The following is a 72,089-nucleotide window of genomic DNA, read 5'->3' on the forward strand; positions in this document are numbered from 1 at the left end:
TTTCCGTGCAAGGTCTGATTTCTTTTACTTTGTTATGATGACCATTAGTCACTACTTAGGTGGGCACCAAAAATATACTTGCTTGCTCCGAGGAGAAATTTGGTGACTGAAATTTCATGAGAAGGAACCGAGAAACGCAATTTATTTTAATGACTGCCATCCCACTTCATGTATAATATCCGTGGCACTCCCTCCCTTGTTTCGCGATAATAGAAACGAGTTGGTCTCCTTTGAACTTTTTCGATGTCTTCTGTCGATCCTATCTGATGCAGATCCCAGCAGTATCCCAGAAGAGGGAGGACAAGCATATACAAACACACACACACACACACACACACACACACACACACACACACACACACAAATCACAGACATCTCTGAAAGATTCAGAACAGCCACCAGGAACACCTTCAACTGTTCCACTGTCAGCCATCTTGTTTTTACACCTTCAACTGTTCCAGTGGCCACCATGTTTGTTTTTACAGCTGATAAACAGTGAAACAGTGATAGTGGCAACTCAATATATAATGTTTGACAGTGATGAAGATGAGGAAAAAAAAGTAGGTGAAACATTATGTGAATACACACACACACACACACATACACACACACACACACATAGAATTAATTAATTTCAGGCATAGACATAACAAATTTCAAATCGTAATTTTGGCTTAAACAATTTATCTACTTTACGGTGTAAGTGGCTGCACATGACAAACGGTGGAACAAAACAGTCACTGTAGAAACACAACACATCAGAAAAACCATATCATGTGGTAAAAAGGTATGAATTCATAATTTATGCGTTTTTTCAAATATGTGTAATTACGATTTAAAAACTAATAGTTAGATGTACACACACAGTAAAGAACATTCTTTATGAAAAATAAAAGCCCACAGAAGATGCTGCAACTGCAGTAAAATATGTTTGGGTTAAAAAACAAAATTGTGTCTTGCTAAAGGCGGACCCTATCCAAAAACATACGTATTGTAAGAAGTCTCTTTAATATACATGTCACATTTTCTGAGTGTTATGCCAATAAATCGCAGTCATTAGTTTGCTTTCCCCACAACATTATCTATGCGATCGTTTCAGTTCAAGCCATTCGTAATTGTATTCCGTAAGTATATAGTTGAGTCTGCAGCCTTTATATTTGTGTGCTTCAACGTTTAATGTGATTTATTGTGTAACCGAAATTTACTGGATTCCTTTCAGTACTCATGTGGATGACTTCACACATTTAATATTTAGAGTCAGCTGCCACTTTTTTCTCCATATCAATGTCTTATCTATCTTGCACATCTGTGAACCAGTGGATAACTACAAAAGTGTCACTGACGTGGCATTCAGCACTGATTCTGCAGAATGTGCATTTATGACATGTGATTAGTTTGCTTTTCTTCACCGTACTATTTGTAGTCATTCATTCTGTTATGAGCATTTCATTGAAATTACGATATCTGCATTGCGCTTGGCTTCTACAGTGACATCTGAGCACGTTGGCAGAGTCTTGCATAAAAAAAAAAAACCACCAGCACAATGAGTGGTACATAATGGTCCTCTAACCAAAATGTCATACAGATACGTTCGCTCGAACGCAAATACTGCCTTTCTGAATATTTATTTTCTACCATTTACTTGTAATCTGTGATGTAGTTGCTGACACATATCGTACTTCCACAATATTAATTTATACACTTGCATATACCTGAGACAAAATTGATTTTATGTAATTTTAGTGCCGGCCGGAATGGCCGAGCGGTTCTGGGCGCTACAGTCTAGAACCGTGCGACCGCTACGGTCGCAGGTTCGAATCCTGCCTCGGGCATGGATGTATGTGATGTCCTTAGGTTAGTTAGGTTTAAGTAGTTCTAAGTTCTAGGGGACTCTTGACCTCAGAAGTTAAGTCCCGTAGTGCTCAGAGCCATTTGAACCAATTTTTATTTTAGTCTCGCTACAGATATTTTCTAGCTCGAATGGTGTATTTCATGTACTGAGGTCATTACCTGCTGAATTTCTTTGGCAGTCGAAGTAATTTCAGGTAAGTGGAATATTGATAATAAACCTGGTAAAACTGATACAGCCATGGTTCAGCTCCTTTCCACTTACCTCAGATAAGCATTGAGGTTAATCCTTTCTGCGAACGCCATAGGAAACAAGAACGAGATTTAAACGGCTTCTTATTTTCTCGCTGTTTTTGAAGCAGAAACTTGTGAAACTATTACTTGATGGAAAAAGTGAGCGCGCACTTGGTGTTCTGTGCTGATAAAAATTCTGCGCGTTGTAGGTTCAAATGTTACAGCAAGTACACGAGCGACGAACGACAGAAAGTGTGAATAACACCTGTATGTATTACATTTTCAGTGAAGATACCTCAATAAACTAAGATGAAACGCGTCTATAAAAACGAAACTTGTATTTATTCATTTGTACATACACAAACATAATTAAATATAATATTGATAGCAACCGAGAATAAGCTAAGCTACAGCATTGAAGACTATATATGTAGACTGGAGCGACGACTGGAACTTTGCACCAAGGATGGAATTCCAACGCAGTTCTCCTGCTCACGAGGCTGAAGCGTTAACGACTACGCCACGCAGGACAGTGGCTTTGCGTAACTGCACTTACTACCGTAGCACAGCTTCCTCCTCAGTCCAAATTCCCTTTCACACCTCATCCCAACTGGCATTCCCCCTAAACTGGAACGGCATTTCAGAAAGTCTCCAACTCTATTGGAATGACACCTCGGCATCAAACGAAACGGCGGATTCTGCCTGAAGACCAGGTACAGGTGCTCTAATCAAATGAAACTATATGGTCCCAGGGACCCTTTCAGGTCTCAAACATCTCTGAAGTGTACATGGAGACTGCCGCGACGAATGAAAATTTGTACCAAGGTCAGGATTCGAACATGGGTTTCCTGCTCACTAGGCAGATGCGCTAACCAAAGTGCCACTATGGCACAGTAACTTTGCAGTTATGCAGGTTTGTCCAGTCAGATTGATCTGACTACCTGTCAAAAGCCTGAATAATCAACTTTTGCAGTAATGGAAATTCCCTGTGGCTAGGGCGTCCCGTCGGGTAGACCGTTCGCCTGGTGCAAGTCTTTCGAGTTGACGCCACTTCGGCGATTTGCGTGTCGATTGGGATGAAATGACGATGATAAGGACAACACTTAGTCCCTGAGCGGAGAAAATCTCTGACCCAGCCGGGAATCCAACCCGGGCCGTTGGGTATGACATTTCATCACGCTGACCACTCAGCTACCTGGGGCGGACACTTTTGCAGTCTGAGACGCGCAGAAATGGACTCATTGAGGTTCTGGAAAGTATCGACAGGGTTGTGGAGTCATGCCGACTCCAGTGGAATGACCATGTACGCTAGGTTTCTCGGTTGAGGACCCGTGGCGCAAACAGACGAACTGAGGTGGTCCCACAGATTCTCGATTGGGTTTTCGACCGGTGAGTTTGGTGACCAGTGGAGTACAGTAAACTCACCCTGGTGCTCTTCAAACCGTGTACAATCGCTGCGAGCTGTGTTACACATTGCATTCTCCTGCTGGTAGATGCTTGAGGAGTATCAAACTGCACGTAGGTGTGGACATGGTCCGCAAGGATAGATGCGTGCATGTTTTGGTCCATTATGCTTTCCAGAATCATATCACCCAAGTAATACTACGAAAAATTCCCTAGACCATACAGTTGCCTACTGCAGCCTGTACCTTTTCGACGATCGTTGCAGGGCCGTACACGCTAACGTCCAGGTGTCCGAAGGAGCACGAAACGTGATTCAACTGAGAAGCCCACCTGTAGTCATTCAGTGGACATCCAGTTCCGGTATCGGAGTGTAAATTCTTGTCTTAATAGCCGATGAACAGCAGCCAGCAGGCTGTATGAGCCGGGCAGCTGCCACAGAGGCCCATACGCAGCAACGTTCGCTGAAAGGTTTTGGGAAGATACTGTTCGTACCTCTTCGGTTCATCTGGGCGGTCAATTACTCAACAGCTGCACATGTATTCACTCACACACATCTCTGCTGTCATTTATTATAGCACCACAGTTGCCTCGGCGCCGGTTTTGGATAGCGTCATTTTGGCATGGCCCTGTATAAGGAGGGTATAAGACGAACATCAACAAAAACAAAATGAGGATAATGGAATGTAGTCGAATTAAGTAGGGTGATGCTGAGGGAATTAGATTAGGAAATGAGACACTTAACGTAGTAAAGGAGTTTTGCTATTTGGGGAGAAAAATAACAGATGACGGTCAGAGTAAAGAGGATATAAAATTTAGACTGGCAATGGAGAGGAAAGCGTTTCTGAAGAAAGAGAAATTTGTTAACATCGAGTATAGATTTAAATGTCAGGAAGTCGTTTCTGAAAGTATTTGTATGGAGTGTAGCCATGTATGGAAGTGAAACGTGGACAATAAATAGTTTGGACAAGAAGAGAATAGAAGCTTTTGAAATGTGGTGCTACAGAAGAATGCTGAAGATTAGGTGGGTAGATCACATAACTAATGAGGAGGTATTGAATAGAATTGGGAAGAAGAGGAGCTTGTGGCACAACTTAACTAGAAGAAGGGATCGGTTGGTAGGACATGTTCTGAGACATCGAGGGATCACCAATTTAGTATTGGAGGGCAGCGTGGAGGGTAAAAATCGTAGAGGGAGACCAAGAGATGAATACACTAAGCAGATTCAGAAGGATGTAGGCTGCAGTAAGTACTGGGAGATGAAGAAGCTTGCACAGGATAGAGTAGCATGGAGAGCTGCACCAAACCAGTCTCAGGACTGAAGACCACAACAACAACAACAACAGCAACAACTGTATACTTTAACCACAGTCGCACGGGAACAGTTTACAGACTTAGCAATTTAGGAAATGCTTCCGACCTTGGCCCGAAAGCCAACGACCCTGCGCTTTTGGACATCAGATAAATCTCTACTTCTCCACATTACGACAATGATTGCACTGCGTCCACATCCCCCGACGCGTTTTATACACCCTCCACTGCTAATGCTGCCAGCTGCCGTCTTCGAGTGGTTATTGCACATTGGCGTCGAACATGGGCTGAAATTGGCACTGAGCACTGTGGGACTTAACATCTGAGGTCATCAGTCCCCTAGAACTTAGAACCACTTAAACCTAACTAACCTAAGGACATCACACACATCCATGCCCGAGGCAGGATTCGAACCAGAGACCGTAGCGATCGCGCGGTTCCGCACTGAAGCGCCTAGAACCGCTCGGTCACAGCGGCCGGCCATACATATGCGTTTGTCACATTATGGTGACTGGATCGGTAGAGTTCACTGCCATTTTCGAGAGCCATAGCTTTGATGCTACCATATTCTCTGAACGTTAAATATTTGTTTTGAAGACGGTCTGGGGAGTGTTGTGATCCCGATATCCCCACCCCCACCCCCACCCCGTCACCGCTCACCTCCAGATCTATCTACGGCACGGCCTGCGCCTTGGATCTGCGCCTAACACGAAGAAATGATTCTGAGAGGTGGAGTGCCATCAGCATGGGAGGGTCGCAGAAGTGTTCAGTAGTCTTCTGAGGAAGTAATTAAAAACACGGCGTTATATTTGACAGAAAATCTTAACGCTAAAATGTCTGTAGCGGACCTGATGAACCGAGAAACATATCGTTTTATCCTAAGCACATCTCTCGCAATTACTACCGTGGACAGTAAGGTAAATCCTCGCATAGCGTTACATCCATGAACAGAATGAACAAGATAAGGTTTTAGTTTCGTATCAAATCTGGATGTGTCTATTATTCCTATCGCTATGATGTCGCATCCAATTATTTTCCTTTTTACGTATGTTGTGTAGGTTTACCTAAACGTGCTTGTGGGATAACACGAGAATGAAGACAGGCACTTCCTCCTGCGACCTGTTGTCAAGTCGCGTTACATAGCGAATCAGTCTGAGTAAACTTGCTGACAGCAACGGTGGTTGTGCTTCGTCCGCGCAGGATGAGAGACAAAAAAATGGCTCTGAGCACTATGGGACTTAAGTTCTAAGGTCATCAGTCCCCTAGAACTTAGAACTACTTAAACCGAACTAACCTAAGGACATCACACACATCCATGCCCGAGGCAGGATTCGAACCTGCGACCGTAACGGTCGCGCGGTTCCAGACTGTAGCGCCTAGAACCACTCGGCCACCCCGGCTGGCTAAAGATGAGAGACTCTCCAGACGCTTGATTTGGAGGAATCGATAGCACTGGCGACCGAACAACGCACCAGCGTGCTACTCGTACGTATCTTGTCGTTCAGCATACACATTACACCAGCTGCGACTTAGCCGCGAATATAAACAGTGCTCCAGGTACTGTCAAACTTTTTTTATTCCAGTCTGTCATCAAAGACTGGAATAAAAAACATTTGATACAATTTACAGCAGTTTAGCGGTGCACTGTTCACTCCTTCTGAACGAGAGAAGCTGTGCTTCTCTAAAGGACTGGTGGGTGGGACGCGATAAAGTAAACTCAGAAGACAAGCCGGGTGTATGTGAAATCCTCTGTACAGGACTGATGTTTCCGTATGTAGTATGCATCTCTGTCAGAGAATCCTGGTTAAAACGTTCAAAGTAAATAACAATTTCAGTCGACCTGAGACGCGGTCGTACAACAACTTTGTGTGTTTCTATTAAACTGTGTTACGCAAAATCTGATCAGGCCTTGATCAGCTTAAAGCACTATTTAGTTTCGTTATCTCATGATTATTGAGAAACGTTTTACTATTCGGTACGTCACGAAAAAATTATATAAACAAAAACTTTTAGCGTAATTGTGCCCTGACACGTGGAGCAACCAATATCGCTTGATTATCTTGCTATGTAGCAATACTAGACTTAATTTTGTGAGTGCAATGAAAGCTGTTGTTTTGTTAATTTTTATTTATTCAGCTTGTATCTCATAACATGCTCTTTTCGCAGCAGTGATGATATTATCGTGATACTTTTAGCGACTATGATAGGGAACATTGAAACCATTTTGGATTTTTTTTACATTATTACTACGAGCAATAACTGAATCTCCATGATGCGGTTCTGTGCATATGCTAGTAGTGAAAATAAAATATTACGTACAGTAGTCAGCATGTGCTGTAGCTTAGGTACGCTTTGTAGCCCAATTTGAAGTAGTTTCCCGACCTGATGGAACACAAGTGTCCCGTGTCAAACTGTTCGTCTCAGCTTTCTCTACACTACCGCTCTACCGTCTACGTTGTGGGCAATAAGGATGTTTGAATAACACAGAAAATAAGTAACAAAGTATGTTCGTGTGTGTGTGTGTGTGTGTGTGTGTGTGTGTGTGTCTGTGTCTGTGTGGAAACGCAGAAGAACTAAAACTTCTTGAGGGAAGTCGTTGTTCTGCGTAGTTCCTTCTTTTTTTTAATTTTTGAAATAAATACGTTGCTTCATGCTTTTACGCTATTAGCTCATTTCAATCGTTTGGGCGTTTTCAAGCTACCTCCGTCACAATGAAAAAGGGCAATCACGTATTTTATCGTTCACACATTCTCAATCTAATGCTATCTCAAAAAATGGTTCAAATGGCTCTGAGCACTATGGGACTTAACTTCTCAGGTCATCAGTCCCCTAGAACTTAGAACTACTTAAACCTAACTAACCTAAGGACATCACAAACATCCATGCCCGATGCAGGATTCGAACCTGCGACCGAAGCGGTCGCGAATGCTATCTCAAATAAAGATTATCTATGAACGTGGTGGTAACGAGCACAATCGTGCATCTACATTCGTTGACACGTATGCCATTTAATTTTTAGAAGTTGACCATGTCATGTACAGTTTTATCTGAAACGTGAACTAAGCAATTTTGATGCGGTTTGTGCAGGGACAATGACAAGGATCCTCATAAGGGTTACATTTCATCATTTTACATACGGAATTCACATCTCTGTAAGTTGTGTTCGTTGCCACCACGCTCATAAGTAACCTTTATTTGAGATACTATTAGTCGTCAGATGGAGCTTCCTCCAGGCTAACATATTTTAGATAAGGTATGTGATTACAGTATTCCATTGTGATGGATGTACCTTGAAAACGCCCAAAGGGGCGAAACATGAAACATGGTGTTTATTTGAAAAAAAAAAAAAAAAAACATCCTAAGCAGGACGATGACTTCCCTCGAGAAATTTGCTTCTGCTGAGGAGTAAGTGTACAAAAGAGTATAGAAATAGAACTGTGTCATCTGTATTTATTTAATCAAATTATATTAAGAAAACAAAAGTCGCTTAATTCTGGGAATGTGAGTTAACAGCAATCTTTGTGAAACAAGAGAATATTTCAGAAGACACGGCTTGAAAAAAGAAAAAATACAAAAAGAGTTCAATTCAGGAGAGAACATTCAAAGGTGCAAGCGATAACGTATTAAATACCATATGCACAAAAACATATGGACGGTGAAAATATAAAAATTGCGGATGTCAACTCAAATCTCACGTGTTAGTTATGTGATGTAATGAATAACAATTTTTTTTTTTTTTTGCTTTATAATGATTTAACGAGAAATCGTTCTAACGATAAGGAATGTTTAGGGATTCAGGTAATGGTTGGCTGGATATGACGAGTTATTGTACAAGCCCATAGCACTTGCCAAGCCGCCCCAGCTAATAAAAGTACTCAAATAGTTTTCGCAGATATTGAAAGAAAGCATTTCAGGGAAAATGGACTCACCTTTTTCAATACATTCAGAAATAAGTTTATCTTATCACACAGTAACGCATACACTAAGAACACAAATTTCTTTTTGCATAAACCAGTCTAATTTACCAAGTCATTACACCACTAAATATTCCTACAGAGCGCGCGTTCATTGTCAGATCTCTCAGCAGCTCGTGTGAAGAAACGCCGTAAAATACTTAATCTGCAGGTAGATGACGTAGCGATATGCGGTGCACTGGTATTCTTCAAGAGGAATATGCTTTTTTTCCCTAGCCTAGATTTTTGTTGTCGCCTCATCCTTGTATTTCGATGAAAAATAACGCACAGACAGCAACATTTAGTAGGTATACGTAATCAAAAACTTACATTCTTGAATAGTAATAGACTGGCAGGAGCAAGCAACCCAAAACTTCTTGCACGTGGACATTTCCCATGGCGGCAGAGCGGAATTCCTGCATAGTCTACTCTCGTTCACAGAACTACACTCAAACTTTTTAATATTCTCAATATACTACATGTACAAGGTTCAGCAAGGATGGTTATTTTTGACTGGGAAATGAGCAGTACACAATTCCACGTGATGTACGTTGAATAGGTTTTCTGAATGTGATGTCAGTGCTTTGTTGTAATTGATTTGATTAAGTGAAAAGGGAAAATTAGTATCGTCCTTTGTTTAGTATACCACACAAGCCTTGCAGTGAAAAACGCCTACCTGTGTACACGTAGATCTCCACGATACCGTTTGCAATTTTTTCCGTATTAAAACAGTGCGGATTTACTTCAGAACTGCCATGCAGTACTGTACCAGGCGAAAGTGCTGGATGTGATAAAGAGAAATTACTAGTACAAGCCAGGGAGTGTCAGTAACGCAAGAGAGTGAACAATAATAAGCAATCCCCTGGGATGCTGTTGGTTTCCCAGATCGGAGTAATCCACAATGGTTTTTACAGTATATATCCCGCTCTGATGTAGACTATTGATTTAGACATTTGTAGCTAACACAGTCGACTTGCAGAAAAGATATAATGGTCAAGATGGGAGATAACGAAGTGGTTAAGACACTGCAGAGGAATTGGAGCGTTCGATTTATAAACCCCCGGTCCGACCAACGTGACTGAGGATCTACCTACTTTCCATAAATTACTACAGCGGGAATTCAGAATAGTCACAACGATTACCTCATCCTGCTTCAAATGATCTAACGTCTGTCTCTAATAAACTCGACCTTTACGAGACATTTGAGATCCAACCTTCATACCTCACGTGACGATGACATACTGCATTTTTTGTATTTAGAGCTGTGTAACATTTATGGCCAATTGGTCCTTCGGGAAACTTTAATGTTGTGCAGTATGGCTTAAACACAGCTAGACAACACATACTGCGTCATTATGTACCATGATCACGTGCAGGGTGCATGGGTAATACGTGTTACGACAGAGAAATGCGTTTTCTCGTCTCCCATTGGCTGTTCACAGTACGCCCTTACAAGGAAGCCTTGCCTTTCTCTGATTGGATGTCCAAGATGCTACTCCAGGCGGGTGTAAAATGAGTGTGCGCAACGCAAAATAAGAAACTCTAAAATGAAGATATTGTCCTGAGTACCCCCTGAAGCAGATCTTAGGATTTGTTAATTCTATAAATTATAATCTAAACATGAATGAATGATGAAGGCAACTAATCCTACTAAATAATAAACGTTGTTTCTGCTTATATATTTACGTTAGATTAAAAAAGGCCTTTGTATTACAAAGTTTACATTTTCTAAGAAAATTACTAATCAGTTGCCCAACTCTGCCCCATATTATGACTGCGCGATCTAAAATCAATAACGCGAAATGACTGACAAACACTAGAAGACACTACTTTCAAAGATGATCTACGGTGGTGTGGAAGCTCAGTGGAAATACATTAACGTGATCACAGCTGTTTAGCTTTTATAGCCCTAATAAACCGAAGCAATTAGCGATATCACCGTATGTACTGCGTCCGGTGTGTCGAAGTGATGGTCCTCGTACTCATTTGCGACGATGGAAGAACTACAACCACAAATAAACTATTTAAAACAATAGGACGGCAGAAGGCGGTCCTCTGACTAATATACTCTAATACTGTCTTCTCCTCTCTGTGTTCTACAGACGAGAAACGCGAACTCCCGGCCACCAGATTTTAGCCTTTTGTCGTCCAACGTGGAAAGGTTGCGAGGAAAAACCAATACTCGTACAATGTGTAAGTAGGTTGTTTAGGTTTTTATATTGGTAGCGCCACGTAGCGCTCTGTATGAAAATCACTGGCTGTGCTGTGTGCAGTCTGTGGCTGGGTGGCATTGTTGTAATATTCGCTATTGTAGTGTTGGGTTGTTGGTGTTAACAGCGCGTAGCGTTGCGCAGTTGCAGGTGATCCGCCAGCAGTGGTGGATGTGGGGAAGTGAGATGGCGGATTTTTGAAAATGGATAATCTGGAGGTGTGTCCATCGGAAACAGTACATTTGTAAGAATGAATGTCATGAACTGCAATATATATTATGACTATTAAGGTAAATACATTGTTTGTTCTCTATTAAAATCTTTCACTTGCCAACTATGCCTATCAGTAGTTAGTGCCTTCCGTAGTTTGAATCTTTTATTTAGCTGGCAGTAGTGGCGCTCGCTGTATTGCAGTAGTTCGAGTAACGAAGATTTTTGTGAGGTAAGTGATTTGTGAAAGGTATAGGTTAATGTTAGTCAGGGCCATTCTTTTGTAGGGATTATTGAAAGTCAGATTTCGTTGCGCTAAAAAAATATTGTGTGTCAGTTTAAGCACAGTCATGTATAATTTTTCTAAAGGGACGTTTCAAATGGAACGCTTCTGAGTAAAAATCCCTGGACATAACCCAGCCTGTGTGGTTTCCGAGTTGCCGATTCTTCGTTCCTCTCACCTGCGTCCAAGATTTTTAGCGTTCGGAAGTATTATCCGGTTATCCTCCCGGCCCCTGCTACAATAGCGGCCGGCCGTCACCCTGTTGTGCTCCAGAGCTCAGGTTCCACGACGTCTGTCCAGCTACTTTCTTTGTTTAAGCAGGACCAACACCTGTGTGGGCCTTCCACCCAGAGCTGCCTGCCGTTTCATCTCCACTGGCGTTCCAACCTCTACTAGTATAGGCAGTCATTCATTACGTCGTGTTTTTTCCTTTCTTTATGATAAAGACACTCCGTCACCTTTCATGCAATAAGCGTTAACAATTATTTACAAGACGTAAGTGACAATGTCAGTCTCCTTTATATATTCATGTATACGATGTACAACCTATCACATGATACCTAATTGTGTTTGTAGATCACGGCAAAGTATGTGGATGAGTTCTTGAAAGGTGCGAAATAATATCCACCTTACAGGTGAATGAGGAGAACTGACACGCCGGAATAGCTGGGCACCGGGTTCGTGTCGTCACTCTGAGAGCTGTAACAGGGATAACAGTCTGCTTGCCGGAAAATTTATGATGAGCTCAGGTAGCGAGCAGAACCGTCGTACAGATGTTTTCGCTTTCGTGGGGGCTGCGTGTTGCGCAAAAAACCTGCGGGGTCTTCTGTTGCTTCCGCCTCCCTCGAAGTTTGCGTCGCAGATGTCGCCGACCACCCACAAAACCACTGAAGCGCCAATGTCTCGTGTTGTACGACCTCCATGTTATACTGCACCATAGTCAACCCGCACGATGTTCCGTGGCAAAACATGTACTGTATCACTGCTAATCAGCCTTCTTATTAGTACTGTTCTTTCTCCTTTTTCCCAGAGTTTACCCCGTATATTCATGAGTTCGCAGTGTTAATCAAAATGGTTCGGATGACTCTATGCACTATGGGACTTAACATCTGAGGTCATCAATCCCCTAGACTTAGAACTACTTAAACCTAACTAACCTAAGGACATTATACACATCCATGACAGAGGCAGGATTCGAACCTGCGACCTTAGCAGCAGCGCAGTTCCGGACTGAAGCGCCTAGAACCTCTCGGCCACAACGACCAGCTTGTTAATCTGGATTTGACATTATTTATGGTAGAGCGTGGTCGGATGCCCCTTCTTTCGCCTTCTCTTCCCCGCCCCCTCACCCCTGGGACGAAACGTGCGTAGCCTATTTGCCTGCGTGTTCTGTTATTCCACGCGACTGTGTAAGAACTTTTACGAAGTGTTTGCATATCGTGTAACTGCGGTGGGACATGGGTACCAGCTCAGTATTCACCTAGACGTCTTCGCGCGTGCCCCAGAGGAGTGTTTGAGGACCAGTCACTATGTACGTAAATGACTTAGTAGAAGTTCCACCAGGGTTGCCGCGGACGATATGGTTGTATACAGAGAAGCAGCAACGCTAGAAAGTTGCACCGAAAAGCAGGAAGACTTATAGTGGATCGATGTTTGGTGCAGGAGAGGCAACTGACGTTCAACATAAACAAGTGTACCGTATTGCGAATACACAGACAGGCCTTTTATTGTGTCATTAAAAATTGCAGAACAGTCATTCGAAGCAGTTACTTCCATAAAATACCTGTGTGACTGCGTACGGAACGACCACATAAAATTAATCGCGAGTGAAGCAGATGACAAAATGAGATTCATTGGAAGATTCCTCAAGAAAAGGAGTCCATCAACAAAGCTTACAAAAAGCTCGTTCGACCAATTCCTGAATATTGCTCGTCATAATGGGGTCTGTACCAGATAAGACTGATAAAGGTAACAGTGAAGATCCAAAGAAGAGGAACGCGTTTCGTTACAGATCCATTTAGTAAGCGCGAAAGCATCACGGCGATGTGTAACCTATTCCAGTGTCGGATGCTGCAACTAAAGCCTTCTGCATCACGATATGGTCTACTGTTAAAGTTCTTCGAAGTGTAAATGAGTACACTGCTTCCTCGTACGTGATAAAACCAGAGAGATTCGAGCGCACACGGAGGCTTACCAGCAGCTGGTCTTCCCACGAACGATAAGCGATTGGAACAGGGAAAGAGCGAAGTGTCACTAGTAGACAAAGTACCCTCTGCCACACATCGTAAAAGGACTTGCAATGTATAGATGAAGATGTTGATGTAGATGTGCCGTAAGTGGGAAACCGCCTAAAAACCACATGTAGGCTGGCCGGCACACCCGCCCTCGTCGCTAATTCGCCACAAGGATACGTACGATACGAGGCTCACTTGCATCCCCGAAGCTCTTAAGCGGCCTGCTAACGTGCGTGGCTATCAAGGCGGAATCTACTTATCAGCACTGTACAGCGCAAATCAGAGCCGTAATTTTTATTTACACAGATCCACCTATCAGTAGATTCACTGATTTAGAAATTAAAAAAAAAATGGTTCAAATGGCTCTGAGCACTATGGGACTTAACTTCTGAGGTCATCAGTCCCGTAGAACTTAGAACTACTTAAACCTAACTAACCTAAGGACATCAGACACATCCATGCCCGAGGCAGGATTCGAACCTGCGACCGTAGCGGTCACGCGGTTCCAGACTGTAACGCCTAGAAGCGCTCGGCCACTCTGGCCGGCATTTAGAAATCAATACTCTTTTAGCGATCACGGTTACACTCCGTTATCGTTAAAATTCACTGTTCGTTTAGTCACTTTTTCTTGCTCTAGAAGCGATCCTCCCAACCGTCGCAGTGAAATTGATCTTAAATTCCGATTGTGGTTGAAGAAACCATAGCAAGCAGACCTGCCGTAAGGCAAGACGCCAGTGACATACGACGATCGATAGTTGCGGGCACGTTGCTACGCAATGAACAGAAAGTCGCATGGGTTCGCTAACAGCCACACGAGTTGCACGACTCGGCTCTGACGCCTTTACGACTTTACACTCGATGGTGCGTCTCCTTGCCTTTCGTAAACTGACATCAAAAGTGGCGCTGCCGTTGGGTTCAGCCGCCGCTTACAATATCAGCGCATTTCGCGAGCATCTTGAGGTAAGGTTCACGTTTTCCTCGCAATGGCTTTAAGTGCAGTTATGATGTACCCAACATTTCCGTTACGTGCTGCAGTTGGCAGTTTGTTTCACTTTTGTTTCCGTTGTTGGTAGCCAGTCGGCCGATAATATACGGCAGAGAATGAGAACTGGAGGCCATAATTATTCGCTTCGGTGAAAGATAAGATCTCATTTTGTTTTCGCGCAATAAGCGATTTCATTACGTTTTCTTCCGCAATGCAAACTAGGAGTTCGATGATTATAGGTCTCGCGATTATGGATTATAACGTATTTATGGTTTAAAAAATGTAGTACCACTTGGACTGCTGAACAGCTGCATTTATTAAAACGCACTGTCTTCGACTAGTGCAGTTTCTGACACGAAGTTTGTGTTATGAACTATGTGAAGAAAGGCAACAGGCTTGGAGGTGTCTGGTCGATGGTACAGACTTTGTTTAGCAATATGGAAGAGGTAACAAGCGTTTTTCCGGCAGATATGTGTTTGGCGGCGTGGAGAGAGGAACCATGAAGTGTCTTTTTGAAATCGTTCAGAAAAGAACATAACGTGTTCTTCTGGATGTGATAAAAAATAGTATATTATCTGTCACTACAGTTATTTCCCATTGCTTTCGATTCTACAAACTGCTTCCTGATGAAAATTTCGTGCATTCAGCTGTCAATCATTCAATTACTTTCAAAGGTCCAGACACAGGTGCACACACGCACGCACGCACACGCAAACACACATACACACACACACACTCACACACACACACACACACACACACACACACACACCAATACAACATAAGGGATATAGTCGGCCATAAAAAGGTGTCTTCATGGAAGAAACCATTGCAGAAACATGTTCAACTTCTTCTTATTTGAATATGTCTGCAGGAGGAGGTGGAGACAGGGGACTGACATTTTTAAAATTCCTGGAGGCTGTTTGTAATATTTACAGTCCGGAATAGAGCAATCATGTTTCATCTTGCTTGTGAAAAATACTTTGTTTTTCTTTACTAATTTGTCATGATTTTCGTCAATGTGGTTAAACGGGAACTGAGGAGCATAGCGTAAGTTTCTGCGAGTTAAACAAGCAGCAATCATATTTACAGTACTGTTTGTCAAATTAATTCCTTGGTTTTGCAAAGATCACGATTTTCGAGTATGTCGTTAGCAGGAATTTAAAAGTTCACTTCCAATATAAAACATTACGATTCCGCAAAACTGCCACTCACAATGCAGTTGACTTTTAGGTCTGCTCCCAGTCAGCCCTCTTCATTCATGGTGATACACTACGCCACTACGAACAAGGTGACATTCGCTATCTTTTTCGCAACAAATGTTTCGGTATATCAGCTACATTTATTTACGTAAAATAGACATTACAAAGGACGTCTGACGTGAGAACTATGACTGGTCGTTTCACTTCCTGTCGTGAATCACTTAATTACCAACTCCAAAATGCAGTGCAAGAACTAGGTACACTGTAACGGCACCTTTAACCCGCAACTGATATTTTCAAACGTAACTGAATGTGATATTCTTTTATTTCTCCAGCCATTCAGTTAACTGCTTTTCTTCATATTCTCGATATCTCTCACATTCTTTCAGTACCATTTTGCATCCTGTTGTTTTGTGCTTTCCTTATTAATTAATTACATATATCTTCGCGAACTATCTAATAGTTCTAATGTACAATTTATTTCTTCCTACAATTGTATTGAGATGTCATGATATAAATCATCATGATTATTTTGACAGTTAAAATTGCTAGGTATGGCATTTTCTTCTTCTAAAACAGCTCAGTCCACATAATCAATACGTTTTGAGGTCTAAAAATTCATCAAGAATTTAAAATTGGCGTTCCGTTTTTTCAGTTACCTGTTGCAAAGCACATTACCATTTCGAGAGCAATCTGATCGACATACAAAACGTTCTTTTGATAACTTGCGTGCTTTTGCTTTCCCTTGTGCTAGACCAAAAATCATTCACAAATAAAGAAGTAATTTCGTGCCTCTGGAAGGAAGAGTAGGGTTTGACGTCCTGTCGACGACGAAGTCATTAGCGACAGAGCACGATCTCGGATGGGGGAAGGATGTATGGGTAATCGGCCGTGTCTTTTTCTGTGAAACCATCCCAGCATTGATCTAAGTTATTTTGGGTTAATCATTGGAAAACTAAAACTGGATGGCTGGGTAGTGGCTTGAAACACCCTCCTCCCACTGACGACTTCAGTGTCTTACCACTGCACCACATCACTCGCTGAGTTTTGTGAGTGCTCCAGAAAAAGTGATACTTGCTACTATTGCTCGTAGCGTATCTTAATAACTTACGCACGAAATCCCGCGCTTGAAACAATTAAAACTGCATTAAAATGATTTTGAAATGCGAAGATATGTTTGTTCCACCGTCCATCAAGCTCATCTGTCTACAGGGTGACAATTATTGAACTGTATAAAAAAAAACAAAATTAGTTACAAACTACGGTGTGCACACACTTTATTCAACATGTAAATGTCATTACAGATATTTGGAGATAGGTTATGACATGTTCGATACGCCTGGCATCCTTGGCGAAGATGCGGCGCAGACAAATAGTGAAATTCAGCACGACCTGCTGAAATGTCGGAACATCGATGCTGTCGATGATCTTCTGAACGGCTGTTTTCAGCTTAACAATGTCTTTGAGATTATTTTTGTACATCTTGTCTCTAATATAGCACCATAAAAAGGAGTCGCACTTGTTCAGATCCGGATAATATGGCGGCCAATCGAGACGCATGCAGTAGGTTCTGGGTACCCCAGAGCCAGAATGCGGTCCCCAAAGTGCTCCTCCAGGACATCAAACACTCTCCTGCTTCGATAGGGTTGAGCTCCGTCTTGCATGAACAACGTCTTGTCTAAATCAGTGTCACTTTAGATAATGGAGATGAAATGATCTTCCAAAATCTTCAAGTACCGTTCGGTAATCACCAAGCCATCAAGGAATATCACATCGATTATTTCGTTACTGGACATTGCACACCACACAGTTTCCGTTGACGGTGAAGAGACTTCTTGATCACGAAATGCGGATTATCAGTCCCCCAGATACACCTATTTTGTTTATTGACGAAGCCATCCAACTGGAAGTGGGCTTCGTCGCTAAACCAAACCATACAATACGTACTAATTCCCATCATGCCCCACAGCCAACGGAGCAGTTTCAACGCCTTAACGCAAACCGTTCAGAAGTTATGACAATTTTATTTCACATGGTTCAATAATTGTCACACTGCACAAACCCATGCTTTACTGTACAATCAATGTTTGAAGGTTAACGAACCTGATAGCTGCAGAAGTAGCTGAAGAAACAATACCATGCAACAGACAGTTCTGCCAGTAGAGTTATGAGAGTAACGGATGAGGTATTTCTTTTTTTAAATTTATTAATGGCATTTGGACATTATCCGGACAGCCAGCGTCAGACCATAATAAAACAACAGTGATCTGTTACATCCTCTTAGAAAGAGCATAAGTAAATGACCTAAATAGACATATTTACTACACTGTAAAAAAATTTCTTTTTTATATTTTTATTTGACCCTCTGTTATAAAATCTTATATGGGCTTATACACTTTTTCATGTTCTGTCGCTAAAACGGTTTTAATGTTTGCAGGCAAAGCATTTCCAGAGGATATCAGATGTTGTAATAGTTTCGTAGTTTCTTCACACCTTATGTGGCATGCGAAGAAAATGTGATTACGTCTTCCTCTCTGCCGCATTCACATGAAGAAGATGTGACTACGTTTAGACTATAGAGATATCCCGGGATCTCCCACGACTGAAGCAAAATCGTGCCATTGTCACTGTAAAGTTTCTGCTGTACCTGCAGTTTCGGTACCAAAAACGTAAAGAAGATTAGGTACCACTGCAACATAGTGTATCCCATTAGTTTCGTAAGACTGTTTGAAATTTCCATTCCATCGGGCACTTGTTACAGTCCTTATACTACGAAGAATATCGTCGGGTGGCACTTCGTATTTCACCGAATAACTTGGCAAGAGTATCTGCTTTTTAATTTCTCTTTATTTCGCTGTGCGCTTTCAGCCATAACATGATGGTCGTCTTATTTACGCGGGAAAGCTCTTGCACTGCTTCCGTAATCTGATATACTAGACAATTTTTGGTATGTTTGACGTCGCAGCATTTAACAACATCAATGCTGAGCGTGAATATGATGAAATTATGATTGTTTCTTCTTACACTTCTGTTCCTTGTTTCAGACCCTCTAAAATCGCTATGAGTTCTGCAGCGAGTATGGACGCAACTTCAGGGTTCTTGAATTTCCTTTCTCGATCAGCCTTACCATCTGCAAATGGATTTCCTGTCTTCTCTTTTTGTTTAGTTCCATCTGTAGATGAGGTATTATTTGGCAAAAATCTAAACATTTGTTCACAGCAATATGTGTTAACACATGCAGAACGAGTCACATATCCGTAAATAGAAGTTATTTTGTTGCCGTGCGTTCTTCTCTATTCGTCATCGAAGAGCAGATGTGGCGTTTCAATGAACTGGTTAAGAGACGTGATCATGTTACCAAATGATACAACAGGAATATCAGCTTCGTAACGAGATCTTTCTCATGCGTATGCTAACGTACATCTGTATCACGTTGTAGGAAGTTGAAAGTAGATACCAGAATGAAGACCTACAGTTACCATTATGCAATCGCACAAGCTCAGCAAGACCTCTGACATAGGATTTGCACAGTTTAAAATTTTTTTATTGTATGTTACACGGTAATGTTCTTTCAGGGACATATGCTTCTGCAGTCATTACATTCGTTAACCTCCATACATCATCTGCACCTGAATGTATATAGTCTATATGACTTTGATGGCATAGAACAGACTCAGCTCTGTCTGTTAAATTCATGTTTACTGTCGCAATCTTTAACATGGCTATAAACAGTAAATGTGAGTAAGTTTCAATTAATAAAGTTTAGTAAAAATAAATAAAATTCTAGCTACCAATTACGATGTAAGATAATTAAAATTCATAATTAGAAAATGAAACCATTAAGGAATTACTGTTTTGTCATAATTTTTTAGGTAACATCATGTATTTCTGAAGACGATGCCCCTAGTAGTATCGAAAGCTACGCCAAGTTTAAATAAATCATCTTCTGGCAACTGATTGTTTACTTTATTAATTAAACCATTATTACTGTGTTTTAACTGTCCAGGCCGGAGTATTCCCTTCTTAGCAGAAAAGTCAACGAATGACATGAAAAATCTCGCAATAACCCACTACGAAGGTCCAAACATTGGTTTTCAGTGCCTACCCTTTGTGGCCTGCATGGAGTTCAATGAAGAAACGTAAAATTATGCAATAAACCACACCACATTGTACTCCTGATAGGTTAACACAATGTTCCACTGTTACCTTAGGATTCTCAGTTGCCCAGTAGGTACAACTGAGACGATTATCTGAACCATTTAACTTAAAAGTCGCCCCATTACTCCAAACAACCTATTATGGGACTTGCTTGCCCTGCGCGCACTTTGCTTGATACCACTCAGAAACTTAAATTCTGCTGTCCTGATCATCCTTATTCAGAGCTTGGAGTACTCTAGGAGTAAAACTTTTCCGTTGGACGCGCTTCAAAATGCGGTGGACGCTCGCTTTTGGATCTCCTGTCTCACGAGCCACTTGACGCACAGATTGCGAAATCCTTCAACGACTTGTCGTTCTCTTGTGGGGACGGTGGATGATCGTGGTCTTCCGGAATCGTTCTTGTGTGCAATCTGAACAGTTCCTTCCCCTTCAAACTTATCTTGCATACGGGTAATTGTGAGTCACGTTGGTGCAACTCGTTAAAACTTCATTCTGAATTGTCTTTGCACTTCACTTACATTCTCAGTCTTCCAGTAGCACTTCTTTCTTTGCTCAAGGTGCATCCTTCCTTCAGACATTTTCCAAACCGTCACATCTGAAAAAGGAGAAACAAGTATTGTAGTTCTGATTGGTTCAAAAGGCTCTGAGCGCTATGCGACTTAACTTCTGAGGTCATCAGTCGCCTAGAACTTAGAACTAATTAAACCTAACTAACCTAAGGACATCACACACATCCATGCCCGAGGCAGGATTCGAACCTGCGACCGTAGTGGTCACTCGGCTCCAGGCTGTAGCGCCTGGAACCGTTCGGCCACTCCGGCCGGCTGTAGTTCTGAGGTGTATATATTTTTGTGACATATTGCATATAAAGTGCCAGATACTTTACAGTAATTTGCAGAGTTGAAGCATGTTATTCTATGCTCATAAGAACAGGCCGAGCATTGCGAATCAACGAAGTACGGCGACTTTTGTTCTCCCATTATGCCAATATTATTAAAATCCCATTGAAGCATATTCTAAATGTGAGAGAAAGAGCCAAGTAAACTGAAAAATATATGATGTAGGAATACTCAAAGCTCGTTAAAACCGCCGTAGGTAAGAGGTCAGCGTGTCTCACTACTTTGCGGGGAACGCGGGTTCAATAGCTGACTTTAAAAGTGAGTTCTTCTTGCTGAGAGGACTGGAACGGAGCACACTCAACCTCGAGATGCCAAGTGAGTACTTCAGGGCGAAGAAGCGGTTCCGAGGTGTGGCTAACTGACAACGACGGGAAGAGCAATGAGCTGACCCCATGCCTCTCCATACTCCATTCTAATGGCGCTGTTGGTAGCGGATGACAAACGATGATGGAGATACTAAATGCTATGCACAAGTGAATTAAAAACAGTTTCGCGAAAGTGTACGTAGGATAGCGCTGTTGAGAATGGGCAAGTAAGTGCAGCAATATGCCGAAAGGTTGCACGTTAAAAGGAGAGATTTGTCGTTAAGCACATAAGAGTAGGAGAAGGGAAGATACAGGTGACACAATAACGCCAGCTTGATAAATCAGTGAATGACTTGAGTTCAACAGGTCAGTAATAGTCGATTAACCAAATAAAAAGAAGATCTTGAGTTCCCGTCAACAAAGATATTATTAGAGACGGAGAACAAGTTCGGAATGGACAAGAATGGAGAAAGAAATCGTCTGCGGTTTTCCCAAAGGAACCAGCAAACAAGACTGTCCTCGTGACAGGCTCAGAGAAACTACAGAGGACCCGAAATTGGTCGGAGAGTTGAACTCCAAATGCGTGTCCAGTGCCTTAACCTATGAGACCCTTGCTTGAGAAAGAATGCATGACATACAATCTGAAATAATATACTTACATGGAGGTACAGGAACTAGAAGATTATATCTGATCTGTCGTCCAAAAAAATACGGAAGACGAGCTTTCAGATTTTCAGAAAAGTATTACCATCACACCAATGTAGACGATAAGACCAGTTAAAGGTGTGTACTGTTGGCCCCCTGATCGAACATTTGAAAAATGTTTGAAATACATATCACAGAAATCAAGTTATAGAGATGCCGGGCCGACATAAAACGCGTTTCAGAAAGACCGTATTGACTAGTCGCACAATAAATATAGTTAAGAAGGAAATTCACGAATTGTAAATGTCGAACCGCAATTAATTTTGTCTTTGTAAAATGTTTTCGTCTCGCAGGTGACAAAACTTGCTATCGTCATCAAAGGTGAAAGCAGTTTCCCGAATAAGTCACTACAGTCGAAAGCTTTGTTCGCATACGCGCAGAGCGGCTGTTATCTTAGAGAGTGAAGCCGTACCGAAGCAGAAAAATTCAAACAAAGCACTGAATTCAGTTCCCATATAAAACTGAAGTTCCTTCCGCATCGGCTACTTTACAAGCAGCGCACTGTGTGTACAGGGAGAGGCAGAGAGAAATAGGATTGGTGAGGCGGAGGCAGCTGTGCCTCATTTCAATTTTAGCGATTCACGCTCAACCGAACTATAGATTACAATGTGCTGTCCTCAGCCTGACAAGGATGCAAGAACCATCAACAATAGTCTTATTGGACCAGCACTTTAGACAAAAGAAAAGTCATAAATAACATTGTCCAACACCGAAAACAGCGCAGACTATTTCGACGAAAACTGATTTGTCATGAATACAGCAGTGTTTTGAATAAGCATTACGAATTATTACGTGTCAGTGTTCTTTTCAGTGATCGGAAAGTGGCCTCCTTCGACAGCACTCATCGTTTTCGGTTGGCAAACAAAGCGCGATTCTGCCAGCTATTTGCGGTGAGGAAAACCGGAAACGAAAACGGGGGTGGACGGCGCCAGACGTGTGAGTGAGTCTGTGCGTATGTGTGTGTGGGAGGGAGGGAGCCGGAGGCGTATAGTGTGTGCGCGCACAGGTGTGTTTGTTTGCCTTCCATCGAGAACGCAGGACGTTGTGGCATCAGTTGTGGATTCAGCAAGAAGGCGACCCACCACCAGAACAAGGTAACGATGAACAGATGCGAGTAAGTAAAGAAGAAAGGAACAAATGTCTCGGTCTACGAACTGACGAAAATTTGAACTGGAAGGAACATATTAAAAACTTCTAAAAACAGCAAATCTCAGTAACTTCCATTTTCATATAACTGCGTGTTTCGGTAAGAAGCAAAGCAACGTCTTAACACTTTTTGCATTTTTCCACTTATTAATGAGTTATTTCATAATATTTGGGAGTAACTCGTAACTTAAAAAGAAAGAAAAATAGTATGTGTTGTTCGCCCACAGTCATCTCGCAGGGACCTCTTTAAGGAGTAGGCATCAACGATCTAAGAAGAATATAAAAAAAGAGATCGTAATTATCCAAAACTAAAACTGCCAGTGGCTCGGAAGGTAGTGCAGCAAGTTTTAAATGTGAAAGGAACACATTATACGGTGGCTTTCAAGAGGTAAGAATTAAACACTACGTACCTTTCGCACAATCACCAGAAAAAAAAAGAGTCCATGGACGGCTACAGAAGCTCTTGTGTGTGCAGGTTACAATCTTTCAAATTTCAAGTTGATTCTGTATGTTTCTGTAGTTTCTCATTCGAAGATTAGTGAGTAACTGTTGTAAAACATACAGTAGAATCATATTGGTAAAATATTACGGTATATATAACAGCTGTCTTTAAATCACATTACACCATAACATCTTGACGTCGGATTTAGGTTTACAATTAGTCCTTGTTAGGAGAGCGAAACATTAAAAAGAAATCTGTTGCTGAGACGTTGTTTAAGATAATTTTAGACGCGTGAGGTTCACTTACGCGTAATAAAACGGCTTTAATTATTGTTACTCAGTCGCATCGTTGTCTAACAACATGTTAAAAAGGGATGGTAATAGGAATGAAGCTTACAAATTATTTTAAAATTATTGTGTAAGACTCAACATCAGAAATTTTTGCGCATATTTCAGCACATGTGACATTTCCTTTCTCTTGAACTGGCTGCCTGTTACTCTAACAACGAGCAATGCTACCCAACTTTTACCAGTGTTTTTATTTCAGAATTCTAAAGTAGCAGTGATATTACTTTAACTGCATAGTAAAAATGTTTAGCATTTATGTAAATATTTTGAAGCTACTCGTATATTTTATATTTCATTCGTCCACACTATTTGTAAATTTTATCAGAAATATATTTCTCGTTTTTGATAAGACTAGAAGGGCTGAAAATTTGGGGACATCTAAAACTTTTAGGTTATTTGCAAGAGCTATTCTTGTTCATCTGAATTATACAGGGTGAACATTAATAAAACCGACAAACCGCAGGGACAGATTCCTGAATGGATACGGAAGAAGAAAGATCATATGAACGTGTGTCCGGAAATGCATCGTTGCCACGGTAGATGACGCTGACGAATCAAAGTTCCTCTGACCGTTTTCCGTGTTGCAGGCTATGTGATTGACGCAGCGAACTGTAAGTAGAAGAATGGTCCGGTATTCATATCGTAAACAAGCCGAGATGGTGTTTGTATACTGCCAAGCAGCTGGATACGATCGAGAGGCAGCACGGCTACACCAAAACAAGTGCCCTCACAGACACCAACCACATCATACAGTAATTGAAGGTATTTTTGGGCTTTTGTGTGATCATGGGTCCTTTCAGACAGACAAAGGTGCAGGAAAATGGTGGACTTTGCATTCCCCAGATTTGGAGGACTGGTGTGTAGAGGATATAGAGATGAGCCCTAGGACAAGCTCCAGGCAAGTGGAGCAAGCCAAAGAACGATTATGTATATCCTGCATGACAACCGGAGCTGTGCGTATCACCTGCAACGATTGAAAGGATTATCAGCAGCGGATTTCCTTCTACGGGAACGATTTTGTCGACGGTTTTTGCACCAGATCATCACAATTACGGGATTTCTTTCGTCAGTCCTCTTTACAGACGAAGCAACCTTTATCAGAAACTGACATCATTGATATGCGTAATAGTCATCTGTGGGCTACAGACAATCCTCGGAGAATGGCCGAGGCCAGGTGGGGCATTCCGACAAAGAAACTGATTGGTCGCTCTCGCGTGACGTCAGCAGGCAGACAATAGCCGGCCGCGCCAGGCAGCTCGTTATATGAAAGCAAGGTTGTGTTTTTCATGTACATCTTTCTTTAAACATTTGTAAGAAGCATAAAATGATGTGCATCGCCATACGCTAAATAAAATAAATAAATGCGGGAAGGTTTATATAGCGTGTGTCTCCCGTAAATGCTTTAAACGCTTTTAAGGTGTGTTAAAGGGACAGAGATAAATAAATTGGCCCTAACATACACATAACTAAAAACAACTCCACACAGAGGCAATAATTCCATTCGGTAAACGAACATACCTGCATCCAGTAATTTTTAAATGTAGGTTGCGGGTGGAGGGAAGAGAATTTTCAATTTTTACGTAGTCGAGGTGTTGTCCACAGGGGACTGATGACCATAGATGTTAAGTCTCATAGTGCTCAGAGCCATTGTTGTCCACGTCAAATTCTTCTTAGTTGCGTTCTGCTTCCTTGATTGCACATGCTTCTCTTTATTCAAATGCCTAATGCAGATAAATGTTCTCGTCCTTGCATACAAACTAATAATATCTTCGTGTGGGAGAGGAAACTTCGTTTTGATGGCTGATGTCAAATATTTAACTACTTTGTCACTTTTGTATCCCGCCTGGAAGGCGGCTCGTGGGTCTGCTCCTGTGAACTGCTTCTGCAAAATAGGCCGAGAGTGCAGGACGCGAGTAGGAGCAGGAAAAGGTGAAGTACTTCGGTACTGCATATAGATTAAAGCTCTTTTACTGGTGTATGAACATATGCAAATTATAATATTACTTTACTTTGCCGGCCCCTGTGGCCGTGCGGTTAAAGGCGCTGCAGTCTGGAACCGCAAGACCGCTACGGTTGCAGGTTCGAATCCTGCCTCGGGCATGGATGTTTGTGATGTCCTTAGGTTAGTTAGGTTTAACTAGTTCTAAGTTCTAGGGGACTAATGACCTCAGCAGTTGAGTCCCATAGTGCTCAGAGCCATTTGAACCATTACTTTACTTTGCGTACAGATGAGCATGTAGGTGCGAAGCCGCTCATGTATCAAAGCTATCAGCTACTAGATGTTGCAAAGGCAAATCTGTAGTGGCTCACCCACTATGAAATAGAAACAATGTTGCTCGGTCGTCTACTCGTGATCAAAATAGACTGAATCTGGAGCGGCACTCGTAGAACTGCACAGCGCTGGCTAGAGGGAGCTGTCGTCGGCGTTGTTCGTTCGCTCTTGTAGTGCCATCCTACGAGAGCGCACATACGTTGTGGCATCGTAGCTATCGATACCACAGGCATACTTAGGAATGGCGCCTCCATGAAAACCAGAAAATACAATTGCAAATTCTTTTACTGCGTTCACCCAGTCTGTTGTGGGATTTAAAGACCCCCTTGAGAAACAGCAGATATTCAGGAATCAGAACTTGTTCCAGGAATTGAGCACATTTCGGTTCGTGATCCCAAGGATTTCTCATTGCAAGATAGCCTGGCATGTAGTGTGCAGAGTATGGCGAAAGTCCTCTGCATCACAATATTTTCCCTCTATTTCTTAGATTCTTCTCACAAATTCTTCCTCCTCTTCCATAATGTGTGCAATGTCACAAATACCTGCACACTGCGCGTTCACTGGTTTTCCTCTATCACTTAAATACAGAGCTAATTTCGTGAATTCGTCATCGTGCGTTTCGGTGTCTGCAGCAGCTTTACTACTGATTCTGTCATCAGCAACTGATGCACTGTTTGATAACGGTACGTCATCTGGATTTCCTGTTAAAACAAGAAACCGAATTCTGTCCTTGACCTCGACTGCTGAAGGGTTGTTGTAGAAAGCACCAAGATCTCGAATTCTCGAAAAATAATTTTCCAGACAGTCTTAATTTAGATGAGATGTTAGGATATACCTTACTTTATCTTTTCTTTCATCTTCAAACCATCCCAGAAGTGATGTGAAGGAGATGATAAACCCATTTTGAAACGGCAACAAATCCTTTTTGTTCCCAAAGCGCTTATCATGGCAAACATCTCGAAACCTTCTTAAAGTGTTCTCTTGCCTTGGAAGATTCAGACCGAACCCACCACGTAGAGGCGTGCCATGCTCAGAGGGAAATCTAGAATTCAAACCGTCGAACACATCATTGACTAATCCAAAAATAAACTTTCACCTTCCTTTGCTAGAACATGCAACACAGCTTCAGCGGTGCAATGTGAAAATAAACGAGCAGCCATCCTAATATTTTGTCGCACTCTACCTGTGACACTGATGTGAGGTTCTGATAAGTGGTGTGTGATAATCACGTCACCTGTCTGACTGTCTTGAAGGCTTCTTCGTTACTGAAGTTCCATTCGGTATAACTACTCCTTCATCCAAAAAGTGGTTTCCAAGAGACTTCAGTAAGTGAGGCTCATCGTAGAAAACACATATCTTCCCTTCCTTGTTCGCTGGATTTGTGAAAGTCCACACACTAAATTTTTTTCCTTCCATAACACACGTTACGCCCACAACATGCAGCTCTGTAAGTTCAACTTTCATTATTATATCTTGGAGCAGGTTACTATTCATTGTTGTATCAAAATCATAATAAATTGATTGCTTCCAAGATTTACGTAAACCAAGATTCGTGAAAACTAGCACATTGGTGTGAGATCCTAAACTCTTGTCTTCCATTGCATCATTGCAGATGCGGCCGCCAGTGTTCATTTCGTCAAAACACAGCACAGTTTTCTTTTCTAACACAGTAAATGTATGAGCCCTTACTCTCAAAATTCTCAAAATTTTTCTCGAGGCGCCTGGATTGCACTTAAAATTTCCAGTCTAATTTTGAAGCGTAGCACGTCAGGGCAAATGGATTTTGTGCATTCTCAGATACGTATAAGCTTTCCGAGAAAAGGCCTTTATAGTTATTGAATTGGTAATGTCCTGGGAACTCCATTTAGCCTGTCTGTTGCCTTGTAACACACAGCGAATTTGACCGGAGTCAAACATTTCGGTAATATGTTTTCTACCTTCTTCCTTATCACACTTTCTTCCACAGTTGTTCTTAATTTTCTCTTTTTTAACAGCATGCGCCTGACAGTTTTGATCCTTTTCAGAGCTGCATCACGTTCTTTTAGGATAATTTCTAACACTGCATTTTTCTTCTTCAAAACTTCTTTTTCTTCATTCAGTCTTTTGATTTCTTCGTCCTTGTAACGCCTCGTTTTCTTTTCTCCCAGTAACTCACCGAAAAATCTTAACACAAGCTTTAATTTAAAAAAAAATTAATTTTGAACTACTGAGGATGAGGAACCGGGAAACATGAATCACCCACAATCTTCACTTTAAGCTTGCATTTATTGCAACACAACCAGTTGAAACACCAACAATTACGTGTTGCAATTGATTAGGTAGGTCACAGCTATACTGACAACAATTGACACAAAACAGATTAAGGTTTGCGAATTTAGAAATTTTAAATTCCGCGAAAATTAGGGAATAAACAGTTAAACTGCAGAACAACTTCGTTAAGATTTGACTGGTATCTATTATAGCACTGAAACACTTATCGACGAGATAAATCGTAGAACACGGAGAACTAACCAAATTCACGTGTTACAGGAAGCCGGATCAGTTAGTTTAATTTGGGAGTGATATTTCAGTGGGCTTACTTAAACACGGAATAAGACAGGATAAACCTAGCACCCATTAAAAGGGGCATGTACATTAATTCATGGAAGTAGCACAATAAATTTAAATGTACCATAAATATATATAAACAGGCTTCTAACACAACTCTGTTTCACACTCAACAATTCAGCGTATAAAAGGGGTTACAAATTATTCTTCAAAATCATCACTTTGGGATCGCATTGACCATGTAAAACCAACTTAATAAATTCGACACAGTAAGTTACTCTGTAGAGCTATATAAAACTGTCATAAGATCAAAGGAATCCCAATGGACCAGCGCTGGCCTAAAGATTAATTGAAGCGATTTGCTGAAGAACAAACAGGTCACGATAGAAATCGTAACAGCCACCAGGAGCGAGGCAACTGTAACGGCATATAGGAAGAGACCCGCCAATAAATCTTTGGAGATTACGGGCATTCACACTTCCAGAATAAGGGTAGAAAATACAAGACTTTGTAGTCACTCAACAAATTAGAGAACTGGAAGGAACGGAATAAAATTACTATTAAATAACCTAAGTAATGAACTATATGACTGTTGCGGGTGCTGAGGCGCTTAACAGACCATTAAGATAACATAACGCGGACTTGATCAGAACCAAAAAAATTGAACATTGCGTGTCAAAACCCTATTTCATGAGGGGGAACAAATTTTACATAATTTAAAGTATAAAATAGTTATTTACCTAAGTAAGTCGACCTCGGGGAAGATCAGTTTGGATTCCGTAGAAATGTTGGAACACGTGAGGTAATACTAACCTTACGACTTATCTTAGAAGAAAGATTAAGGAAAGGCAAGCCTACGTTTCTAGCATTTGTAGACTTAGAGAAGGCTTTTGACAATGTTGACTGGAATACTCTCTTTCAAATTCTAAAGATGGAAGGGGTAAAATACAGGGAGAGAAAGGCTATTTACAATTTGTACAGAAACCAGATGGCAGTAATAAGAGTCGAGAGGCACGAAAGGGAAGCAGTGGTTGGGAAGGGAGTGAGACAGGGTTGTAGCCTCTCCCCGATGTTATTCAATCTGAATATTGAGCAAGCGGTAAAGGAAACAAAAGAAAAATTTGGTGCAGGTATTAAAATCCATGGAGAAGAAATAAAAACTTTGAGGTTCGCCGATGACATTGCAATTCTGTCAGAGACAGCAAAGAACTTGGAAGAGCAGTTGAACGGAATGGACATTGTCTTGAAAGGAGGATATAAGATGAACATCAACAAAACCAAAACGAGGATAATGGAATGTAGTCGAATTAAGTAGGGTGATGCTGAGGGAATTAGATTAGGAAATGAGACGCTTAAAGTAGTAAATGAGTTTTGTTATTTGGGGAGCAAAATAACTGATGATGGTCGAAGTAGAGAGGATATAAAATGTAGACTGGCAATGGCAAGGAAAGCGTTTCTGAAGAAGAGAAATTTGTTAACATCGATTATAGATTTAAGTGTCAGGAAGTCGTATCTGGAAGTATTTGTATGGAGTGTAGCCATGTATGGAAGTGAAACATGGACGATAAATAGTTTAGACAAGAAGAGAATAGAAGCTTTCGAAATGTGGTGCTACAGAAGAATGCTGAAGATTAGATGGGTAGATCACATAACTAATGAGGAGGTATTGAATAGAATTGGGGAGAAGATGAGTTTGTGGCACAACTTGACAAGAAGAAGGGACCGGTTGGTAGGACATGTGCTGAGGCATCAGGGGATCACAAATTTAGCAATGGAGGGCAGTGTGGAGGGTAAAAATCGTAGAGGGAGACCAAGAGATCAATACACTAAGCAGATTCAGAAGGATGTAGTTTGCAGTAAGTACTGGGAGATGAAGAAGCTTGCACAGGATAGAGTAGCGTGGAGAGCTGCATCAAACCAGTCTCAGGACTGAAGACCACAACAACAACAACAACTAAAACCTCACAGAAAACTGGATAAACAAGTTACACAAATGCAAATTTAAGTCACATTTATCTTGGTTGCTTGACATGCGTCGTGAGTGGTATGAGACGTCTTGGTTATCGATTCAAGCAAACCCCGGACTCAACCACAAGACAACAATAATTCATTTGTAATACATTGGGCTGCATATTAACACTGAAATGAACCCAACAGCACATAGCAGAAGAAATGGAAGAGAATACTAAAACGTCTGATAGGAACAGTCAACAGTAGTCACGACGAATAACTTGGGCAAAATGGCCGGGTTACTGAATCACCGATGTTAATGTCAACCACCGCTAAACAAAGGTGTATGATAGGTCTTACTTTGATTGATGCACACTGCGCAGAATAGCTACCGGTACCAGGACATAGGCTTCCTTGATAGGTCATACTTTGATTGATGCACGCTGTAATGTTGTTGCATTAATTTGTTCTGAAAGCGGTGCTGACATTCAAGACCATAAAAGTGGGTTTAAAGCTGTGTTCTATCTCAAGAAGTTAACCTTGCATTACTGCGCAACTGTTTCACCAGGTATCCAGTCTAGCTTACCAAATTCCCAACCAGACTAACATTAATTATAATCTTTTAGTACTCATCTTACGATAACCGATTCCCGACATATCACACACAGTGGTCAACCTCACTGAACGACAATTGACCGAAGAGGAAGTGTCTGTTCTTCAAAAAGGAGGGAATTTCGCTATCATCCCGAGAACTATACCTATGGAGGACATCATTGCCAACACCGAAGCAGCCATTCGGACCCTTCCTTGTGAAAGGGCAGAGGAAGTACGCACTGAAACAGCCAGGATACTGCGCTGAGCAAAACCACCAGCTTGCAACCTGAAGAAAGAAGAGGTACAAGCCATTAAGACTCGCAACGCCGACAAGAGTATATTGGTACTGCCTGCCGATAAGGGGAATGCGACCGTCGTAATGAAGACCGAAGATTATGAGCAAATGATCCGAGACCTATTAGATCCGACGACGTACCGAAAACTAAGCGCAGATCCGACGCAGCGTATCACTCGGAATACAAATCGATTAATCAAGGCGTCTTCTCTGCCGGCGGACATACAGAGAAACCTGCGCAATACAGAAGCCCTACCGCCTCGGCTGTATGGATTACCCAAGATCCATAAGAACAACGTTCCACTGAGACCGATCGTTAGCGCTCCTGGCTCATCAACGTATAAACTGGCGAAACACTTGGCCTCTCTGCTCCAGCCACACGTGGGGAAGACCGACACATACATTAAGGATTCAGGACATTTCATTGAGAAGCTGAAGAAACTGAAACTTGGGCCAAACGACATCCTGGTCAGTTTTGATGTTGTTTCGTTATTGACGAAAGTGCCACTCAGTGACGCTCTGGAGCATATCGGTTCCATGTTCCCGCAAGACATCTAAAAGCTCTTCCATGCATGTCTCACCACGAGCTATTTCACGTGGAATGGCGATTTCTACGAACAGCTGGAAGGTGTCGCCATGGGTAGTCCTCTCAGTCCAGTGGTGGCAACTTCTTCATGGAACAATTCGAAGCACAGGCACTGGACTCGGCGTCTTGCAAACCTAAGGTGTGGTACAGGTACGTCGATGATACTTTCGTGGTGTGGAGCCATGGTGAAGAACAGCTCGGTGAATTCCTGAGACACTTGAACAGCCTCCATGCCAACATAACATTTACCATGGAAGTAGAAAAGGACAAGAAACTGCCATTTCTAGATGTGCTGGTCACAAGGGACGGCCAAAACCTGGGACACAGCGTGTATCGGAAACCGACACACACGGACCGATACCTGCACAATCTGTCAAACCACCACCCGAGCCAGAAAAGAGGCATGATTAGTACGCTCGTAACGAGAGCGGGACGAATATGTGAGCCTCAACACCTCAAACGAGAAATGCAACACCTCTAAACTGTTCTGCGGAGCAATGGGTACTCCGCAAATTACATTAGAAGTGTAACAGAGCCAAACACTCGGCGAAGTAAGGAACCAGAAAAAGAAATGTCGGGTACGGCCTTTCTGCCATACATTCTCAGAGTGACGGACAGAATCGGCCGTATATTGCGCAAACACGGCGTAAAGACGATTTTCAAACCGACAAGGAAGATCAAAGAGTGTCTTAGATCGGCGAAGGAGAAAAGAGACCCACTTGGAATGTCGAGAATATACGGTATACCATGCACATGCGGAAAAGTTTATGTCGGAATGACAGGACGATCAATTAACACCAGGATCAAAGAGCATAAGCGACATTGCAGGTTGGGGCAGGTGGAGAAATCGGTCGCGGCAGAGCACGCACTGAATGAGACCGACCACGTAATAAAATTCGCCGACACGGAAGTTCTGGCTGTAGAGAAGCACTATCACACGCGCTTGTTCAGAGAAGCTGTAGAAATCCAAAAACACGCGAACAGTTTCAACAAGAAAGAGGAAAGCCTTAAGGTAAACGGATCCTGGCTGCCCGTACTGCAGCGAACGACCGTCGCAGGTAGCAAGAGGAGAATCGCACCGGAAATGACCGCGGAGAAACCCTCGGACGTTGGCGCGCCAGGTACATATAGTCTGCGGCCGCCAGCTCGCCTCCAGTTCACCACCGGCAATGGAGGGTGAAGCTTTGACAATGCCAGCCACTCGTGCTGGCGCAACGTCAGAAAAATCATTAGATGAACGTCGGCCGAAGAACCCGAGACAGAAGCCAATAGGCAGTTTGTCGATATATAGACAATTTAAAAAAAAAATCACTTTATATTTGGACATTTATTTTAACCTTGATCATTGTTCCGTTAAAATTTCAGCATATCAAACTTGATTCATAACTAAACTGGTGCCTTATTTAGGACTGTGTAAATGTGAGTTTGTAATCTTACGGAGCACATCAAATAGGGAGCCAAGATTGGGAGACCACATACAACACTGCATTCACAAAATAACACACGAAGAACGTTGAAACATATCCAAGAGGAAATTAACCACAACCATCCGATTCTATTTTCACCCAAAGAAGTTACGTTTGTAGCGCAATGCTGTCTGTCATGAAATTACCACACACACTGGTAAACTGCCGGCCGCGGTGGTCTCGCGGTTCAAGGCGCGCAGTCCGGAACCGCGCGACTGCTACGGTCGCAGGTTCGAATCCTGCCTCAGGCATGGGTGTGTGTGATGTCCTTAGGTTAGTTAGGTTTAAGTAGTTCTATGTTCTAGGGGACTGATGACCACAGCTGTTAAGTCCCATAGTGCTCAGAGCCATTTGAACCTCCACACTGGTAAACTAAATTCATACTAACTCTCTGTGAAATCTTCCCGAAAAGAATAGCTGAGGGCTACTTTGATGCTTACACCACATGCTTCACGTGGTCAACTTGGTTTACCCAAAGAGTGTAACACCACAATAATTTTGATAATTACAATAAATTACATCGAAACGCAATTTACAAATGAAAAACCTCGAACTGGTTACTATTGTCTTACTATGAAACCTGATTGATCAAACAATTGTATAAGCACGTGGTACTGGTCTCACAAAGTACACCCCACGTGGGTTGAACATAAAGAAAAGTTGCTATATTGAAAAATATTGTCAAGACGAGGCGTTATAGTCTCACGCACATTCGCATTTAAGATTGATGTTCTTAGTTAGAGTTACTGATCAACACGTAGTTCCACTTTACTCACAAATTAGTGACAAAGCAAATAGCGGAAGATATTCTGAACTTCACACTCGAATTACACTGCGTTGCAAATTAAGATAACATTAGATATTTTAGAGCTAAACCGGAAATAAAGGTGATTAAATTTTCATTTAGGCTAAACTTAAGAATTCCATTGTCCTACGGACTTAGCAGACACTCGCTTAGCCAGAGATCTTACCACTTCAGATGCTCGCCGCGGACCGACTGACCTGGGCCCCTACCGAGCGTGCTTAACAGATACAAACGGAAGTGAACAGAGAGGCAGCTTCCTATACCAACATGACAAGGGACGGACAGGACCATACTAAGCATAGAAACCTCTTTGCTTTTAGAAAGCGTAGCTACCTGTTCTGACGTTGATCCTACTGTTCTCTAGCAAACAGGCTTGTCTGCTACCATCAAGCATGCAACTAGAAATACATTTGCTCATTCATCCTCTCACACAGAAGGGAAGGGGGATGACAGTATCTTATCATATACAGTATATAAAAGAAAGCGGATGTAGGTTCCGTATGAGAGTGTGTGACATGAATTACATATAAACTGTGTTTTAAAGTGTAGCAGTGTGACAGATCGTTCTTGTTTATGTGTAAAAGTAACACGTTCCACTGCTCAGTCTCCTCCCAGATAGTCAGAAACACCACAGTAAATTTAGAAGAGGAATTTATGCCATAAATGACAACATATTTAAGAAATTGACATGAAAGGAATCCAACAGACACCTTTCAACGCTCCAATGAATAGCTACTGGTACCGAGATACAGTCTTGCTTCCACACTGGCAACAAGGAGGAATCAGAACTGATAGAATTTCCATAACGTCTTGAATCAGACACCTCTATCACGTCCTGAAGCCAGTAACCTTATCGAGGCAACGTCCACACCAGGCATAGAGCGTCGACAACCGTCGCACTACTCGCGACCACTCGCCACTGCCTGTCTTCCGGTCACCCCCCTGCTGCCCTTGTAACGAGGAACTCCTCCGCGAAGAGCACACAACGCCCCCTTGGAATTGCTAGTAAACAAAAGATGACGAGTGGCGCGAAATGAAATTAACGCTGCAAGCGACACTAACATAGGAATCAAACTGTGAGGAACACACAGTTCATTCCTTTAAGTCTTAAATCAGTGATTGCATAGATGGGCCTGTATTTCTTACTTGGTCTACTTTCTTCTTCTTTGGGGACACAGATTCCAACTGCTCTCTTTCGCACATCTCTATTTTTATAGCATAGAGCTCACTCATGTACAGCCTGCGGGAATAACAAAAAATATGGTTAATCGTTTGGTTCATGTTGTCTGTTTTATTAATAATACGCGAGGAATAACAATTATGTATCCACACATAAAACATATGCCATTTGAGAAGATTTAAGCTAACGAAATCAACACTGTAATTTGGTTTAATCAGTTCAATAATGAATGGCAGTATATTTAGCTTGCTTACTTCATCGGCAGCTTCACTGTTACTTTCAGCTGTACGTACACCTCCATTCCAGTTTGGTAAATGCTGTGACGGAACTGCATTTGCTTTCAGCTTCTTTCTTATCGGGAAACCAACGAGCTTGTTCTATAATTCACGCTCGTAATCTTCCGGAAGAAAATGAACTGAGCACATTCGTGCACTGTCAACACTGAATTTATCTGATCGCTTGCAACGAGCTACCCACTCCTTTTGTACCGTATTCTTAGGTTCAAAAAATGGCTCTGAGCACTATGGGACTCAACTGCTGTGGTCATCAGTCCCCTAGAACTTAGAACTACTTAAACCTAACTAACCTAAGGACATCACACACATCCATGCCCGAGGCAGGATTCGAACCTGCTACCGTAGCAGTCGCACGGTTCCGGACTGCGCGCCTAGAACCGAGAGACCACCGCGGCCGGCCGTATTTTTAGGGAATCGATGTTATATCACTAGTTTTACGGCCGCAACAATTACAGTTTGCAACTGCACAATTACTCGTATTTTTACTCATCTCTTTCGCTCTCTCGCTACGCTATTGCGACAATTATTTAGCATCGCGTTCCGTCTTGACTATACACGCGCTATTTGCACACTGGCTGCTGTCTGCCGGATATCGTCACAGCACGAAAGGCACTGTGGCAAATTTGGTCATAGACCCGTCCGGAGTGGACTACCTTACTAGGGGTTATGTGGTTTCTACATGACAGAGCACCAACCTACTGCCGCATTACAGGGCGCCGACACCTCAACATCATCTTCCCCGGACGTTGGGTAGGATACGGAGGCCCTGTAAGATAGACGGCTAGATCACCGGTCTCAGACCCCCTGGATTTTTGTGTCTGGGGGCATCTGAAAAGCGCTGTGTATGCTGAACAAGTTCCAGACGTGCAGACCTTTCAACAGCCTGTTCATGACGCCTGTGACGCTATCCGGAGAGAGGCCAGAGCCGGCCGAAGTGGTCGAGCGGTTCTAGGCGCTCCAGTCTGGAACCGCGCGACTGCTACGGTCGCAGGTTCGAATCCTGCCTCGGACATGGATGTGTGTGATGTCCTTAGGTTAGTTAGGTTTAAGTAGTTCTAAGTTCTAGGGGACTGATGACCTCAGAAGTTAAGTCCCATAGTGCTCAGAGCCATTTGAACCATTTTTTTTAGAGAGGGCAGAAGGTGTGAAAGAATGTGGCAATCCATGATGCGACGTGGTGCTTGTTTCCTCGTGTATTTATTTTATTTATTTACAAGCCTGCACACCTTTCTGCACAAGAGTTAAGGAAGTGCTATCCAGATGCAAATTGGATTTCTGCATAGTATTAACTGAGTGAAAGCTGCTTATTCTTGAGAATAAGCTGATGTTGTTAACAAGAAACGACAGTAGAGAATATATACATATTGAGAGACCAATGTCAAAATACCCAGACTAGTGAACAGGAGTCAACAAAAGGTTCGCGAACTTACACCACTTATTTCCGGAACTGCCCGTTTCTGAGCCAAAAATATCCTTAAAGAATGGGAAGAGCTATCCCAAAATATAATACTAAACGACAATAGCGAATGAAAATAAGCAAAGTAGACTAATTTTCGTGTCAAACGATCACTTACTTCAGATACCTTTCGAATAGTAAAAATGAGAGCATTAAGTCCTTGGATAAGATCTTGAACGTGGGCTTTCACGACAGTTCACTATCTATCTGAACACCTAGAAATTTGAACATCTCAGTTTCACTAATCATATGCACATTCTCTGAAATTAAAACGTCGGGTTTTGTGGAATTGTGTGTTAGAAACAGTGAAAGCTGAGTCTTACTGTGATTTAGCGTTAGTTTGTTTTCTGCAAGTCATGAACTTATGTCATGAACTGCACTATTTGAAACAGAGCCAATGTTGCACACAACATCCTTTTCTACCAAGCTAGTGTCACAGCAAACAGAAATATTTTAGAATTACCCGTAATACTAGAGCGCATATCACTAATTTGGGTACAATTTTTTCATTCATTACAGATTGTCTCGGATTTCTAGCGATCAATGTCTGCAACTTCACTAAACTGCAGATTTAATATTGCCGACCCAGACGAGAATTGCTGCAGCCTTAAACTCAGTGTATTTTTCTCAGTTGTCACTGCTTTCATAGAAATTTATGCCGATTCCTTGGTGCGGCTACGTTTTTTGCGCTGAGCTACACTCCAGCTGCGCAAAAGAGACGGTCTAACACCGTGGATCACGTATTCCGAGCCGGCCACTGGTGGCCGAGCGGTTCTGGGCGCTTCAGTCTGGAACCGCGCGACCGCTACGGTTGCAGGTTCGAATCCTGCCTCGGGCATGGATGTGTGTGATGTCCTTAGGTTAGTTAGGTTTAAGTAGTTCTAAGTTCTAGGGGACTGATGACCTGAGATGTTAGATCCCATAGTGCTCAGAGCCATTTGAACCATTTTTGAACGGATTCCGACGCCGATTGCCAATACACAAATATAGAGTATAAGCGCCAGTTACCCTTCCCCAATTCCCATAAGAACGCCCCTTCGTTTAATGCACAACTGAATCACAACAGTAGTTCTCCATATTTTGTCTATGGCGAAAGAAAATCCACGACGGCTTGCTGACTCTCTACTCAGTTTTACACGGCAGAGCTATTTTAGTGCACTCAGAAGAACACGGCCATGCTACAGTGTACATTATTCTTAATTTTAAATACATCGGTCAAAAAAAAAGTGCTGTTTTCTGCGCTGGAGAAACGTGTGCAGTTTCAAGGTCTCGAGGACTGGCACCTTCTCAAAGTCTACAGGTGCAGCACAGCGCCACATGCAGTCAAAGAAATGCGAATTACGCATTCTCAGTCAGCATGCTGCACAATTATGTGACAACCTGGAGGGATGAAGATTATCTTGGTGTGGACCCAGGCCGCTAAAAGTTGGTTCTACCGGCCAATTTGAGGGTGGTTCGGCAGATATGCCAGATTCGTCTAATTGTATATTCGCCCTGGGCTAAGCTTTAGCTAACAAATCCAAAACTGTATCTTTCAAAATACATTTTGTTCAACTTCAGTTAACCAGTCTCCCCCAAAAAACAGATACATTGAAGTAATACAATAAATCTATTACGTGAACAGACGCGAAGTTTTATTAGCAAACAAACTGTTATAGATGGCGTGAAAATTGAATAAGCCTTTTTCTTAAAGTTTATTCCTGTTTCTCCAATTCAGCGCTAGGGATGTGGCATTTAACTTTATATGTAGCACTATGTTCTCAATCATTCTGACATTTTTTCCGTTTTTGGTATTTTACTTTTCATTTTCATCGAAACTTTTTGACTAAATCTTTCTTCGCAATATTTTCTACGATTGTTTCGTATTTCTTTGGATGCTATGGATATAATTACCCGAGAATATAATTTCAGATCGTTGAATCAAAAAGGTCGCATCCACATTCATATCAATAACATAAAAAGGTGTACTTTGCGTATACCATTCAAATATGTTTACGATTGAGGTACAAACATAATATAGCTTAAAATGATAAGTATGTAACTATAAATCTTTTGAGATGTCCTATGTTTTACGTATTTGGGCACCACACGTTTTAAGATTCATTGAATCAATTATTTCAAAACTGGCAAATCTGGAAATTTGCCCACTCTTGGAAAAATAGCGACGAACTCCTATGGATAATGGTATTTTTGTTTCATATCAGGAGAAGTGGGATAAAAAGAGAAAAAAATCACTTATTTACTCCCTACTTTTGTTTATGAGATACAATCGAAACCTTACGTCAACAAGTGTTTACTTTCCAAAAACTTCGTTCAAATGGCTCTGAGCACTATGGGACTTAACATCTATGGTCATCAGTCCCCTAGAACTTAGAACTATTTAAACCTAACTAACCTGAGGACATCACACAACACCCAGTCATCACGAGGCAGAGAAAATCCCTGACCCCGCCGGGAATCGAACCCGGGAACCCGGGCGCGGGAAGCGAGAACGCTACCGCACGACCACGAGCTGCGGACCAAAAACTTGCACAGCTGTTTCCAGGGTCTGTGAACAGCAGAAAGGGAAGATTTTATTGTACGACCACCAGTGTTTGATAGCCTTCCTGTCTATGAACGCACCATTGAAGGTCCTCTGATACATAACACTCTCGCGTCTTCGACCACGTTGCCTGTTCTATGCGTCTTCCCTCGTTCTCAAGACATCAGTTAGAATTCTTTCTTCTTACATGAAGCTGTTCACTCTGTAGAAACCAACATAGGCCTATACATTTAAGCATGTCCGTATTCTGTAAGGCACTGTGAAGTGCATGGAAGGGGGTACTTCCCATTCTACCACATATCGGCGTGTCTTCTTGTTTCGTTTCCAAATAGAACACGGAAACAATAACTACTGAAATGCCTGTGCATGCGCTGCACTTAGGCTAACCTTGTCATCACGGGCTCTGCTAGAACGATATGTAGTGGAGCCGCAGTATCTTCCTAGATTCCTCACATACTACTGGTTGTTGAGGCTTTCTAAGCAATCTGCGGTTGAGTTGGAGTCTATCTTGAAGCTCCTGCCAACTCAGGTTTGCAAAGTTTCAATGACTCTCTCCCGTGAGACAAATAAATGCGAGCTTTCCTTCTCTGTAAACTTTCAACATACCCGTTAGTCCCATATTATGTGAATCCCACAAAAGTGAGCAATAGTCTAGCATGGGTTGCACGAGGGTTTAGTAAGCAATCTGTTTTGTCGACTGATTACATTTTCCCAGCATCATACCAACGAGCCGAAGTCAGCCAACCGTTTTACCTGGGACTGATCCTACGTGAACCTTCTCTTTCAAATCTCCACAAATTGTTGCACTCTGATATTTGTATGAGTTGGCACATTCCAATTGCGACTCATTGACATCGTCGTCATAGGACATTACCTTCCTGCATGTTTTTGAAGCACACAGTTTTACATATAACAGTATTACTACACACACACACACACACACAGTGTATTTTATACTATGATCCTATCTCCGTAATAAATGACTCCGTATTGAAGCTATGGACAAAGAAATCTTGCAGCAACTAAAGTCTCTTAATACAACTTGATGCCGGAGGAGCATGGTTTCTATACTAGTAAAGGATTTGCTTTAGTTTATTTTCTTTTGAATTTGAGAAGAACGACAGCTCAAATCTCTGTCTGGCCGTCCAGACTTTGATTATCCGTGATTTCCTTTCATTACTTAATTTCAAGTAATCGATTTTTGTTTTTCTAGCTTAAAAGGTTCTCTGGGTTCGCCAGACACTCCGTTACCGAGTTACAAGGTGATTTGTGAAAAAGTGTCACGACACGCGACTGAGCGTCTTCGACGGATACGTCAGTTACCGTCGAAACTGTCGATCTTTCAGTTCGAGGTACACTGATGGAAAAAAAATCCCATCAGCGAGAAGGAGTTGCGCGAGATAAACGAAAGGTGGTAGGCGTATTTCTACATCTGAAAGATGACGTCTATTGAAATTTTGCGTCAGTCGCATAAAGGTGGCGCTGGTGGCGCCAATATAAGGACGCGGATCAGTTTGACTTAAAATACGCGCAGTAACAGTCGTGAGCGTTTTTTGAGATTGGAGATGTCCAGTACGAAGCTACAGATACTTACGACGACACTAGGTACTTCAACTCGCTGCAGTAAAATGAACTGCGAAATCTATCGCTGCCGCTATTAATAAATAACAACAGTGAGATAGTTGGAGTATATCTTCGGCATAAAAGTTGTTTTTCGACACGTTTTGCTTACATTTTATGATGCTGAGGATACGAAACGCTGTTTGAAGATAGTGCCCTACTTTAGAAACTTACGAGGGGCGTTCAACAAGAAATGCAACACATTTATTTTTCTCGGTCAATTTCGGTTGAAAAAAATGGGAAATTTTTTGTGGGACGTCGTTGAACATACCTACTGCAGCCCCTATAATTTCATGAAGTTTCGATACGTGGTGGCCCTACACGTAGCCTCCAAAATGGCATGTGTAACGGAGGCGCGTTCCAAGCAGAGAGCTGTAATTGAGTTTCTTGTGGCGGAGAACCACAGCATCGCAGATATTCATAGGCGCTTGCAGAATGTCTACGGAGGCTTGGCTGTGAACAAAAGCACGGTGACTCGTTGGGTGAGTCGTCTGACATAGTCGCAACAAGGCGACCGCACACAACTGTGACGTGTTGGACTTCAGCGCGTTCGTAGCCACAAAAATGCAAACGAACTTCTCCTTCTACATGACAATGCAAGGTTTCACAAAGTCTGCGCATCTGAGAGGAGCTCATGAAACTTCACTGGACTATTCTTCCTCATCCCCCTACAACCCGGATCTTGCATCTTCCAATTTCAATGTATTTGGCCCAATGAAAGACGCACTCCGCGGGAAGCAGTACTTGAATGATGGGGAGGTTATTGACGCAGCAAGATGCAGGCTCCGACGTCGATATCTAGAGTGGTACGGTGCGGGCATACATGTTCCCAAAAAGTGGGATAAGACCGTCACAGCGTTTGTGTTGAAAAATAGCATTTTGTAGTCCAAAGAGTGGGGTATACCATGGTGTATTGAAATCCTGAATAAAATCAACCCGTTTTCAGAAAAAAAAATTGTTTCATTCCTTACTGAACGCAGCTCGGGCGTATTGGTCAGCTTTTCCTACTACTGTCACTGAGGATTCGAGATGACCAGTGTGAAAGTACAGATTCTTGCAACGATACCTCTGCTGTAAGAGGAACTGCTACCTATCACTGTCGCTACTAATAAATGACAACAGCCTGAAAGTTGGGATTTATGTTCACCATAAAACAGTTTTTCGATACATTATGCTTACATTTTTTGATGCTGAGGATACGAGACGTTCAGTTAGAAGATAGCCACCTTAGCAACACATGAAGTGGTTGTGCACGCTTGTGTAGCACACTACTGGCCATTAAAATTGCTACACCAAGAAGAAATGCAGATGATAAACGGGTATTCATTCGACAAATGTATTATACTAGAACTGACATGTGATTACATTTTCACGCAATTTGGGTGCATAGATCCTGAGAAATCAGTACCCAGAACAACCACCTCTGACCGTAAGAACAGCCTTGACACTATTGGGCATTGAGTCGAACAGAGCTTCGAGGGCGTGTACAGGTACAGACGCCCATGCAGCTTGAACACGATACCACAGTTCATCAAGAGTAGCGACTGGCGTATTGTGACGAGCCAGTTGCTCGGCCACCATTGACCAGGCGTTTTCAATTCGTGAGTGATCTGGAGAATGTGCTGGTCAGGGCAGCAGTCGAACATTATTTGTATCCAGAAAGGCCCTTACAGGACCTGCAACATGTGCTCGTGCAATATCCTGCTGAAATGTAGGGGTTCGCAGAGATCGAATGAAGGGTAGAGCCACGAGTCGTAATACATCTGAAATGTAACGTCCACTGTTCAAAGTGCCGTCAATGGTTGGATGGCGTGTACAGGTACAGATGCCCATGCAGCTTCAACACGATACCACAGCTCATCAAGAGTAGCGACTGGCGTATTGTGACGAGCCAGAGGTGACCGAGACGTGTAACCTATGGCATCCCATACCATCATGCCGGGTGATACGCCAGTATGGCGATGACGAATACACGCTTCCAACATGCGTTCACCGCGATGTCGCCAAACGCGGACACGACCATCATGATGCTGTAAACAGAACCTGGATTCATCCGAAAAAATGACGTTTTGCCATTCGTGCACCCAGGTTCGTCGTTGAGTACACCATTGCAGGCACTCCTGTCTGTGATGCAGCGTCAAGGGTAACTGCAGCCACGGCCTCCGAGCTGATAGTCCATGCTGCGGCAAACGTCGTCGAATTGTTCGTGCAGATGGTTGTTGTCTTGCAAACGTGCCCATCTGTTGACTCAGGGATCGAGACGTGGCTGCACGATCCGTTACAGCCATGCGGATAAGATGCCTGTCATCTCGACTGCTAGTGATACGAGGCCGTTGGGATCCAGCACGGCGTTCCGTATTACCCTCCTGAACCCACCGACTCCATATTCTGCTAAGAGTCATTGGATCTCGACCAACGCGAGCAGCAATGTCGCGATACGATAAACCGCAATCGCGATAGGCTACAAACCGTTCTTAATCAAAGTCGGAAACGTGATGGTACGCATTTCTCCTCCTTACACGAGGCATCACAACAACGTTTCACGAGACAACGCCGGTCAACTGCTGTTTGTGTATGAGAAATCGGTTGGAAACTTTCCTCATGTCAGCACGTTGTAGGTGTCGCCATCGGCGCCAACCTTGTGTGAATGCTCTGAAAAGCTAATCATTTGCATATCACAGCATCTTCTTCCTGTCGGTTAAATTTCGCGTCTGTAGCACGTCATCTTCGTGGTGTAGTAATTTTAATGGCCAGTAGTGTATAAACAGCTAAATATACTGTAGCATTCATGTATGAGCAGCAATGTGATAGGATCAGAATGGTGGACACTGGCAATAAATTCTCTTTGCAGAGCTTCAAATGGAGGGAATGAGAGTGTCTGTGAACATTGTTTTTCGTTTCGTGTGTTATCGTCTTCTAGCTGTTTCTGTATACGTTTTCTCGGCGGAAATTACAGGCTAATCCAACATTTGCTTAAGAGTGCGCTGAAAACTGCCTGAGAGCCACGTTCATTGTGTCCCGTGTAGTAAGTGCACTGTCGTTAATGCACTACATGGATCCTCTCCGGGTTTGGCTCACCTCCCAGACTCTAAAGGTAGCGCGCTGCGTCTTAAGCTATACTGGCAGGTCAATCCCAGTACCACTCTGAAATCTCATCAACTTCTGACCGAATATTTGTGGAGATTTTTCCAGATACCAGTGACGATACACAGACACAGCTTTTGGATCAGCTGCTCTACACTTGCCAAGTTTTCCGCGATGTGTTTTGAGGAAAAGGCTACCTGCAGGAAGAGGATTCTTGGAACTCCCTGTCGGCACCCACTAGCACGCCGAATGCCTCACAGCGTGAAGCTATACACAATTAGCTGCCTCGTGTTCGCTTCAGCTGTCGCTATGGCTCTCCTTCGCTGTATGCTCGAGCAGTGACAGTGATCCACGAGAGAGCGTGGCACAAAGGTTTCCACGAGCGGACATCCCCAAAGTTCCATCAGCGGCGGCCGTTCTGCGGGCAGCACAGTGCTTTGTGCCAGCGCGGGCTGGCGGACTCCCGCAGAGAGCTGCGTTTCCCACCTGAGGCCATTTCCCGGAATCCGCCCTCACAAGTCTCCGCCACTGCGCCGCGGGCTCCCTTCCTCCCACAAATAAACAGGCGGAGCCAGCTCGCCAGCTAGATAGGTCCCACTGAGGTTCCCACCAAACAAAACGCCGACCTGCGACCTCATAGCTCGTGTGAGAGCTGGCGTCGTACAGGGTTGCCACTTCACGAACAGCCGCATAGTCGTACCCAACGAGGGGAAGGGGAGGGAAATGTTTATTAAAAGCAGTTTTTCACTGGTTTACTGTTTTATTTAGTAAGAAGTGCTGTATGTTGTCTCGAGTCCTTGTTTCCTGAGACTAGTATGACCTGCCCCGCCCCCTCCCCCCCCCCCCCCCCTACTTCAGATCCTGGGTACGCCCTTGAACAGCCGCCTTCATTCCAAAAGAAATATGGGCTGTTGAATAACTATTTTATTTTGTCCACCTTGCAGCTTGTTGAAATCTGTGGGCGTTATTCAATGAAAGATTGTCAAGGGAACGCACAACCAGCCACAGATAATTTTAAGAAGCTTCATTTTGTTGCTATGACCGGTTTCGGGACATTGTGGCCATCATCAGACGGAGTTGCGTGTTTTAGTACGAGGAGCAGTCATAAAGTTTTAATTACCAACATGAAAAATTAAAGTTACATAATTAATTGTTGGTTTATTAGAAGGTACGTACCTATAGTCTCGATACACATTGAAATTTTTGCGTCAAACCAATAATCAATTATGTAATTTTATTTCTTCGAGGTGGTAATTAAAAGTTTATGACTAACCCCGTACAGTGTCAGAATCGTTAGTAGAACGTCTTCTGCTCCTTTACTGCATAAGTATTGAAGAATTTAGCGCCATTTTATGTGTTGTACAATTGCCTTACATAATGTCCATAGCATACGTTAGTACGTTAATGTGCACGCAATTGAAAACATGGAAAGTGAATGAGTTATTACCTTTCATCTGGTGAATAGTGCTTTCTTCCAAGAAAATTGTTTCATTAGGACAAATGCAAATACACAGATTTCATTCACTTTATACAGTGAAGAGCCAAAGAAACTGATACACCTGCCTAATATTGTGTACGGCCCCCGCGAGCACGCAGTAGTGCCGCACCACTACGTGACATGGATCAACTAATGTCTGAAGTAGCGCTGGAGGGAACTGACACCATGAATCCTGCAGGGCTATCCACAAAATCCGTAAGAGTGTGAGGGGATGGAGATCTCTTCTCAGATATGCTCAATAATGTCCATGTCTGGGGAGTTTGGTGGCCAGCGGAAGCGTTTAAACTCAGCAGAGTGTTCCTGGAGCCATTCTGTAGCAATTCTGGACGTGTGGGGTGTCACACTATCCTGCTGGAATTGCCAAGGTCCGTCGGAATCCAAATGGGCATGAATGGATGCAGGTGATCAGACAGGATGCGTACGTGTCACCTGTCAGAGTCCTATCTAAACGTATCAAGGGTCCCATACCACTCCGACTGCACACGCCCCACACCATTACAGAGCCTCCACCAGCTTGAACAGTCCCCTGCCGACATGCAGGGTCCATGGATTCATGATGTTGTCTTCATACCCGTAAACATCCATCCGTTCGATACAATTTGAAACGAGACTCGTCCGACCAGGCAGCATGTTTCCAGTCATCAACAGTCCAATGTCGGTGTTGACGAGCCAAGGCGAAGCTTAAAGCTTTGGGTCGTGCAAACCAAGGATACACGAGTGAGCCTTCGGATCCGAAAGCCCATTTCGAGATGTTTCGTTAAATGGTTCGCACGCTGACACTTGTTGATGGCCCAGCATCTAAATCTGGAGCAATTTGCGGAAGGGTTGCACTTCTGTCACGTTGAACGATTCTTTTCAGTCGTAGCTCTTGCAGGATCTCTTTCCGGCCACAGAGATGTCGGCGATTTGATGTTTTGCCTGATTTCTGATATTCACGGTACAGGCTCGTACAGGAAGATCTCCACTTCATTGCTACCTCGGAGATGCTGTGTACCATCGCTCGTGCGCCAACTATAACACCACGTTCAAACTCACTTAAATCTTGAGACCTGCCAATGTAGCAACAGTAACCAATCTAACAACTACGTCAGACAGTTGTTGTCTTAGTTGGCGTTGCGACTCCAACGTTGTATTCTGCCTGTTTACATATCTCTGTTTTTGAATTCGCATACCTGTACCAGTTTATTTGGCTCTTCAGTGAATATATTTTTTCTACGTCGATGGATCCTATGAAAGCGTCTTGATTTTTCTTAAGCCTTGCTTCTCTTATCAAACGCAACGTCAGAACTGCCCCTACCTTTACTAAATCAAAACTGAGCGGCATATAAAAGGTCCTCAGTCTCCTTTCCATTCTTCTGCATATTTTTGTTCTAACAACTTGCGTGGATCAGTTGTTAAGCTGGTTTTGGGATAATTCTCGCATTAATCTGTGCCTTTGCTATCTTCGGGATAATGTGGATGATATTCTTGAGAAAATCCAGTCGTAGGTCTCCAGTCTCGTAGACCCTACACATTAAGGAATGTTATGCATTTATTCTGCCTTGTTTTTTCGCAGTTCTCTCAACGCTCTGTCAAACTCAGTACTGAGTCACCTACGTCTTCCAAGTCGAAAACCATTTCTTCTTCGCCACGTCTGCAACAGACGTCCCACCCCCCACCCTCTCCTCTTAGTTGCCATCAGTGTACTCTCTCCACCCATCCGCTTATTCCTCTGCATTTAGCAGTGGATTTCTCATTGCACTCTTAATGCTGACGTCTTTGCATTTGATTTCAACGAAAGCTGTTGTAACTTCTCTATTTGGTGAATAAGTTCTTCCAACGACTATTTACCTTTCGATTTCTTCACATTTTTCCTGCAACGATTTCTCTTCAGATTCACTTCATTTCCGATTTACTTCATTCCTAAATGACTTGCATTACTGCATTAATGTCTTTTACTGAAGATTTACGTACGTACTACTTCTTTCCTCGATTAGCCGGCCGCGGTGGTCTAGCGGTTCTAGCCGCGCAGTCCGGAACCGCCCGACTGCTACGGTCGCAGGTTCGAATCCTGCCTTTGGCATGGATGTGTGTGATGTCCATAGGTTAGTTAGGTTTAAGTAGTTCTAAGTTCTAGGGGACTGATGACCACAGTAGTTAAGTCCCATAGTGCTCAGAGCCATTTGAACCATTTTTTTTTCCTCGATTAAAGTATTTATCCTAATAGCCAAGGCTTCTTCACAGTTACCTCCCTTGCACCTAAATTTGTCTGTCCAACTTCTGTGATTCAACTTTTTCGGGGAATTCCATTCCTGTTCAGCTGAACTGCATACTGCGGCATTCACTAACATAGTTTCTACGGTTGCAGAGAACTTCAAACCAACATTATCATGTGACATATAAGTTTTCTGAGGGTGATACTGGGTCATAATGTAAAAAAAAAAAAAAAAAAAAAAAAAAAAAAGCTATTCTGGAGCGACCAATATTTCGGCCGCGGTTATAGTGGCCTTCTTCAGGGTCTACTGGTTACTTGTTACCATAGGCCCAAAAGAAGGCCATTGTTATCATAGCCAAAGCATTGATTTCTCCAGCACAGGTTTTTGCGTTATAACGCGATACCACACTCAGAAAACTTCTGCATCAACTGACTCTGGCAGCGGAAGCCTACGCAATTCTATCAACATCATCATTTCTCAATACTTCTGTATCCCACTTTTTTATATCTCTTTTCTTTCCAACGATTGTCTTAAATTTCAGTCTGGTTTTCGCCATTGCTAAATTGTGATCTGAGTCTGATCCTGCATGCGTCTTATAATCCAGTATCTGTTTTCCGAATCACTGCCTCACCATGATGTAATCTTCCCGTTTCTCGTGGTCCTGTCCATGTATACCTCGTTCTTTTGTGCAACAGTTTATCAGCGTATTTATTAATACTAGAAGAAATTTGTTGCAGAGTTCTACGAGTCCTTCTTCTCTCTCAGTCCGTCTATTGAACCCATATTCTCCCGTATCTCTGTCTTCTATTTCTTCCCCTACTATAGTGCCCACTGTGATTGTAGGTTTACATCTCCCTTTACCCGTTCAGTCCCAACATACACTCTCCCTGTTTCGTCATCTTCTGCTTGTGAAATAGGGCATTTACACCTACAGTGTTGTTGAATGCAGGAACATTTCATTTACACAAAGAATTTGTGAATTAATTGTGGCTCATGTTCAAGAACAGTAACTCTCGAAAAATATGTCGCTACGATAACAGACAAAAATATTAGGTATTTCAGTAGTACATTGCTGTATTAAGAAACTTCTTAAGATAATCGACTACAACACAAAAGGCAGATACAAATAATAAAACCAACTCTGGTAGTAAATTTCGCTCAGAAGAGGTCCCATATAGACACTTTTCACATTATAGTGAATTTAAATTTCTTATCTTCTGACCAACGTACATTGCTTCCCCTCCCGCTTGCTTGGTTTCTGCCTCACCGGTTTCACTGCTGTCAGTTTCAGGTCTCAGCAACTGTAGGTACCAAGCGTTATATGTTTAGCCCATTTTTAATTAAATTGCCCCTTCGCAGTTTAAAATGCCCTTTGCATTCGCATAGTAACACCTGTAACAACTTTGCGTTATCGTACAGATAGTGAAATGGTCACAGATGGATATTGTCTATTGTCCCAGACAAAAATCAAATTTTTTTGTATCTGTTTGTGTATATGTGATAAATGCAAGCACACGTGGCCGAGAAAACACTAAGAAGACGCCACACATCATGACAACGAGATGCGCCACGGCAGAACACAACGTTCCGGAAGCAGTGGCGAGGTATGATCGGGGAGAAACAGTAAGGATTTCCTGACACCCAGTAGCCACCTTCCAATCCTTACACATTCTAGTTTATTTTTCTGGTATTTGAGGAAATCTAGTTTGGTTATGATAACAAGTATAGAAATTTAGCGTAGTGCAGTGCTGTGTGATGCGCTCTTGTGTAGAATAGTGCAATTTAGAATTAGAAAATACAAAATTTGTGATGGTCGCAGTGTAGTATAATGTAGCAGATCACTAGAATTTTCATTCTGGGGGGGGGGATTAGAGATTAATGTGCCATCGACGAGAGGATTGTTAGAGAAGGAGCACAATTTGGTGTTGAGGAAGGAGCGGGAGGAAAAACTGCAGTGCCCTTTCAAAAGAACCGGCCCAGTGTTTGCCTTAGTCCAGTTAGACAAATCGCGGACTACCTTAATCCGGGTGGCCAAATGAGTACTTTGACCAGTGTCCTACTGTATATGAATCCTTGCCCAGTGCGGAGAACAACGTAGGTGCAACGTTTGCAAAGCGATATGAAATTGAACGAACATGTAAGGACCGTAACCGGCAAAGCGAATGGTAGACTTCGACCTGGATTTATTGGAAGAATTTTAGGAATGCCGGCCGGAGTGGCCGAGCGGTTCTAGGCGCTATAGTCTGGAACCGCGCGACCACTACGGTCGCAGGTTCGAATCCTGCCTCGGGTATGGATGTGTGATGTTCTTACGTTAGTTAGGTTTAAGTAGTTCTAAGTTCTAGGGGACTGATGACCTCAGATGTTAAGTCCCATAGTGCTCAGAGCCATTTGAACGATTTTAGGAATGTGTAGCCCATCCATCATAAAAAAAAGACCGGGTATAGAACACTAGTTAGACCCACTTTTGGGTACTGCTCGAGTGTCTGGAATCCCAACCAAATCGGATTATAGGAAGGCATCGAAGAAATCCAGAGGCAGGCTGCTAGATTTGTTCCCGGTTGATTAGATCAGTACGGGTGTATTAAAGAGATGGTTCTTGAACTCAAGTGAAAATCCTGGCGGCACGATGTTGTTCTTTCCACGGAACAGTACTGAGAAAATTTAGAGGACCGACCTTTGAAGCTGACCACAGAACGATTCTACTGCGGCCAACGTATATTTCACGGAAGGACAACGAAGATAAGTGGCATTAGGGATTTACGGATACACACGGACAGGTATTTTCCCCCGCACGGTTTGCGAGTGGAACAGGAAAGGAAATCACTACCAGCAGTACAAGGTACACTCCGCACAAGCACCTCACCGTGGCTTGCGGGTGCAAATATAAATGTAGAAAGTACAAGATCAGCTCACTGGAAGATTGCTGGTCAAGGAGGCAGAAACTTTGGTTGTTTCCAATAGGCACTACGTACTTCATACGTCCACAAAGCATATGCACAGGTGCACTGTGTCAGTAATTCAATATCTCACAACTACTGAAAACCCGTTTAGGTTACCAGTCACTCAGAATCAACAGAGCAATAGGAGCATTACAAATTGCAAAGGTACGATATCACACCGTACTGTTTCCGAGCATGCAGTAAGACACTGTTCAGTCTTTGTGAAATACTTGTAAGGAAAACATGAGTCCCTAAAGCACTAACAGGGTCTGAAGTAATACACGCAAGAGTAGCAGGTCTACCTTCTTTTTTTTTTCACCAGGTGAGTTTCGTACAGGCCGTTTCTGATTGCTGTGACACGACCTTCTTACCTTACACTAACATTCAGCTTTTTGAAGTCGTCACATCACACGTTTTGGCGTCATCCTGCCCTCGCGACGGTGGTGAGACTCTTGACTCGACTCAAGCTAACTTAAATGCCCTCCCACGATCGTAATCCTTTTGATTATGAGCTGTGTTTTCCAGCAAGACTTTTCTTGGTGCGTGACGAATATCGTGATACAACTGTTAGAGCTTTCCATTGATCCTCAATGGGTTTCGTAGCCTATGGACTGCCGGAAACAGGTGTCAGCTCCAATAGCACTTCTAGAACAGTGTCCACTATCTGTAAAGCCAACTTCACACCGGACGAATACTAGCGAACGAGCATCAGCAAATGGTCATTCTCTCTTGAGTAAAACTTAGGTGATCGCGAGCAAACAGGATTCGGTCATGTTCGGTTCACGATCTGATGTGCCTATTCATGAATGAGATTTTCACTCTGCAGCAGAGTGTGCGCTGATATGAAACTTCCTGACAGATTAAAACTGTGTGCCGGACCGAGACTCGAACTCGGGTCCGGGAAAACTGCTGAAGGGCTCATGATCCAACAGGGACGTGACAGATGATAAATTAATTAATTGCTTCCATCAGGAGGGAACGGAGTGAAGAATTACAAGCTTCTGTATTTCCTTTCGCTAAAAAGGAACACCACAATAAATTTCGTTGAGAGGAAAGCTATACAGATATGTATCTATTATGCTCACTAATGCAAAATTAAAAATATGCAAATGACCTGACCGTTTCCATGACTTATGTACAAGGTAGCAGTAATTACATCATAGATGTATCTATGTTATTTCAGGCGCTTTTGACATCGATACCGAATGAAAAAAATCGTTTTACCGTCGATCGCGTTATTTCCTCGCGTGTAAAATACGTAGCAGATTTTGTTTAGTAGCGTATGTGGCAGGAATTGTGTATATTTTACATCACATTAACCGTACTGTACTGATATTGACTTCCTTCTACCTACTTTAATTAAATACTTGGGCGTTTCGCATGTGTCACTGCAGACATGAGGAGCCATCTGGGATACAGCAGCTATCGAAACGCTGAAGAATTGCTAAGTTAACTGACTCCAGTTGCTTATAACCGGAGTGTATATGCTAGACTTCCTTCAAGCTACGTCGCCCGCCGGTCGTTCGAGTCCTGCTCTTAAATTTCCCCTCAATTGCAATGAGAACCCAGCGTAAAGCGTTTACTGGCTTACGCATAAGGTTAAGAAAGGCTGGAGCTACAATTCAACGATAAGAATTTCATGTCTGCGCAAAAGTATTAATCCGTTTTTTTCTTTTCATAAGCCGTTTTGCTTGCTTTGTCAAAACAGCGTGCTCACCGCGGAAAGTAATCCTATCTCTATCCCAAAGATATGCATCGCGGCTATAACTAGCTTCACACCGAATAAACCCGCGTGCCGATGGTTTTAACTACATAAAACAATAACGAAGCTTTCTTAGCCTTGGCACGCTATGCTCGCCCTCTCCCGCTCTCTTCCATTGCATCCAGTGCAGGGCAACCGCTTGCTCACAGGTAAAGGCCAACTGTAGCGAAGACTACTGTGTGGCTAGCTTTGTTCAAGACGAATATTTAATTTATTTGCCTTTATCCCTGGTCGTTACTGTACCACCTAAGAGTGTGTCGGTTTTATAATTTTGATCGAGTGAATCACCGCAACAAGAGGCCTAAAAAAAATCTCTGAGATATTTAAGTTACCTATACTAAAATCGTAACTTGGCACTAGATTTAGAATCTGACTGGAATAATAATTATTTAAATAAAAGCCTTCTAATGTAACACGTTTTCAAAACTATAAAATAATTTTTCCTAGCCCCATACAGATTCTTAACCTCTTACGAATTCCTCTGAAAAATTCTGCTTGTGAAGTTTTAATAGCTAGAAAAATACTAGTAAGATTTAAAATGAAGAACCGGGGCCGCATATAACACACAATCGATGCGTTAATAGTCACTTCCTTAGCATTAATTACTGCATATGTCCCACATTTTTCATTTTAAATCTTACAAGTATTTTCGTGGCTATTAAAAAATTCACAAACACAGATTTTCAGGTCTGCTGTATGGGGTTAGGAATCTGTGAGGCTAGGTGAAATTATTTCACACGTTTTAGTTCATTTTAAAAACGTGTTATACTACAAAGTTTTTTATTTAAATAATTATTTTCTGCTTTTTATCCTTGTGCATAAGAAATGTTTCAATCGATCTGAAACATTTTGATGAGATTACAACAGAGACACGTGGCCAATTTATAAAAAATGGTTGAAATGGCTCTAAGCACTATGGGGCTTAACATCTGAGGTCATCAGTCCCCTAGACTTAGAACTACTTAAAACTAACCAACCTAAGGACATCACACACATCCATACCCGAGGCTGGATTCGAACCTGCGACCGTAGCAGCAGCGCGGTTCCAGACTGAAGCGCCTAGAACCGCTGGGCTACAGCGGCCGGTGGCAAATTTTAGATTTATTTCAGTTTTTCTTCAACTGAGTTAACCAACAAATTGCTTCCTCCCACGTATATCTCGCTAAAAGACCGTAGGGGGTAAACATTTGAAATAATCGACTTGCATTGAGACTCACCAGCAGCCGTACTTCCCAAGAAACATCCGCAACTGGAAAAGGAAAACAGGAAAATGCCAGTGGTACACAAAGTACCCACCACCAAACACCAGACAAGAAGGACAGTTAATGTTTCATTGTTATCCTGTTCTGAGCTATGTTGACAGTTTAAGTCTCTACCTCATCGTAAAGTTAATTTGACCTCAACTGCAAAATTTGTACCACAAAAACAGGCAGAAAAGCAAAGTACTCCCTTCCATATACCAAACAAGCAAAGTGCTCTGTACTTTGGATTTGTTTGGCGGGAGAAATGTGGGATGTTTCCACTGTTGGCTTTGTCGTTAGCCCTCGGGCTGTTGGAGGTGCGAGCGACACGGTACGAACCACGCAGTCCAGTTCCGCCCGCGCGCCCTGGTTTTATAACGATTTTGTGAAGTGCCATCCAGGTGTAAAAATAATGGCAGACAGAGGGAGGCGGGGCGGCCATTGGCAGGCGGCCGACCTGGAAGGCCGCTGGCCCGTGACGAGCGGCCGCCAGCGTCAGTCCGCCGCTCCCAGCGGCTCTGCGTGCGCATCCGCAGGGCCGCCACACCGGCGTAGCTCGCGCAGGATACAATGGACGACGCACAGTATCAAATGTTCAAATGGCTCTGAGCACTATGGGACTTAACATCTGAGGTCATCAGTCCCCTACAACTTAGAACTACTTAAACCTAACTAACCTAAGGACATCACACACATCCATGATCGAGGCAGAATTCGAACCTGCGACCGTAGCGGTCGCGCGGTTCCAGACTGAAGCGCCTAGAACCGCTCGGCCACTGCGGCCGGTACGCACAGTATCAGTTTTTGTCCAGAGAGCTGGGCGAGTTCATTCGTTTGTTCAGAAGCGAAGGCCGACATGCGTATAAACTTCTTTATTAAAAATTTTACTTAAACTGCCGGGTCAAACTGAATGCAAATGAACCTACTTTCTCTTTACTTATTCCTATCACGTCAACACTGACCCACAATATTCTAGCGAAACGCAGTTTAACTGCTCAAAAAAGGAATAACCTGACTTCAAATAAATAATTCAAAAGAATGGCCGTGACTGAAAAGAAATCTTACCAATAACCTATACACTACTGGATATTAAAATTGCTACACCAAGAAGAAATGCAGATGATAAACGGGTATTCACTTGACAAATATATTATACTAAAACTGACATTTGATTACATTTTCACGCAATTTGAGTGCATTCATCCTGAGAAATCAGTACCCAGGGCAACCACCTCTGGCCGTAATAATGGCCTTGATGCGTCTGGGCATTGAGTCGAACAGAGCTTGGATGGCGTGTACAGGTACAGCTGCCCATGCAGCTTCAACACGATACCACAGTTCATCAAGAGTAGTGACTGGCGTATTGTGAAAAGCCAGTTTCTCGGCCGCCATTGACCAGACGTTTTCAATTGGTGAGAGATCTGGAGAATGTGCTGGCCAGGGCAGCAGCCGAACATTTTCTGTATCCAGAAAGGCCCGTACAGGACCTGCAACAGGTGGTTGTGCATTATGAAAGGTCTCTGTTGGATTCCTTTCATGTTAATTTCTTAAATCTGTTGTCATTTACGGCATAAATTCCTCTTCTAAATTTACTGTGGTGTTTCTGACTATCTGGGAGGAGACTGAGCAGTGGAACGTGTTACTTTTACACATAAACAAGAACGATCTGCCACACTACTACACTTTAAAACACAGTTTATATGTAATTCATGTCACACAGTCTCATACGAAACCCACATCTGCTTTCTTTTATATACTATATATGATAAGATACTGTCATCCCCCTTTCCTTCTGTGTGAAAGAATGAATGAGCAAATGTATTTCTAGTTGCATGCTCGATGGTAGCAGACAAGCCTGTCTGCTAGAGAACAGTAGTACCAACGTCGGAACAGGTAGCTACGCTTTCTAGAAGCAAAGAGGTTTCTATTCTTAGCATGGTCCTGTCCGTCCCTTGTCATGTTGGTATAGGAAACTGCCTCTCTGGTCACTTCCGTTTGTATCTGTTAGCACGCTCGGTAGGAGCGCAGGGCAGTCTGTCCGCGGCGAGCGTCTGAAGTGATAAGATCTCCGGCTAAGCGCGTGTCTGCTAAGTCCGTAGGACAATGGATTTCTTAAGTTCAGCCTAAATGAAAATTTAATCACGTTTATTTCAGGTTTATCTCTAAAATATCTAATGTTATCTTAAATTGCAACGCAGTGTATTTCGAGTGTGAAGTTCAGAATATCTTCTAGTAGTTGCTTTGTCACTACGTTGTGAGTAAAGTGGAACCGCGTGTTGATCAGTAACTCTAACTAAGATCATCAATCTTAAATGCGAATGTGCGTGAGATTATAACGTCTCGTCTTGACAATATTTTTCAATATAGCAACTTTTCTTTATGTTCAACCCACGTGGGGTGTACTTTGTGAGACCAGTACCACGTGCTTATACAATTGTTTGACCCATCAGGTTAATAGTAAGACGATAGTAACCAGTTCGAGGTTTTTCTTTTGTAAATTGCGTTTCGATCTAATTTATTTTAATTATCAAAATTATTGTGGTGTTACACTCTTTGGGTAAACCAAGTTGACCACGTGAAGCATGTGGTGTAATCATCAAAGTAGCTCTCAGCTATTCTTTTCGGGAAGATTTCACAGAGAGTTAGTATGAATTTAGTATACCAGTGTGTGGTAATTACATGACAGACAGGATTGCGCTACGAACGTAACTTCTTTGGGTGAAAATTGAATCGGTTGGTTGTGGTTAATTTCCTCTTGCATATGTTTCAACGTTCTTCGTGTGTTATTTTATGAATGCAGTGTTGTATGCAGTCTCCCAATCTTGGCTCCATATTTGATGTGTTCCGTAAGATTACAAACTCACATTTTCACAATCCTAAATAAGGCACCAGTTTAGTTATCAATTAAGTTAAATGTGCTGAAATTTCAATGATCAAATAATTTTCCAAATATAAACTGATTTATTTCTTTTTATTTAAATTATAATTATAATTAATGTTAGTCTGGTTGGGAATTTGGTACGCTAGACTAGATACCTGGTGAAACAGTTGCTCAGTAATGCAAGGTTAACTTCGCCAGACTGCTCACAGCTTATAACTCATTTTTATGGTCTTGAATATCAGCACCGCTTACACCTCAAATTAATGCAACAACATTACAATTATCCTACTCAAATGCAGGGTTTCGCAGGGATCGAATGAAGGATAGAGCCACAGGTCATAACACATCTGAAATGAAACGTCCACTGTTCGAAGTGCTGTCAATGCGAACAACAGGTGACTGAGACGTGTAACCAATGGCACCCCATTCCATCACGCCGGGTGATACGCCAGTATGGCGACGATGAATACACGCTTCCAATGTGCATTCATCGCGATGTCTCCAAATATGGATGCGACCATCATGATGTTGTAAACAGAACCTGGATTCGTCCGAAAAATGGACGTTTCGCCATTCGTGCACCCAGGTTCGTCGTTGAGTACACCATCGCAGGCGCTCCTGTCTTTGATGCAGCGTCAACGGTAACCGCAGCCATGGTCTCCGAGCTGATAGTCCATGCTGCTGCAAATGTCGTCCAACTGTTCGTGTAGATGGTTGTTGTCTTGCAAACGTCCCCATCTGTTGACTCAGGGATCGAGACGTGGCTGCACGATCCGTTACAGCCATGCGGATAACATGCCTGTCATCTTGACTGCTAGTGATACGAGGCCGTTGGGATCCACCACAGCATTCCGTATTACCCTCCGGAACCCACCGATTCCATATTCCGCTAACAGTCATTGGATCTCGACCAACGCGAGCAGCAATGTCGCGATACGATAAACCGCAATCGCGATAGGCTACAAACCGTTCTTAATCAAAGTCGGAAACGCGATGGTACACATTTCTCCTCCTTACACGAGGCATCACAACAACGTTTCACCAGGCAACACTGGTCAACTGCTGTTTGTGTATGAGAAATCGGTTGGAAACTTTCCTCATGTCAGCACGTTGTAGGTGTCAACACTGGCGCCAACCTTGTGTGAATGCTCTGAAAAGCTAATCATTTGCATATCACAGCATCTTCTTCCTGTCGGTTAAATTTCTCGTCTGTAGCACGTCATCTTAGTGGTGTAGCAATTTTAATGGCCAGTAGTGTACATTTCATTCAGCACTTACCTCACAAAAATCTTCATTACGCGAACCAGTGCAATACAGCGAGCGTCAGTGCTGCCAGCTAAATAAAAGTTCGAACTACTAAAGCCACTAACTACTAATAGGCATGTGGTCAGCAAAGGAAAGATAATGTATTTTTTACCTTAATAATAATGTGACATGCAGTTCGGACACAAACATAAATCGTCATTGACATCAGTACAGAGGTATATAATCATGAATAATATTCACTCTCCAGGTCCAACATATACAGATCGTTAGCCTACGCTAACGCTTCAGACCTCTACTCTCCATCAATGCTAACTTCTCACGTCTAAAATCAATCATTGCTGGCCGTTCACCTCCAACTGCCCAACAGTACTTCCATCAAGACTAATTTCCAACTGCCCAACTGGTGATAAACTTCCAACAACGAGTCCGACCAGTCACAGAGTCTCTTACAAAGAAAGCGCAGTCATAGCCCCAATGCAAAGCGCTACACAGTGCTCCCAACATGGAAGCGTTTACCACCTTTCGACGGTTGGCGAACACAGAATCGACGCATACACCCTCCAATTTTCTCAAACAATTTTACAGAAACTATTCCGTAATGTTTTTTTGCATTACTTGTCGCTTTAAGTGTCAGGTTCATTGCGATGTGCCCATCGTTTCGTTAATAGTCATAGTTATTGGAATGTTTAACTGGAAGTAAGGCACTTCGCGAAATTCGAAAACGTTTGCAATGAAAAATAGGGGTCACTATAATTTTGCGTCTGGTGCATATTAAATAATATGTTGCTGCGTATAAAATTTAGCTATCATGTTGAATTTTTCCTTAGTTCTTTGTGGAGGTCTCTATCTGTCACCAGTCTCGAGAAAATTGATCTGACGTAGCGCACTCTTTTGTGATCGCACCGCGCCAGCGATGAAGCCAGAGTGAAATATCCACAACATTCCTCATAATTCATAAACGGTTTGAGATATCAAAATGAGATTTCGGAAAATGATAGCATGCAAAGAGAAGAGTATTTTTCTGTATGGAAACTTCATTATCTACAGTATTATTCCACTAACTATAGACTTTTCCTAGTAAAGAATGTATTTTGTAAAGGCCATCAATAGCAGGTGAAACGCGTAATGATATGGGTTTTGGAACAACGTAAGTGCCGGTCGTTGTGGCCGTGCGGTTCTAGGCGCTTCAGTCCGGAACCGCACTGCTGCTACGGCCACATGTTCGAATCCTGCCTCGGGCATGGATGTGTGTGATGTCCTTAGGTTAGTTAAGTTTAAGTAGTTCTAAGTTCTAGGGGACTAATGACCTCAGATGTTAAGCCCCATAGTGCTCAGAGCCATTTGAACCATTTTGAAATCTTATGCCATTCTTCCCCACATCGGAGGTTCGAGTCCTGCCTCGGGCATGGGTGTGTGTGTTGCCCTTAGCGTACGTTAGATTAAGTAGTGTGTAAGCCTAGGGACCGATGACCTCAGCGGTTTGGTCCCATAGGAACTTATCACCACCATTCTTCCTGCAAAACAGTGCCAAGTACAGGTAACCATGAAGGAGATGGATACCGACCACGCACCCTTCTGTCCAAAGTAGACTACAAAGGCTCAATAATATTAAGACCAGGTGACTGTTGTGGCCAGCGGAGATACGACAACTCATCCTCGTGCTCAGAAAACCAGTCCTGGAAGATGTGAGCGTGTGAACAGGGGCCCTGTCCTCTAGGAGTACAGCAGCACCATTGAGGAACAAACATTACAGCGTGGGATGGACCTGATTATCCAAAATGGTTACACTGTGCTTGGCAGTAACGCGGCCTTGCAGAGTAACCATGGGTGCCATGGAATACCGCGAATGGCTGCCCAAATCACCTCCGAATCCCCGCCATGTTTCACTCTTGGGACGTAAACTCGTTCAGTAGTTGGAAACAGCGTGAAACAAGACTCATACGACCAAATAACATTCTTCAATTGCTCCACAGTCCACGTCGTGTGGCTCTGGCACCAAATTTTCGTGTCAGGGACATTTGCATCGCCGATGATGGCTTTTGGAATTCCAGCTCGCACTGGAATTCCCTGGTTGTGTAGCTCGCTTCATGTTGTTTTGTTCCGTATTTTGTGTACATTAATTGACTTGTTTTCCTGTGTAATGAAGCGTGTTTCGCCCAAGTAAGTAACTGCCCTACTCAGAGGTAGACAAATGTTACAAACTGTGATCGCTGGGGCTGTTCGCACCCGCACTGTTTTTGCTTCCAGTGGCATTTGCCTTAAGCCGTTTGATAGTCCGAGAATGTTGTGACGATTAAGAAGCCCGACGCAACATACGTTGTACCATTTCCCATACGTCAGGGGCATAGAGTAGCTAGTTGTTGTTCTTGTTTTTGTGGCTGAAAACTCAGTTGCTGGATGGAAGGTATGGTGATTACGTCGTATTCGTATGAGTATATAAAGTAAGTGATTCAATTTTTGACAATTGCAATAGGCGTTAGTAAAATAACTGCTTTAGTTGCTTCCAAAAACTGGTTCAAATGGCTCTAAGCACTATGGCATTTAACATCCGAGTTCATCAGTCCCCTAGACTTAGAACTACTAAAAACCTGACTAACCTTAGGACGTTACACGCATCCATGCCCGAGGCAGGATTCGAACCTGCGACCGTAGCAGCAGCCTAGAACCTCTCGGTCACAGCGGCCGGAATTTCGTCACGTATTCGTTTAATAAGCGCGAGAGCGTCACGAAGATGCTCGTCCAAAACCAGTGCCAGACACTGTAAAATAAGCGCTGGGCACCCCGCAGTGGTCTATAACCAAAGTTCGGAAGGTGTATGTGCAAACAAAGGCCAAACAACATCATACTTCGTATCAAGAATATCTCACGAAATGACCTGAACAGTAACATCAGGGAAATTTGAGCTCATACGGGGAATTACCGAGTGCCATCTTACCCGTGTAGCATTAACGATGAAAATGAGCAGAGGGGAAATTATTGTCGTATATAAAGCACCCTCCGCCACATAGACTTCAGTGATATAGAAATAGATGTAGATGAATGTTAGGGATTTAATTTATCAAACAGTACAATTCAGAATCAGGTGGCAGGGGCATATAACATATCTTATTCCCCACTCGTATCTGAAAACCTACACAAATACACAGTCTTTATGACGGCTTGAAGTCACCTAGGGACACTCTCATTGAGGTGTCTGAATGCCAGTGGAGGACTGGAAGCCCATTTTATCTCAAGATGTGAGACCAGAGTCGGCAGTGGTGTTGGACGCGGGAGCCTGGAGTAAAGTCGGCGTTCTATGTCATCCCAAAGCAGGTGTTCCGTTTGGTTCAGGTCGACACAACCGGCAGATCAGTCCACCTCAGGAATGCTGTTGTCCACAAACAACTGCCTCACAGATGCTACTTTATGACTGGCTTGATTGCAATGCTGATACAATCATCTTCTCCGAATCGTTCCTCTATTGTGCAAAATGCTGTAAAACGTATTCGTATCCTCCCGCATTTAGCGTCTTCTAAAACATCCTATGGAGACGACACTTTAACCATGAAAAACACCCACCTCTCCTGTATTTCTCCGTTGGTACTGTACGTGATGGCTGGTAAAGTTCTCCAGGCATTCGCCAAACCCAAACCCTTCCATCGGACTGCCACAGGGTACAGCTTGATCCATCACTCCAAATTAATCGTTTCCAGCCATTTACTGTGCAGTGGCGTCACTCTTTACGCATCTTCGAGCATTGCTTAGTACTGAGTACAGAAATGTGTGGCTTATAAGGAGTTGTTCGACCATTGTAGCCCATTTTTTTTAACTCACTACGAAAAGACATTGCGCTAGCTGGACTGCTAGTAGCACCCTGAAACTCACGAGTGATTTCTTCCGTTGATTTCAGACTATCTTTTACAACCATCGCCCACAGTGCTCGACGGTCGCTGTACACCAGTACAGCATGTCTGCCTGATCTTGGTTTTGCTGCTGTTGTTCCTTCGCGTTTCCAATTCAGATTCACATCACCAACAACCGACATGGGCTGCTTTAGAAGGATTCAAATATTACCTGATGGATTTATTATTCGGGTGACACGCATAGACGAGTCCACGTTCGAAGCCACTAAGCTCTCCTTGCCGACCCGATCTGCTGTTACAGCTTCTCTGCTGACAACACAATAACCACCGTCTCCTTTTAAACTGGCCTCTCGTAACATGTAGTGGTCAACTGCATCTCTACATTAATGTGTCCGGAAGCTTCTGATGACAGTGTGTGTTATGAAACGTCCCCTTTGAAAAATTATGAAGGACTGTGCTAGTAAACTTCTACGTTATTTCATACAAAGACAGCTGAATAAAACTCAACGTACTCAAACAGTTTTCTCTTTACTTATTTTGATCATCAGTAAACTGACACACAATATTTTTAGCGCAGCGCAATTTGACTTTCAAAAATCCCTAGAAAAGAATGGCCCTTACTAACAATAACCTGTACCTTTCATGAATCACTTACCTCACAAAAATCTTCGTTACTCGAAATACTGCAATACAGTGAGCGCCAATACTGCCAGCTAAATAAAAGATTCTAACTACTGAAGGCACTAACTACTCATTGGCATAGTTAGGAAATGAAAGATTTTGATAGAGAACAAACAATGTATTTACCTTAACAATGTTCAAAAGTCATTGTATGTATATATCTATCAATTCATGACATCCATCCCTACAAATTGCCTTTTTCTGGCGGACACACGTCCAGATCGTCCGCTTACAGTAACCTCTCAAAACTCTGGCATCTCTCTCTCCACATCCACCATTGCTGGCGGCTCACCTCCAACTGCCCAACGCTACGCGCTGTTCACATCCAACTGCCCAACACTACACAAGCGAATATTCCAACAATGAGTCCAACCAGCCACAGACTTCACACAGCGCAGTCAGCGATTTTCATACAGAGCGCTGCGTGGCGTTACCAACATAAAAACCTAAACAATCTTCTTACAGTACCATTAATACGGGAAATATACACTGATACCACTTTGTTCCTATTTGAACTATTTTAGAATTACCTGCATTTCCTGTGATCGATATCGGATGTTTTCATGTTGACTGTGCCCCGTTATGCACATTTCTCGGTGGCACGGATTGTACACCGTTGTGTGACCGGCTAGTGCCGGCGGGCTGCGCCAACTCAGCCCGTTATGACAGAGGTCCGTTCCCAGCAGGAGTCCGTTATGGAGCCAGTGCCGCCTGGCAACTGACAGCTCGATTACACTGGCCGCCGTACAGAGGGAGGGGGTAGGGGCGGCTTGAAAATTGTGTTGCCCGTGCCACGACTTGTCAGCAACTTGCCGCTGCTGTCATCCTCCACTGTGCCCCGTCTGCGCTCACAGCTGCACTTAGCTGGGGAAGAGTTCGATTTTAATTCCAGTAATACCCGAATGATTGAAAACGCTTACTTCAGGCCCACTTAAACTCAGTTTTGGCCTACGTTCTTGCCCTTCAGATACACCTTCCACACCATTCTACATCTACATTTATACTCCGCTAGCCACCCAACGGTGTATGGCGGAGGGCACTTTACGTGCCACTGTCATTACCTCCCTTTCCTGTTCCAGTCGCGTATGGTTCGCGGGAAGACGACTGCCGGAAAGCCTTCGTGTGCGCTCGAATCTCTCTAATTTTAAATTCGTGATCTCCGCGGGAGGTGTAAGTAACGGGAAGCAGTATATCCGATACCTCATCCAGAAACGCACCCTCTCGAAACCTGGACAGCAAGCTACACCGCGATGTAGACCGCCTCTCTTGCAGAGTCTGCCACTTGAGTTTGCTAAACATCACGGTAACGCTATCACGCTTACCAAATAACCCTGTGACGAAACGCGCCGCTCTTCTTTGGATCTTCTCTACCTCGTCTGTCAACCTGACATGGTACAGATCCCACACTGATGAGCAATACTCAAGTATAGGTCGAACGAGTGTTTTGTAAGCCACCTCCTTTGTTGAAGGACTGCATTTTCTAAGGACTCTCCGAATGAATCTCAACCGGGCACCCGCCTTACCAACATTTAATTTCATATGATTATTCCACTTCAAATCGTTCCGTATGCATACTCTCAGATATTTTACAGAAGTAACTGCTATCAGTGTTTGTTCCGCTATCATATCATCATACAATAAAGGATCCTTCTTTCTATGTATTCGCAATACATTACATTTGTCTGTGTTAAGGGTCAGTTGCCACTCCCTGCACCAAGTGCCTATCCGCTGCAGATCTTCCTGCATTTCGCTGCAATTTTCTAATGCTGCAACTTCTCTGTGTACTACAGCATAATCCGCGAAAAGCCGCAAGGAACTTCCGTCAGTATCAACTAGGTCATTTATATATATTGTGAAAAGCAATGGTCCCGTAACACTCCCCTGTGGCACGCCAGAGGTTACTTTAACGTCTGTAGACGTCTCTCCATTGAGAACAACATGTTGTGTTCTGTTAGCTAAAAACTCTTCAATCCAGCGACACAGCTTGTCTGATATTCCGTAGGCTCTTACTTTGTTTATCAGGCGACAGTGCGGAACTGTATCCAACGGAGTCAAGGAAATGGCATCTACCTGGGAGCCTGTATCTAATATTTTCTGGGTCTCATGAACAAATAAAGCGAGTTGGTTCTCACACGATCGCTGTTTCCGGAATCTATGCTGACTCCTACAGAGTAGATTCTGGTTTCCAGAAATGGCATGATACGCGAGCAAAAAACATGTTCTAAAATTCTACAACAGGTCGATGTCAGAGATATAGGCCTATAGTTTTGCGCATCTGCTCGGCGACCCTTCTTGAAAACTGAAACTACCTGTGCTCTTTTCCAATCATTTGGAACCTTCCGTTCCTTTAGAGACTTGCGGTACATGGCTGTAAGAAGGGGGGCAAGTTCTTTCGCGTACTCTTTTGCGTGCCAATCTTTCAGCTATGTCGTGACAGGCGGAAATAACTTCAAGAAATATCTCTCCAAAGCTAGCATATGACGGGCGTTCAACAAGCAATGTGACACTTTTTCTGAAAGCAGGTTGGTTTTATTCAGGGTTCCAAAACACGATATTATTACCCACTCTTTTGGATGCAAACATAATCGCCGTTCAATGCGACGGCCTTACGCCACCTTACTGTGAGGACCTCTATTCTCGCATGGTAGACTCTACTGATCCAGTCGGAGCCAACGTCTTTCTGCATCAATAACCACCTCGTGATCACGTAGTGCTTCCCGCGAAGTGCATCCTCCATTGGGCCAAACAGATGGATGTCGGACAGTTCGAGATCCGGACTGTAGGATGGTTGAGGAATAACAGTCCAATGAAGTTTTGTGAGATCCTCTCGGGTGCCCAGACTTCTGTCAATGTCATATCATGTCATACAATGTATTGGAGAATGAGAAGTTCGTTTGGATTTTTGTAGCGACGAACACGTGGCAGTTGTTTCTTCAGTTTCCTTAGGGTAGAACTATACACTTCCGAGTTGATCCTTGCACCATAATCGAGGACATGAAACAGAAAACCCCTTCAGAGTCCCAGAAGATTCGCGCCATGACTTTTCTGGATGAGGGTGTGGCGTTGAACTATTTCTTCGGACTGCCCCCGGCAGAGGTTCGAGTCCTCTCTCGTGTATGGGCGTGTGTGTTGTCCTTAGCGTAAGTTAGATTAAGTAAGCTTAGGGACCGATGACCTCAGCAGTTTGGTCCCCTAGGATCTTGCCTCCAATTTCCAGCGTCTTCGGAGGAGAGATGGTGTGGCGCCACTTCAAGGTCTGCCGTTTTGTTTCCGGTTGGAAGGGATGAATCCATGCCTCATGGCCTGTGACGATGTTCGACAAAAATTGTCACTATAAGCCACTTTATTGTCTTCTGTTCGGCGACAAGGAACCCAGGAACCACTCACCTTTCAGCACTCCAAACGACGGACGAGTGTGTCAGCACTTCCAACAGACACGTCCGGTTGTGCAGCGAGGTGCTTCATAGTGCTCCGTGAATCACCTCAAAAGTGAGTGTCCTCACGATCCAACATTGCAGTAGTAAAAGCTGTGTGCGGCCAGCCGGCATGCGGGATATCGGACAGGTTTGCGCGACCTTGTGGCGACGATGACAGACACCTCGCCCACCGACTCTCCGTGCTTCTGTTCAGTGCAAAGTAGACATTCTGAAAACGTCGACGCTCTGGTTTTCTGACAAGAGAAACTCAATGAGAGCTCTCTGCTTGGGACACATCTCCGTTACATGCCATTTTGAAGGATATGTATACTGCTGCCACCTATCGGAACTGTATGAAACTAGAGGGGCAGAAGCAGGAATATTCCACGATGTTCCACAACAAATTCCGCAATTTTTCAGCCGAAATGCGGGCGCACATTGACATCCAAAGATACGCATTCAGGGCCCAACTCACTCCTGAAAAGATGCACATGAGGTAGGCGTACAGTGTCACAATAACGTTGCCCTGTGAGTGCGCCGTGTTCAACCATTTGAAGTCAGCACGCCGATGCAACATATGCTTTCCCACACCAAAACACCTCGAACACGAAAACGATAGTGTTCGACAATGTTCATGAGAAATTATGGGTTCCGACCTCCCGCTATATAAGGGTGAGGGTGCGTCCAGAATCACTTTTTAGACTGAATCTGCTCTCATCCCGCTCCTCGTTGGACCAGTCGCTATGCTCTTGGCTTTCATCGCAGACGGTACCGTCGATGTTCGGATGCCAATGGACCACAACGTCTGGTCGTCGGACAAAGAGACCATCCAGTGCAGTCGTCGTGCCCCTGTCGACATGAGACAGCGTGTCTTGCAGTCCTCTTAAATGTGGTTGGAATTGCACATTGGTCCCTTCTTGACTGTTTCACAATGTGGTGTGCTGCTGTAGCTTAGTGTAATTGACCACCTTCTCTCCTTGGGACAACAGTACGGTCGTGAAACAATATTGTGAGCAATACCAAACTCCTAGGTTACACTCGGCACACTTCGTCCTCTTTCCCGTATCCCGATGATCCTTCCCTGTGTGAAGTTTTTCAGATGTTGTCTCTGGGACTTGATGTAATGGGGAACATCACCTTAGTAGTCCGTGGCTGGCGCTAATTGAACACAGTACTTTTCCCGTTACTTCAACTGCCTCTTGTTGCGACGCCAGCCATGTTGACGTCCAAGTTCCTGTGCAAGACTGTGAGAGCGCTAGTAACGTGCTCCCACACTTTAAACCATTTCCTCTTAGGAGTTAAACCACTGTATTACTTTATCTGGTTCATCCTTAAATTTTGCCCAGTAAGGTACTCTTTATTGTACTTCTCGTTAAATCATATAACAATATTGTCTCTGATGGACTGTTTGTGAAGATTGCGACTGCGAATTAAAATAAAATACACACATCAAAAAAGTTTTGCATCATCCCGGTTCCCAGACCTCCTGAAGATAAACGTTGACTGTGGATATCATATCGCGGACACAGTCCCTTTGACTGTTCAGAGATGTCATTAAGCCCGCCCAAAGATGTCAAAAACCATGCATGAGCAGCGCCTATTAGACGGAGGGGGTCCGACAGCCAATCGGTTCCAGTCATTTAACCAGGAAGGAGGTAGACGGCTCGTGTTGTCTGTTGTACAACCATACCTGGACGGCCAATACCGAGGTTGGACGGCTTCCGCATTGTTACTTTGTGCCAGGAACGGCTCTCAACAAGGGAAGTGTCCGAGCGTCTAGGAGTGAACCAAAGCGATGTTGTTCGGACATGGAGGAGATACAGAGAGACAGGAACTGTCGATGACATGCCCCGCTCAGACCGCCCACGGGCTGCTACTGCAGTGAATGACCGCTACCTACGGATTATGGCTCGTAGGAACCCTGACAACAACGCCACCATGTTGAATAATGCTCTTTGTGCAGCGACAGGACGTCGTGTTACGACTCAAACTGTGTGCAATAGGCTGCATGATGCGCAACTTCACTCCCGACGTCCATGGCGAGGTCTATCTTCGCAACCACGACACCATGCAGCGCGGTACAGATGGGCCCAACGACATAACGAAGGACCGCTCAGGATTGGCACCACGTTCTCTTCACCGATAAGTGTCGCATATGCCTTCAACCAGACAATCGTCGGAGACGTGTTCGGAGGCAACCCAGTCAGGCTGAACGCCTTAGACACACTGTCCAGCGAGTGCAGCAAGGTGGGGGTTCCCTGCTGTTTTGGGGTGGCGTTATGGCACGCCGCTGGTGATCATGGAAGGCGCCGTAACGGCTGTACGATACACGACTGCCGTCCTACGACCGATAGTGCAACCATACCGGCAGCATATTGGCGAGGCATTCGTCTTCATGGACGACAATTCGCGCCCCCATCGTGCACATCTTGTGAATGACTTCATTCAGGATAACGACATCGCTCGACTAGAGTGGTCACCATTTTCTCCAGACATGAACCCTATCGAACATGCCTGGGATAGATCGAAAAGGACTGTTTATGGACGACGTGACCCATCAACCACTCTGAGGGATCCACCCCGAATCGCCGTTGAGGAGTGGAACAATCTGGACCAACAGTGCCTTGATGAAATTGTGGATAGTATGCCACGACGAATACAGGCATGCATCGATGCAAGAGGACATGCGTCTTGGTATTAGAGGTACCGTTGTGTACAGCAGTCTGGACCACCACTTCTGAAGGTCTCGTCGTATGGTGGTACAACATGCAATGTGTGGTTTTGATGAGCAATAAAAAGGGCGGAAATGATGTTTATGTTGATCTCTATTCAAATTTTCTGTACGGGCTCCGGAATTCTCGGAACCGAAGTGATGCAATATATATATATATATATATATATATAATACTGTGACAGATATAAAAGAAACACAGAAGAAAGAATTTCAGATCTCTGCAGCACTGAGTATGGACATACTAGAAGTGGAAAACTCAAACGCTCTAAGCGCAAAAATCACACATTTGTTAGGAGACTCAGAAAAAATGTTTCTCTTTTTGGAAATTATCAATTTGTACCCAAAATTTGCGAAGCCTTCTGATACATAATTAAGCTGGTTATCTCATTACTGCAAAAAATGACGCGACAGATTAGAAAGTAAATAATTCTGAAAAGCGGTAGTCCTGTAACACTCCATTGGGATACCTATACCCGAAGTTATTTTTACATCTCTCTGTGCCGAGAATCACATATTCTGTTTGCTAGAAATTCTTCAGTCTAATCACACATTTGGTCTGATATTACGTACTCTCGTTCTTGTTCGTTAGACGGCAATGCGGAACAGTGTAGAACGTCTTCCGAAGGTCAAGGAACACGGCATCCATGTGGGCGCCTCTATCTCCTACTTTCTGATTTTCTGGTGGACGAACAGAGCCACTTCGGTTTCCCGTGATCATTGTTTTCGTAATCCGTATTGATTCCTACACGGGAGATTTTAGGTCTCCAGAAATACCGAAATACGCGAACGTAAAACATGTTCCTCAATTCTACAGCAGACCTACGTCAGAGTTTTAGGACTTTGTTTTGTTTATCTGCTCGACGACTGCTGTTGAAACCATAATGACCTGTGCTTTTTTCCAATCATTACGAACACTGCACTTTCTCCAGAGACCTACGGTAGACTGCTGCTAGAAGAGGGGAACAACGAGAACTTTCCACATGGCACTTCGAACGAATCTGCTCCCTGGTAAAGCATCTAGAACGACTTAATAAATTATTTACTTTCTAATTTGTCGCGTCTTTTTTTGCAGTAATGAGATAACCAGCTTAATTATGTATCAGAATAGCTTCGCAAATTTTGGGTACAAATTGATAATTTCCAAAAAGAGAAACATTTTTTCTGAGTCTCCTAACAAATGTGTGATTTTTGCGCTTAGAGCGTTTGACTTTTCCACTTCTAGTATGTTCATACTCAGTGCTGTAGAGATCTGAAATTCTTTCTTCTGTGTTTCTTTTATATCTGTCACAGTATTACATATATATATATATATATATATATATATATATATATATATATATAAATGTTTTGCATCACTTCGGTTCCGAGAATTCCGGAACCTGTACAAAAATTTGAATAGAGATCAACATAAACATCATATATATATATATATATATATATATATATATATATATAGGGAGGTCCATTGATCGTGACCGGGCCAAATATCTCACGAAATAAGCGTCAAACGGAAAAACTACAAAGAACGAAACTTGTCTAGCTTGAAGGGAGACACCAGATGGCGCTATGGTTGGCCCGCTAGATGGCGCCGCCATAGGTCAAATAGATATCAGCTGCGCTTTTTTAAATAAGAACACCCATTTTTATTACTTATTCGCCTAGTACGTAAAGAAATACGAATGTTTTAGTTGGACCACTTTTTTCGCTTTGTGATAGATGGCGCTGTAATAGTCACAAACATACGCCTCCCAATTTTAGACGAGCAGTTGGTAACAGGTAGGTTTTTTAAATTAAAATACAGAACGTAGGTACGTTAGAACATTTTATTTCGCTTGTTCCAATGTGACACATGTACCTTTGTGAACTTATCATTTCTGAGAACGCATGCTGTTACAGCGTGATTACGTGTAAATACCACATTAATGCAATACGTGTAACGTCATTCCTCTCAACAGCGAGTAGTTCGCCTTCCGTAATGTTCGCACATGCATTGACAGTGCGCTGATGCATGTTGTCAGGCGTTGTCGGTGGATCACGATGGCAAATATCCTTCAACTTTCCCCACAGAAAGAAATCCGGGGACGTCATATCCGGTGAACTTGCGAGCCATGGTATGGTGCTTCGACGACCAATCCACTTGTCATGAAATATGCTATTCAGTACCGCTTCAACCACACGCGAGCTATGTGCCGGACATCCATCATGTTGGAAGTACATCGCCATTCTGTCATGTAGTGAAACATCTTGAAGTAACATCGGTAGAACATTACGTAGGAAATCAGCATACACTGCACCATTTAGATTGCCATCTATAAAATGGGGGACCATTTATCCTTCCTTCCAAAATGCCGCACCATACATTAACCCGCCAAGGTCGCTGATGTTCCACTTGTCGCAGCCATCGTGAATTTTCCGTTGCTCAATAGTGCATATTATGCCGGTTTACGTTACCGCTGTTGGTGAATGACTTCGTCGCTAAATTGAACGCGTGCAAAAAATCTGTCATCGTCCCGCAATTTCTCTTGTGCCCAGTGGCAGAACTTTACACGACGTTCAAAGTCGTCGCCATGCAATTTCTGGTGCATAGACATATGGTACGGGTGCAATTGATGTTGATGTAGCATCCTCAACACCGACGTTTTTGAGATTCCCTATTCTCGCGCGATTTGTCTTCTACTGATGTGCTGATAGCTGCGACAGCAGCTAAAACGCCTACTTGGGCATCATCATTTGTTGCAGGTCGTGGTTGACGTTTCACATGTGGCTGAACACTTCCTGTTTTCTTAAATAAGGCAACTATCCGGCTATCCGTTGGGCATTTTGATCACAATAGCCATACATCAACACGATATCGACCTTTTCCGCAATTGGTAAACGGTCCATTTTAACACAGGTGATGTATCACGAAGCAAATACGGTTCGCACTGGCGGAATGTTACATGATACACGTAGTTATACGTTTGTGAGTATTACAGCGCCATCTATCATAAAGTGAAAAAAGTGGTCCAACTAAAACATTCATCTTTCTTTACGTACTAGGCGAATAAGTAATAAAAATGGGTGTT

Source organism: Schistocerca americana, chromosome 1, assembly GCF_021461395.2.
Source record: "Schistocerca americana isolate TAMUIC-IGC-003095 chromosome 1, iqSchAmer2.1, whole genome shotgun sequence".
Classification (NCBI taxonomy): Eukaryota; Metazoa; Arthropoda; class Insecta; order Orthoptera; family Acrididae; genus Schistocerca; species Schistocerca americana.